The sequence below is a fragment of the Cricetulus griseus genome, chromosome 5 (genome assembly GCF_003668045.3).
Source record: "Cricetulus griseus strain 17A/GY chromosome 5, alternate assembly CriGri-PICRH-1.0, whole genome shotgun sequence".
NCBI classification, from domain to species: domain Eukaryota; kingdom Metazoa; phylum Chordata; class Mammalia; order Rodentia; family Cricetidae; genus Cricetulus; species Cricetulus griseus.
Genome location: NC_048598.1, coordinates 108,263,100 through 108,335,188, shown reverse-complemented (window position 1 = coordinate 108,335,188; position 72,089 = coordinate 108,263,100).

Below are 72,089 nucleotides of genomic sequence, written 5' to 3'. Positions count from 1 at the left end.
CAGCACATATACTTTCTTTCTGTACTCTATTAAATTATGACCTCTACTTTTCACTAATTACTATTGATTGCATGTGTATGGGGGATTGCACGCACACACTCATGTCTTAATTAGGGTTTCTATTGCTGCAACAAGACACCATGACCATGGCAACTCTTAAAAAGGAAAACAATTAATTTTAATTAGGTGGCTTACAGTTTCAGAGATTAAGTCCATCATCACCATGGCGGTATATGGTGATGTGCAGACAGATATGATACTGTTGACGGAGTTGAGTGTTTTACGTTTTCTAGGCAATCAAAAGGGAACTGGGACACTGGGTATAGCTTGAGCATATATGAGGTCACAAATCCCACCCTCATGTGACACACTTCCTCCAACAAGGCCATGCCTATTGCAGCAAAGCCTCACCTCCTAATAAGGCCTGTCCCTATGAGCGTATGGGGGCCAATTACATTCAAACTATCAAAATATATAGTTCTGAATATAACCTGCTCAGTCTAAATAATGTTACATGCATGTACATTTTCAAGGATTACTGTTAGGCACTGAACAATATATTGGTATGCTCTTCCCTGTAACACACCACCTCTTCTGCTCCTAGCTTTCCTCAGATGCCTATAGTTCTTCATGTTGGTTTGAGGCTTAATGAGTTTTTTTTTTAATCTTCCTTTGCATGTCCATTGGCAGGCACGTTGGTGAGATTTCTGGTATTTTTATTTCATTGGCTCATAACAACATCTCTAGTACAATAGTTTATGTTAATAGTGTTTGTAAAGAATGAAGACTCACTGGGCATCCGTGAGTTCAAGGCCAGCCTGGTCTCCAGAGCTGAGTGCCAGGATAGTTTCCAAAGCTACACAGAGAAACACTGTCTCGAAAAAAAACAAACAAAAAAAATGAAAACTCATGGGACATTGCAGAAGGGAGAGTGGAAGAATGTCAGAGCTTGAGAGTCAGTAAGATTACTGGGAAATGCTATCCTCTGGATGTTGCACACATGAACTCAGCAGCTGTGGTTACATGCACAAGATCTACATGAGTTCAACCCAGTTAAAAGTCCTAGCATGGAAGTTCAAGGAACTCTCCAGGACTCACCCATATCTGCATTAGCTATTGGTAGGTAATGGATACCAGGAGACAGAGAGTCATTCTTTTTTTTGAACTGTGGGCCCTTGAAGATTCCGCATGCCCCAGTGCATAACCTCATGAGCATGAGCACAAGAAGAGAAGTAACTGGAGTCAGTGGGTGGAAACATAGATTAATTAAACAAAACTTATGAATTTAGGAGGAAAATGGGAAAGGAAATTGAGCAAGGAATTGTAATTGGAGACATGGAGTAAGTAATAACAAACAGTAATACATTTCATACACATACAAAATTTTCAAAAAAATAAAACTTACAATGAAAAAGAACAACAAAACTAATTAAGTACAAAGTAACACTGTTTCGTCCTGTCTTTATTTCAGCAATTTCTGTATGCACCTTGTGTCTTAGAAACCACAGAGCACAACAAAAATGATTCTGATTAAAGAGATAAATGCTTGTCTTGTCTTAGATGTACCACAACCAATGTAGCTAACCTGGCACATAATTTGTTATTGTAAAAGGAAGTGTCAACTTCCCTTCTTTGAATTCTGAACAATAATAGCTTAAAAAAAAAAAAACTTCTCTTCAAGACTTGGGATCTTTCTCTCCTTTACTCATCTAGGACTCAATTTCCTGAAGCTAATCTCCCAGCTGTCTGCATTCAGCTGTGACAGCACTGTGTAAGGATTGCAAGGTCATGTTATCAGAGGTCAAAGCATAAGCTGACAATTTGAAAAATCAGAGAGAGGGTTAACAGACCACAGTACAGTTAATTGTACCATTACAGTGGACCTCACACAATCCTCCAACCCAATGATGTGAGCACACAGGAGCAAAGGAAAGAAGAATAGGTGTTTTATTAACAATTTTATAATATCTTCTTTAACTATGAGTGGAATGCAATTTCTTATTCTACACATTCAAATTTTGTGCATTTGAGAGCATACAATCTTACTCTATAGCTTTAGTAAACCAGAATCCTAAGACTTCTCCAATACAAAGAGGTTATTTCTTTCTCCTATTTTAAACTTTTAACAGGCATGGATAAAAGTGTGTAAAACAATTAATATAGATGACCAAATAAGCATATGAAAATTTTTTCCATTAGGACTTAAAGAACTGTCATCAAAATAAAATTAAGTATCATTTTTTTGTTGTTGTTGTTAAAAAACATTTAGATTTGATGGACTTTGATGGTCCCCCTTGGAGGTCCTCACTATACCTGGGGAGTGGGTGGAGGTGGGTTGGAGGTCAGTGGGGAACATGGGAGGATGGAAGGGCAAGGGAGTGGGGGACTTATATGTAAATAAGAGCGATTTCAAAATAAAAAGTATTTAAAATAAAAATGAGACATTTAAATATGCAGTCTGGAATGTGTAATAACGTATTCTTATTTTTTTCTCTTTCACTTTTAAGCCTTATGTAACTTAGCAAGAGTGTTGGTTTTGACGCAAGTAAATTTCCTTTCAAAGACCAATACAATTACAAGTACATGTAATAAGCAAACATTGGTCACAATTAATTAAGAACACATAATATAGCATGGCATTGATGGTGCACACCTTTAATCCCAGCCCTCAGGAGACAGAGGCAGGCAGATCTCTATAGTTCAAGACCAGCCTAGTCTACAAGAGCTAGTTCCAGTACAGCCTCCAAAGCCACAGAGAAACCCTGTCTGTAAAAACCAAAAACAAAACAAAACAAAACAAAACAAAACATGATATATGTATAGATTAATAATTGACTGAGATACAGTTAAATAAGCACAACATAAAATGAAGCAAGTAGATTCTTGAGATGTTTATGCACAGAAGGAATTAAATCCTGAGACTAGGGCTGGAGAGATGGCTCAGAGGTTAACACTGGCTGCTCTTCCAGAGGTCCTGACTGAGTTCAATTCCCAGCAACCACATTATGAGATCTGGTGCCCTCTACTGGTGTGCAGATATACATGGAAGCAGAATGTTGTATACATAATAAATAAATAAATCTTAAAAGAAAATCCTGAGACTAACAAGAAGACAGAAACAGTCCAATAGCAGTGTATAAACAATGATGGGAAATTACATCAGTGTTTACCCTTGGGGAGTTCTGTCCTCTCTGCTGAAGTGGGCATTGCCATTCTCTGCAACCTGGGTTTCTCTACCAGCTCTGAGAATTGTTTATTAAACATAAATTAATATATACTTCTCAAAAGTTTGGAGTCCTCTGAAAAACTGAGTAAAATCCTAATTTCTTTGTTTTCAAACACTTAGCAGAACGGAGACATATCTGACTGTTCTGTCCAAGGGGGTTATTTTTAAACGTACCCTTGGAGAAGTCCCTTAGGTGGAAGGGGCATTGCTGTTACATCCTGAGTTGGTGTGCATGTTTTTCTTCCTCTCGGGTAACAGAGTAGTGAAGGACTTGAGCAACATTTGCTGGGTATACATTTCAGCATCTTGTTCCCTTTTTGATCACCAGTGTTTAGTACAGGGAGTCCTTCATCTCTGTCTCCTGGCTTTGAGTGAGAATGATGTTGCACTGTGATGAATTTGGGCATCACTAGCCGATACTAGTAGTAGTGATTTCTTGATCGTGTTGACCTGTAAATTTTCCTCTTACTTGGGTTACAAGATCCTGTTCTTTCACATAGCTTTTTTTCACATACCCTTCCTTTTGATCACAACTCTCCTCTGACCACTCATCTTTTCATTCTCCAATCCCCTTCCCTGGCTACTTAACCATTTCTAGCCTCCAACCATACCCTCTCCACTTTTGCTTTATCTATGTTCTAATCTACCTTCTTTCAGGTACATCCCCCAATATCTCCTTTTCAGTTTCCTAGTTTTGTTAGGAACTTGAAGTTAAACCCACAAAACTAAAGTATAGAGGTTCAGCGTCTATCTCTCTGAGACTGGGTAAGAGCTCTTGGCATATGTTTTTTTTTTTCCAATTCCATCCATTTGCCCAGAAATTCCTTTTATCTTTACAGATAAATAAACTTCATTTTTGTATTTGTACCATATTTTCATTTTCCACTCATCACTTAATGAGCATCTAGGTTGGAATTACTTGGGTATACTTCTAGAAATGACATATCTGGGTCATGTGGTTCTACTTCCAGGGTTTTCTTAATTAATTAATTAATTAATTAATTAATTTTACATGCCAACTTCAGCTCCCCTTCTTTCATCTCCTCCCAGACCCTTCCCTACATAAGCTGCCTCAGTCCACTGCTCTTCTGTTTCTGTTCAGAAAGTGGCAAAATTCCAAGGGTATCAGCAAAGTGTGACATAACAAGTTGCAGTGAAACTAAGCACCTCTCCTTGTATTAGGGCTGGGCAAGGCAAGCCAGTACGAGGAGCAGGTTCCCAAGAGCCAGCCAGCAAAGCATTAGGGACATGCCCGACCCATTATTAGAAGACCCAGAAGTAGACAAAGCTACACAATTATCAAACTGAGGAACTTTTATCAACTTATTTTGAATATCTATGAAGGCTGAACATTTCCCACTATTATCCTGGAAAAGATCAGGTACAAACTGATGCATATCATTTTTCATTGTCAACATATTAAGTCCCTAGATTTGTAGATTATATTTTGCTCTTTTCTTTGTAAAAGTTATAGTGGAATGTGCTTCTTAGCTTACAAATTCTCCTGTACATTTTAATATTTCAGTCTTAAACAATTAATCATTAATTTTTAAATCAAATATCAAGACAGAGCATGAAAAGTTAGTGGCTTAACCATGAGCAGACAATTAAGAATAAATGGTCTTTGGAGTTCAGTATCAGCACACCCCTTGCCTCAAATAGCTTTTTGCTGAGGCAGCTCAGGCGACTGGACAGACTACAGTCCTTGCTTGTTGAGCTATTTCAGAAGTCATAGCAAGCTGCAATTTCCCATCTGTTAGGCTATATTAAACCTATAACAAATTAAAACTAACAGATTATAAGACATTAATCTTGATTAACTTTGCAATTGAGGAATGGAGAAATGGAGTCTTAGATGAGGTCTTAGGTTGTTGAGAGAAAATAACATGAACTGGTTTAATAAAAAGTCAATCAGAAACTTAAATATATGAATACATTTGCTAACTCATAAGTTCCTATATGCATATTCACATTTAATAGTTTTATTCTTTTAACCACTTCTCAATGGCATGTTTATCATGAATGATACAAATACATTTCTCTTTTGTTAAATCTTTTAGAGGAAAAACCTTATTCATTCAAAATTACTTATTTGAATTCTATTATTCAACATTTAAATTATTTTTCAAATATTTTACTTGAAAGACAATTATATATAATATGAAATTACTATGAACTTATATGTCTCAATTGTTCTTCTTTACTAATTGGGTTTGTAATCATATTGACATATTTTAATTGGTCAATGGTCACCCCTAGTCTTTAAGTTAATGTATGCTTAGGTAGATAGCTTCTAATATGCTTCTATAATATTTTAGTAAATTTATATACCCATTAGAAAGTGACTGCCTTTCACAAGCACATTCCTGTGTGAATTTCCCTAGTCAAATCCCATCTCCTGTTGAAATCAACTTCAGATTGTGTTTCTCATCTCTTTCTGATAGCATGCATGACTCTGTGGAGATATTTATAAATGGAATTGAACCAAGTATTTCTACACACCCCAGTCATTATGGGTGATTAATTTTCGCTGTTAGGCTGTACAAACTGCACTCACTGATACACTTACCAGAGGCTGAGGTTTCTAATTTATTCCTTGCCCACCTCACCCCAGAACACCCCCCTTTTAATGGTCAGGGTCTTGCTGGGATCCTCATTAGTGTCCCACTGGCTGTTCTGCCAAGCAGCCTCTGAGGCCTCAGCGTCACCTCAGAAATCATTAATGTTACTGGTGCTGCAGGCTTCACCTGCCAAGCACAGAGCAATCATTTAGAACTGAAAACTGCTCTTCCATAAATGAGCATTCTGGGGGACAGAGCAGGGAGAGGAGAAAGCTGGTGTGCTAGAGTCATTTTCTCCAGGCCATGGCCATCACAAAGTGGGCATAGGTGGCAGATGCTTGCAAGGCTGGCCCCATATAGGAGGCAGAAATGGTTTGGTTCCAATCAGACTGACTTCTTCTGGACTGAAGAGGTAGATAATTTGATGGGCAAAGGGTATCTATTCACAATCTGTTTTCCAGCAAAGTCTTTCACTTCTACATCATCACCTTCACCCATAGTCTATGTGTGCATACAGCCTCCCTGACCAGGTGCTAGCTTATCCTTAACAAAGATAATGAAATACCATTTAACTTTAAGTCAAAGAAGAGTACTTGTACTTTCAGTCTGGGTGGTTAAAGGGTTTTGCTGTTAGAAATATCTACCATTCAGACTGATTAAAGGGTTTTGTTGTTAGAAATATCTACCATCCATTCCTTTATGCAGCCCCCAACTCTAACAGCCATTCCCTGGAAACCCACTTCATCCAGGGAAGCAAGTAGCCTAACTACTGATTTTTAGCTCTCTGTGCTCTCCTCTAAATCCAATCCAATCCCCAACCCTCAACTCCCCATCCCCACACCTGTTTTACCCACAACTCTGTAGCACACCACCTGCTGCAATTTCCCACTCCTCTCTGTACCCATCTCCAACAGATATGGAAATCTTTGCATCCAGCCTTTCTGCCCTCTCATCCTCTTATTCTAGGCCTCAACCTCAGACATCTTTCCCTGGAACTTGCTGAGCAAACCTGCCAGCGAAGCAAGTAGGCAAGTTTAATGTCTCCACTCTCTCCTCTCCTGAAAATCCAACCTGTCAGTCTCATACCCAACTCTGTGTCAGACTACCTGCTGTTGTCTCTTCTCACTCTCTATCCCCATTTCGAGGAGACTAAGCAGATCCTGATGAAACACCCCAGTTCCCCCTCACCTGAGGAACCCAGCTCATCCTATTCCTAGGTGTTAGTTACCAATACCTAGAAACAAATTTTACCTGGAAACCCCAGTAGTCACACGTAACAATATCCCAGATAAATTCCCTACCAGGCAACACAAAGACACTACACCATTCAACAATAAGAATAGGCCATTGAAACCAAGCGAAAAACAAAATGAGCCCCCACCTAACAAAGGCAAGACTAGATATCAGCACCATGAATTACAATCTCCTCAAATCCAGATGCATAGCGGCTACCACAGAAACACCATCAGTATGATATGCCTCCACTAGAGACTAGCAACCCTACAACAATAGGCCCAGACAATTACAACATAGCTAACACACAAGATATCCTTTATGAATATGATAGTGGACCTTAAAGAGGAAATCCATGAAAAGCAAAAGCAGTAGAAGGAAATGGATAAAACAGTTCAAGACCTTAAAGTGTAAATAAAGTCAATAAAGAAGGAACAAATTGAGGAAAATCTAGAAATAAAACAAATTAGGAAATCAAAGGGTACCTCAGAGATTAGCCTCACCAATAGAAAAAATGAATGGAAGAAAGAATCTCAGAAACTGGAAACACAATAGAAGAAGTGGATACCTCAGTCATAATAAATGTTAAATCTAAAAAAAAAAAAATATCTTGGCACAAAACATATAGGGTTTAACTAATTCTAATAAGGGATTATCAATCTTATTTATATTCTCAAAGAACAACTGTGTTTCTTTGACTATCTATTTGTTTTCTGTTTTATTGATTTCAGCCCTGTGTTTGATTATTTGTTACCATCTACTGCTTTATGCTCTGATTACTTCTGAATCCAGATAGCTCAGGGTCCTAGGGTCAAACCAAATACTACTGTTCTGCCAAAACAATGTAGCCATAAAATGACTCCTAATGATAATATGCTATACATACTCAAAGATAAGTGCCTTGATCAGCCATCATCAGGGAAGCTTCCTCCTGCAGATGGAAACAAACACAAAGACCCCCAAAGTCAGACATCATGTAGAGAGTGAGAGACTTCAGATCATTCACTCATGAAAAAGGATGTCTATGCAGCAGAAAAAAAACAATGGAACCTTGAAATTTGCAGGAAATGAATGGAACTAGAAGAAACCATTCTGAGCAAGGTAACCCAGTCACACAAAGACAAACATGGTATGTACTCACTCATATGTGGATTTTATACATAGAGTAAAGGATTACCAGCCTACAATTCACATGGCCAGAGAAGCTAGTAAATAAAGAGGAACCTAAGAGAGACATGAGAGACATACATGGTCCACTGGAGAAGGGGAAAGGGATAAGATCTCCTGAGAAAATTGGGAGCATGGGAGGAGGGGCGAGAATGACAAGAAGAAAAGAGGAGGGTGAGGAGGACATGAGGGAGCAGAAAGGTTGAGTTGGGGAAGAATAGAAGAAAACAAGAAAGGAAATACCATAATAGAGGGAGACATTTTAGATTTAAATGGAAATCCATCAATGTAATCCACCATATAAATAGACTGAGGAAAAAAACAAAACACATCATCATCTCACTAGATGCCAAACAAGCTTTGACAAAATCTAACACCCCTTCATGATAAAGGTCTTGGAGAAATCAGGGATAACAGGAACATACCTTAACATAATAAAAGCAATATACACCAAGCCAACAGCCAACATCAAATTAAATGGAGAGAAACTCAATGCAATTCCTCTAAAATCCGAGACAAGACAAGACTGTCCACTCTCTCCATACCTCTTCAATATTGTTCTTGATGTTCTAGCTAGAGCAATAAGACAACAAAAGAAGATCAAGGGGATACAAATTGGAAAGGAAGAAGTCAAACTTTCACTATTTGCGATGACATGATAGTCTTTATAAGTGGCCTGAAAAACTACCAGGGAACTCCTACAGTTGATAAACACCTTCAGCAAAGTGGCAGGATACCAACACTAACTCAAAAAAATCTGTAGCCCTACTATATACAGAAGATACATTCATGGAGGAAGAAATTAGAGAAACATCACCCTTTACAATTGACACAAACAACATAAAATACCTTGGGGTAATGCTAATCAAAAAAGTGAAAGACCTGTACCATAAGAATTTTGATTCTCTAAAGAATGAAATTAAAGAAGATACCAAAAAATGGAAGGATCTCCCATGTTCTTGGATAGGTAGGATCAGCATAGTAAAAATGGCAATCTTGCAAAAAGCAATATACAGATTCAATTCAATCCCCATCAAAACCACAGCACAATACTTTACAGACCTTAAAAGAACAATTCTCAACTTTATATGGAAAAACAAAAGATCCAGGATAGCCAAAACAACCCTGTACAACACAGGAACTTCTGGAGTCATCACCATCCCTGACTTCAAGCTCTATTACAGAGCTATAGTCCTGAAAACAGCTTAGTATTAGCACAAAAATAGACAGGTAGACCAACAGAATACAGGTGAAAACCCTGATATTAACCCATACACCTACAAACACCTGATTTTTCACCAACAAGCTACATTTATATGATAGAATAAAGAAACTATCTTAAACAAATGGTGCTGGCATAACTGGATGCTGGCATATAGTAGACTGCAGATAGATCCATAACTATTGTCATGCACAAAGCTTAAGTACAAATGGATCAAAGACCTCAGCATAAATCCAGCCACACTGAACCTATTAGAAAACAAAAGGAAATACCCTTGAATTAATTGGTGCAGGAGACTGCTTTCTGAACATTATGCCAGTGGCACAGACATTGAGATCAACAATTGATAAGTGGACCTCCTGAAACTGAGAAGCTTCTGTAAGGCAAAGGACACAGTCAACACGACAAAACAGCAGTTCACAGAATGGGAAAAGATCTTCACCAACCTCACATCTGGCAGAGGGCTGATTTCCAAAATATACAATGAAGTCAAGAAGCTAGCCACCCAAACACCAAACAATCCAATTAAAAACTGGCATACAGAACTAAATAGACAACTCTCAATAGGGGAATCTAAAATGGATGAAAGACACATAAGAAAGTGTTAAACCTAAATCTATACAATGGAAAAAAGAAAGCATCTTCAACAAATGGTGCTGGCACAATTGGATTTGGGACATGCAGAAGATTGCAGATAGATCCATACCTGTCACCATGCACGAAACTTAAGTGCAAATGGATCAAAGATCTCTCCATAAATCCAACCACACTGAATCTTCTAGAAGAGAAAGTGGGAATTACCCTTGAACAAATTGGCACATGAGACCGATTCCTGAACATCACGCCAGTAGCACAGACACTGAGGTCTGCAATTAATAAATGGGACCTCCTGAAACTGAGAAGCTTCTGCAAGGCAAAGGACACAATCAGCAAGACAAAATGACCACTCACAGGATGGGAAAAGATCTTCACTGAACCCACATCCGACAGAGGGCTGATTTCCAAAATATACAAGGAGCTCAAGAAGCTAGCCACCAAAACACCAAACAATGAAATTAAAAAGTGGGGTTCAGAACTAAACAGAGAATTTTCTACAGAGGAATCTGAAATGGCTGAAAGACACTTAAGAAAGTGCTTAAAATCCTTGGTCATCAGAGAAATGCAACTCAAAACAACTCTGAGATACCACCTCACACCTGTCAGCATGGCTAAAATAAAAAATACCAATGACCACCTATGCTGGAGTGGATATGGAGAAGAAGGAACACTCCTCCATTGCTGGTGGGAGTATGAACTTGTAAGACCACTCTGGAAATCAGAATGGCAGTTGCTCAGAAAAATGGGAACCAATCTACCTCAAGATCCAGCCATTCCTCTCTTGGGTATATACCCAAATAGTGCATGTTCATACAACAAGGACATATGTTCAACCATGTTCATAGCAGCATTGTTTGTAATAGCCAGAACCTGGAAGCAACCTAGATGCCCCTCGACTGAAGAATGGATAGAGAAAATGTGGTACATTTATATAATGGAGTACTACTCAGCAGAAAAAAGCAATGGAATCTTGAAATTCGCAGGCAAACGGATGGAACTAGAAGAAACCATCCTGAGTGAGGTAACCCAGTCACAAAGAGACAAACATGGTATGTACTCACTCATATATGAATTTTAGACATAGAGCCAAGGATTACCAGCCTATAATCCTCTTCACCAAAGAAACTAGGAAACATGAAGGACTCTAAGGGATAAATAGACCCCAGGAATGGGAAGTGGCATGAACTCTTGAGCTAATTGGGAGCATGAGGATAGGGAAGAGGGTGCTGCCACAATAAGAGCACAAGAAGAGGAGTAGAGGAGAGGAAATGGAGGAGCAGAGATATTGAGTAGGGGGAAGAATAGAGGAGAGACAGCAGGATGAGAGATAACATATTAGAGGGAGCCACTATAGATCCAAGAAGAGATCTGGAACTAGGGAGATCTCCAGAAACCTACAAGGATGACAAGATCTGACAATCCAGGCAATGGAGGAGAGGATAACCTAAAAGCCCTTCCCCTAAAATGAGATTGATGACTACTCTTTTTGCCATCCTAGAGTCCAATCCTCATCCAGTGGCTAATGGAAGCAGAGACAGACATCCACAGAAATACACTGAGCTGAAATCTGGAATTTAATTGAAGAGAGGGAGTAATGAAGATCAAAGGGGTCTGTACTAGGTTGGAGAAACCTACAGAAACAGTTGGCCTGAACAAGGGAAAGCACATCAACCCCAGATGCTCTCTGGGAGGCCAGTACAAGACTGATCCAGCCCCCTGAACATGGATGCCAATAAGGAGGTCTCTGCACTCCAGGGAGCCTCTGGAAGTGGATTAGCCTTTTTCCCTGGTGTAAGAAGGGACTTTGAGAGCCCATCCCACATGAAGGGTTAAACTCTGGCTCTGGACACATGGGGAAGGGCCCAGGTCCAGCAAAGGAAGATTTGGTGGACTTTGCAGAGCCCCTGTTGAGGGCCCTACTCTGCCAGGGGAGTGGTGGGTGGATGGGGTGGTGGGTAGGTTGGGGGTGGGGGAGGAGTGATGGGGGTGAGGGGAGGGAGATGGAGAAGCGACTTCCATGTGAAACAAGCCTGTTCCCATATTACTACTGTCAGAATGGCCCAAATCAAAAACACCAATGACATTTCATGCTGGAGAGGATGTGGAGAAAGGAGAACACTCCTCCACTGCTGGTGAGGGTGCCAACTTGTACAGCCACTTTGGAAATCAGTATGGCGACTCCTCAGGAAAATGGGAATCAGTTTACCACAGAAACACACTACTTTTAAGGGTATGAATTATAATGCAAATATCTGATATTCAGGATATCTAACAAATGACCCCTGTGTAGAGGTCATTTGATCCCAAAAGGGATGGTGATCCACTGAATGAGAACTGCTCTTCTAGAAGGCTGTGCTTCGGAAAATTTACCATGAAAACCACAAACAAAGAAAGAGAGGTAGAGATGTGGGGAAAAAAAACATAACCTTTAAGGACCATATACTTCCAATGACCTTTCCTTCCAATTAGGACTACCTCCCAGTTTCTGTCACTGCCCTGCCATGAAATTATATACTCATCAATGTACTTGTCTGCTGATTATGTCATGGCCCTCATGATCCAATCATTTCCACAAAAGCTTATCTCTGATCATTGCATTCGGGAATAAGTCTTCTATAAATGTATTTGGTAGTGTATACCATATCCTAACCATAACAGGCATGTCAGACACCTTGCATGTCATCAAGGGAATGTTTCTTAAAAACTTAGCTATTTACAAAAACTTTATTAAAGTAAAGAGAAATTATCTGTATCTAAGTGGAAACCAACAACATAAATAAGATCATTATTTTATCAACTATTTTATTTTTGTAAATAGCCCAGATGTTGTGTCCCTGTGCATCTATCTCTGGTGGACCAGATCTACAAGACTTCTTTATGCAGTTCACTGTTATATCTTGGAAGTCTTTCATTGTTCATATAGGACCAAGTTTGAAAGCTCCTATAGGTCTTGTTCATGGTTTTTTGGTCTTGGGTAGATAGGCCTGAAACTAGATTCACCAGTGATTAATAGCTATCTTTGTATCAGCACTCATTTGTTCATGTCCTTCATTTTCATGATGTGTGATCAGATACCATTCAAGAAAACCTTCCTATCTTAAAATCCTAACATTTAAGAAGCTAAGGCAAGAGGGTTACTATGAATTTGAGGCCAGCTTATACCATACAAAAATTCAGTGCAAGTACAGAATACAACATGAAACCTTTCTTAAAATACATGCAAACAGGCATGTATACATGCAAAATTTTTTTAAAATCTTTCTTGTAAGACAGTAGTGTCTTCCCCAGATTATGTAAAATCCTGTGGATTACAGATTAAATAAGGAAAGAAGTAGTAAATCCACCTTCTCCAACTTTTCATCTTTCTAAACAGATGACAACTTTGAAATGTTTGTTCCCATAGTAGTCTACATGAAAGCAAAAAATATAGTGTGGCTTGTGTTGGTAGGTAGGAAACTGCATTCTGATTCCCAGATCTACAGTAAGTGTTCCCTGGGAAGTTATTTTCTGACTAAAATATTCAGTGTTAGTGCTAAAGTATTTATGCCATCAAAGCCAGTTGAAGGACATTAGAAGGCATTCCCCTTAGCCATGTCTTATCTGTTCTTTTATGTTTTCTTTGGCTCAAACTTGAATTAGCTTCATAGCATTCCTATACAAAAAATGTAGATACTTTTCAGTAAACAAGCATACTTTTCAGTAAACAAACAGAAAGGAGTACAGGTTTTATGAACATTCTAGGTAGTCTTTGAAAAGACTGTCACTGGTATCAGAGAGCTTTATTTTTCAGCAATTTGTATAGTTTGGAATATTGTCTATATTTGGCAGAATAATACATTTTCCAGATATGGGAATATATTATACCCAATGTGATAACACCATGGATTCAGATGTATTTAGAGACTAATTATACCAATATGGTAAGTACATGTAACTTGATCAGTGTATGCACATATATTTTTATATAATTCAGGTCAAAATGATGATAGTATGACTAACATAAAAGGAAAAGATAAGATTACTCAAAAGAGGAGGGCACAGGGTAAATGGAAAAGCAGTAGGAAAGGGGAATGATTAAAATAAAATAAAATGACATATAAGTATAAAAATGCCATTACTATGAATGCTAACTTAAAAAGTAATTTAAAAGGAGATCATAAAAACAACATTAAAAAATTAAAATAATTAAAAAGTTAATTAAAAAGTGAAAAAGCACAGATGAGTATTTCAAGGAACTTATTTTTTTATTATAGAATACCTACTTAATGGATAATTAGCTACATAATGGCATAGAACTGTTTCATTTTCTCTTCTCCAAATAAGTTGGAATCTGCATCAAAGATGGAGTTGAGAGATGTACAGAGAAGTGGACCGGGTAATCAGGGAAGATAAAAAGTAATAAAACTTTTAAAAATCCAATTGCAAGGAGCTTCACAGCCTGTCAGTCAAAAAATATTCAATAAAATTATCATTATTTTTATTATTAGAAAGAAAGATAACATCTAGAGTTCATCCCCATGCTTCCAATATCAGTACAATCCTCTCAGCTATGCATACAAGATGTGTGTGTCTGCTAACACACATTTGTGAGTCCCATATGATACAAATCAGCAAAGACTAAGCAATTCAGTGAATATTTGTACAGTGATGAGTAATCCTTCCAAGTTATGAATGGATGTTTTTTAAGCTGAGCGATATTGTATATTAGTGTGAAAATGGTTCCTGAAGTATGGTATCATTATTTTCCCTAAGAACATTGTGTTTGCTGCTAGCCATCATGGCAGAATGCATTGCATACGTTTTGTATTCTGCTGACTATGCAGCAGCCTGTGACAGTGTGGTTACTCTGAGGTTAGTGAGTGGGCAATGAGATCCTGGTTTGCTGGAGATGCAAATAGAGGGAACAATCAGATCAAAACACTGGGACCACAAATTAAGTGCCTCGTTTATACAATTGTAACAAATGTGAGGGATGAAATTTCTTGCTTGCTCACTGCTTTACTGAAGATGTGTTTCTGTTTTTTATTGCCCTGTTCTCTACTACCTAGTGTGTGTGTGTGTGTGTGTGTGTGTGTGTGTGTGTGTGTGTCTGTGTGTGTGTGTGTGTGTGTGTCTGTGTGTGTGTGTGTGTGTGTCTGTGTGTGTGTGTGTGTCTGTGTTTGTGAGGGTGGGGTGAAATACAGCTCCAAAATTCAGGTCTCTCTCTCTCTCTCTCTCTCTCTCTTCTCTCTCTCTCTCTCTCTCCTCTCTCTCTCTCTGTGTGTGTGTGTGTGTGTGTGTGTGTGTGTGTGTGTGTGTGTGTGTGTGTCTATCCTCTGTCTGTCTCTCTGGTAAGACTTAAACAGTGTGGGTAGCTGGTATGATGTTACTGTTAAACAATTCCCACCACAGCTAATAAAAAGACATTTGAAACTACTAAACACTAAAGCAGGGAATTCTGTGCAACTGAAATGCATGAAGGATGAAATGTCTTTGTACCCACAGCCAAACATTAGGCTGAGCTTAGGGAATCCTGCTGAAGAGAGGGAGGAAGGATTGAAGGAGCCAGAAGGGTCAAGGACATCTTAAGAAATTCCAAAAAATCAGCAAACCTGGGTTCATGGAAGCTCACAGAGACTGAACCCACAACCAGGGAGCCTGCATAGGACTAACCTAGGCGATCTGCATATTTGTGACAGTTGCATAGTTTGGTTTTCTTGTGCAACTGCTAACAGTGGGATCACGGGTTGTCTCTGAATGTTTTGCTGGTATTTGAGATCCTATTCCTTATACTGGGTTGCCTTGCCCAGCTTTAACATGAGGGGATGTACTGAGTCTTACTGAAACTTGATAATCCATTGATTGTTGATATCCATGGGGGGGGTGTCCTTTCCTGAAGAGAAATGGGGGAGTGGACAAGAGTAGATATAGACTTGGAGGACTGGAGGGAGGAAAAACTGAGATGTAAAATAAACACACACACAAATACTTAAGTCAGTTTTTGACATCCCATAACGACAGAGAAAGTGTTGTAATTATTCTCACACCACACCCCCTCCTATCTTCCTCACATCCCTGTGAACCATTACTCCTCCCTCCTCGTAAGCTTCTTTCCCACATTCATGTGTTTTCATTTGTTTCGTTTTGTGAACACTAAGAAACCAGTGCGTGCTTTGATATGCCTTAATCAAGACAAGAATATGAGATAAGAAGAGTGCTAATATATATAATCTGTGGGTTTGAAAGTGCCACTAGCACAAAAAAAAATCTCAAAAACTCTAAAAGAAAAGAAGAAAACAATTGCTCCTTCAGTTTTGTGTTGCTTGGTAACTGGTTCTCCTTTCCCCTATCAGCATCTCATATCTCATATCCCCTTTTTAAATTATCTGTCTTCTTTGTTTAGGCCTGCCTTCCTTCCTTCCTTCCTTCCTTCCTTCCTTCCTTCCTTCCTTCCTTCCTTTCTTCCTCATTCTGTCAGTTTATCCACAAACTAGTTTTCTCCAAAATATAAGAATTTCATAGAAAACATTATATTTTAATATATATTCGATATCCATCAGACAGTCTTAACCTTAGTATATACATATTCACAATCAGTTATTTTTGTACATAAAAGTCTTAAAGTCTAAAGGGAATCATTTTTGCAAATCTAAATGAATATGTAACAATGATGAACAAATTGGACCATGGGATAGATATAAAAATAACTGTCTTGATTTCTTTATATTTTAGGCTTATGAATGAATTAAAATGATTATAGAATAGTCTTTAATATCATTTTGTTTCTTGTAAATATAATCATGACTGTGTCAGAGAAGGGCCTGGAAAACTTAAATTCAATTACCTTGGGCAACAGACGAGAATATTCTTGGCTGAGAATCTACTAGACTATACATGTGCACTTAGTTTAGAAACATGTGAAGGACTAGAATGATGGCTTAGTGGTTAAGAGAACTGGCTGTTCTTGCAGAGTTCCAAGTTTCATTCTTCACACTCTTTCTAGTTAATTACCTATAACTACAGATTCAGGGAAATTGCTGTCTACTTCTGACCTCCTCAGACACCTGAGTTCACAGGCACATTGGCAAGGACATATACATCTAATTTAAAATAAAATCTTTAAAATATATATTTCAATTTTTTAGATATATACCACTCCTTATTAATCTTCCCTATCCACTAATTCACTTTATAGTAGGTAGAGGATAACTATAGTAGGTATAGTCTGTTCACATGAACTCTACTTCCCCTAAGCAGAAGCCCTGGGGTAGCAATTAGAGGTCCTGTGTCATCATGTTTCTGCCACTGAAAAGATATTTCACTTTTCCTGTGGATTTTCATCATTCCATGTGAAATTTTTTATGATAGTCTTTTTTGTTTTATTTTTATTTTTTGTTTTTTTGAGACATGGTTTCTCTGAGAGTTTGGAAGCTGTCCTGGAACTAGCTCTTGTAGACCAGGCTGGTCTCGAACTCACAGAGATCCACCTGCCTCTGCCTCCTGAGTGCTATGTTTAAGGTGATAATCTTAATGTATATCATGTACATTTGTTTTGAGAACTAGTTGAGTAAAGCTTGGTAAATCAGGTAAATGATGGCAAGACAGGTCAGAAAGATGCTAACAGTGGCTGTTTTAATTAGGGTTTCTATTTATGTGAAGGGATACCCTGACCAATGAAATTCTTATAAAGGAAAATATTTAATTGGGGTGGCTCACTTATAATTTCAGAGGTTTAGTCCATTATCATCATGGCAAGAAGCATGACACTGTTAGGTAGAGAGGTAGACATAGTGCTGAAGAAGGAGCTGAGAATTCTATATCTAGGTCACAGTTAACAGAAAGAGACAGAGACAGATGTAGACCTGGCTTGAGATTCAGAGACCTCAAATCCTGCCTCTAGTGACATACTTCCTCCAGAAAAGCCTCACCTACTCCAACAAGATCACATCTACTCCAACAAGGCCACAATTCCTAATAGTGCTAATTTGAGCTTCTGAGGCCATTTTTATTCAAACTACCACTTTCCACTCACTAGCCCATAGACTTATGGCTATGTCATAATGCAAAAAGCATTTAGTCTAACTTCAAAGGTCCCCTTAGTCTATACCAGTCTAAAAGTGCAAAGTACCTTCTGAGACTAATTCAATCTCTAGACCGTAATCCCCCATAAAATCAAGATGAAAAAGCAGATCACATACTTCTAACATATAATGGCACATGATAAAAGTTACCATTCTAAAATGGAGGAAAAGAAGGCTAGTGAGTAAATACCAGGCCAAATGAAGGTCAAAAACAAGCTGGGTAAACTCCACACTTTGCATGTTCATGTCCGATGCTACTCAGACCTTCAACTCTTCAGCTTTGTTGACTGCAATGCACTTCTTTCTCTTGGGCTGGTTCCTTCAGTGACATCCCTGACACATGTCTGGCCTCAGCAGCTTTCCTTAATCACAGAGGAAGATTCCATCAACCTTTTCTTCTATCATTAACTCCAAAGCTGGCAAGTTCTGCCACTCGTTGAAGCTAGAACATGGCTTGCTTGTTCTATTAAATCTTCATTAGCTTCCTATTTTCAATCATTTCCTTCACTCCCTTAGCTTGGCTGTCCTGACCTGAACCTTGCTTTGTAGACCAGGCTGGCCTTGATCTCAGAGATCTACCTGCCTCTGATTCTGGGGTGCTGGTATTAAAGACATGCACCACCACACCCAGCTCTGATCTTTAATTTCTTTTCACAAATTGGAAACTAACTGGGTGGAACCTTTCGCCAAGGTGACCACTCCCTTTATCTCATTAATCTCATTGAACACAGGATTTAGCTCAATTCCATGTTCTACTATTCATTTTCTTCTTGACCTGTATTATTTTGTATTTTTCCTTGCTCAGCTTGCTCTATTCTGCTTTGAATTGAAATTTTCTTTGCCAATGTAACCAATTCAAAACTCTTCAATTTAGCCTCAGGCAGATTTTTTTTTTGACAAGTGCAGAAATCAGCCAAATGCTTCACCAAAATATCACAAGAACAGTTTCTAGACCACATATTAACATTCTTCTCTTCTGAAACCTCTTGAGCCAGACCCTCACAGTTCAAATCACCCTCAGCACCACTTGTCTTCCATATTTCTACTAGGATGGCCCATTAAGTCCCACTTAAAGCATTCAAATGCTTGTCTAATATAAAGTCCCAAAGTCTACATCTTTCCAAACAAATTCCTGGTCAGGCCTATCACTGAAACACCATACTCCTGGTACCAAAGTCTGTTTTAATTAGGGTCTCTATTGCTGTGAAGAGACAGTCTAATCATCTATTCATGATTAAATCCTATGAAGGAGAACACTTAATTGGGGTTGGCTTACATTTTCAGAGGTTTAGCCCATTATTATCATGGCAGGAAGCAGGGTGGCATGCAGGCAGACATGGTGCTGAGGAAGGATCTGAGAGTTCTATATCTGAATCTGCAGGCAGCTTCTGAGACCTCAAATTCAGCCACCACTTCCTCAAAAAAGGCTACAGCTACTCCAATAAGGCCACACCTCCTAATACTGCCATTTCCTTGATTCTACAGTGCCATTTTTTCAAACTACCACAGCAGTGATGTTACTTCAGTTTTAAAAAGTAGGTAGACTAGTGTGAGAACATGGAGTTTGAGGATGTGGGAGTAATAGCAATATCAACAGTATATGTCCAATTTCTAGCTTCTAATTTTCTCCATCATGACACAAATGATACAATATATCTTTGGAAGAAATAAATACTAGATAGAGGAATCTGATCCTCAGGATGTTTCTTCTTCCTTGTTGAACTAGATTTTTTTTTTACTGTGGTGTAATAAATTCTTGAAATTAAATAGTAAATGCCGACTACAATGTGTTATAAGAAAATACCTCTGATGAGTATGTCACACCTGGGAATATTGCAGAGAAGTTTGACAATCACTAAAGAAAACCCTATGCACAGTGCCATCATCCATGTAGGACTGACAGTTTTATGAAAACCATGGGGACATTTTTTGATGAATATGAAAAGATATTCATTAAAAGAATATAGCATAAAGTAAATGTATACAAGTACTATCACTTACAGAACTTAGAACCTGCTTACTTGGTTTGAATATCAGGTTGAGAAAAGCTGTTAAGAAAGAGGAAGACTTGCTTTACAAATGAGGACAAAAATTAAGAAATAGAGAAAATAAATACCACCTGCAGTATTATTTTATTTAAACTATATTTTGCCTCATCACCTGGCAAGTTACCTGGACTAATTGTTTTCACAGATTTATCTTATGGATTTACAAAATGGAAATTTAAGGAGTAAGATTCATAAATACCTAAATAAACAGTATTTTAAAGATAAAGATCATTAATAATTATTATAAAGGTCACATGAACTTCTGTGAAATATTAGTTTAGAGAAGAAGAATGCTAACAATATAATTATATGGTAATAAATCTACATAAAATTGCTTGAAGAACTAACTTCAGATGAAAGACAGCAGACTTTTGGTGCATTAATATATGGGGGTTTATTAAAAATAGAAAAATAATGAATAAAGTCATGATTCAGATAAAAGATAATTATATGAAGGAAAAGAAGCAGTAAGAAATTATAACTGATAAATCATACCATATCAACTTCAAAATCCTACAGAAATTAATAAGGCAATAAATAAAAACTTACGTATTTAATCTTGCATGTGGTATTTACATTTTTAGGCAACATTAGAGATTATTTAACTATGCTTCAATTTGAACATATTTAGGAAGCAAGTTATTAGTTTCTTGCCTTATGCTGCATCATGTGTGACATATATAGATATTATCAATGTATAGTGCCTTCAAATATGAAATGTTCAAAGAACAAATAAAACTTCAAGTAAAGCTATACTTTTATTCTTGAGGTATCGAAAATAGTTGATAGGTCAGCCAACCTATATGAAATAATAAAAAATAAAAACACCAGAAATAATAGTTAACATACCCATACCCTGTGGTGTGATGATTTGGTCATTCATACTCTCCTCCTTGTAGTAAAGTTCAATTTGGAGTTTCATCTAAGACATTGCCATCATTTCATAGCCCTATCTGCATTCTTATTAAGACACTCCCACTTACTTATTAGCCATGTAGTATTGAGTAATTCCATAAGCCTGTAGCAGATAAAGATATTTTATGATATCATAGAGAATTCCCTTGTATCTAGGCATCTGTACACAATAGTAATATCGAATTAATATATGTTATTTCATAGAATTATGATTTAAGATTTTATTTCTTAATATACCTTCTCCAAAAATACAAATATAACCAAATATAGTATTATAAATATGTCATTAAAATTAGTAAATTTGATTTAAAATATTTCTAATAAAATATGAACTTTGGGCCCATTTGGAAAAGAATTTGATTAGATATAACCATTTCTGGGTACTAGAAGCATCATTTGATGATATGAGATATCCAGCTGGGGCTCTGTCTCCCTATTATTTGTCAATTTTATTTATATTGCACACACACACACACACACATATATATATGTGTGTGTGTGTGTGTGTGTGTGTGTGTGTGTGTGTGTGTGTGTGTGTATCATAGGGAGATTCTAATAAATTTTAATTGTAACAATTTATCCACAAAGCTATATTAAGCATGTTCCGTGACATTAAAATTTGTTAATTTTCATGAAATTCTTAGCATTGTATTTGGTGCTTAAATCTGTGAATATCTTAGCTATCATTACCTTAGCTCTGCATATCCATTCATATTTTAAAAAGAGAACATCTGTTAGATATGTTTCAACTTATCTATTTATTTTCCAAAGGAATATATGAAGCAGTGGCTATATTTCATATTGAAATGCTCAATATATTTAAGCACTATAGATGGTTAAACCTGTTACCCTACACTAGTCTAATGGGAACAGTATGTACATTACAGTTCAGACTTTCAAAGGTATTTGGAAAATGTTGTCATCAACTCATAAACCATGTGCCTAAATTTCTAAATATTCTTAATGACTATTTCATATGTGATTGTGGAAAAAATTATTGTTTATTTCCTTTACTTCGGTGTTTAAAATGGAAGTGACACTTATTTATTCAATTTTACTGTTCAGTTCTGGGAAGCACAGAATTATGTACTGTACTGGTTAGTTTAAGTAACACAAAACTTGAATACAAATGCCTAAACAAACTGCCAGTTATTTTTCCTACATCACAAGAAGTCTGGATCTTGTTTTTGTTGGCACTGATTCAGTGGCTAGCTATTATCAATGTTTTCATCACTGTAATTTTCTAATTATGCACACAATCAGAGGATGATTGCTACAACTCTAGACCTCAAGTGCATGCTCTTTGAAGAGCGAGGGTGAAAGATAAAACTACCGGAAACTACCTTTCATAATCAGAGAGAAACAAATTGCCACCACAAATTAACCAGCGGATCTCAACATTTATTTCTTTGTAGAAATGTTTCAGACAGCCACACCTAACTCAGATGAAAGCTGGGAACAGGAGAATTAGCTAGCCTCCATGCATGTGCCCATAAACCATAGGATAGTGACAGACAGGCACAGAACACCTGCTTCTTTGGGAGTAGAATGCTCCAAACACTGTTTTACTACACCGTTCTTGGTAAGTAAGGACTTCCAACTGACACCTTCCTCTTTGCTTTGAATTTTTTAAATCTATAAAATCATAATAGCCATACTGTTTTATTAAGGGAGTTAATAGAAGTCTCCAATGAAATATTTCTGACAATATGTAAAACAGCCTGCTCATTGGAAGGCCCATCTGTTTTTAGCAAAAGCTGAAAGTAAAGTTTTTTTTTTGTTCTTTCATTAGTGTTCCTGTTGATTTTACAATATAATAGGTTTCACTGTGACTTATTCATATATGTATATCACATGCCTTGATTCCATTCATATACTTACTACCCTCCTGTTTTCCTCAGATAATCTCCTATCTATTTTCATGCTCTTTTCCTACAGTTAGAATTTGTATGAAAAAAGCATGACACTTCTCTGAGTGTGGTTCATTTCACTCACCACAGTGATATCCTGTTCCATCCCATTTTTTGCAAACTTCAGAGTTCTGATTGGTTGTTTATTAGGGAGCAGAGAATCAGCATTCACTCAAAAGCAGTAGTTACACTGAATTTCTAGAACTGGCATCATTACTACGATTGTATGGATATCTAAAGCATACTGTATGTTGACAGAAGGTTAAGCAAACCGAGCCCATGATCAGTTTGACTGGCAACACAAAGGTTTAAGACATGATATTTTGTGAATCAGAATACTATCCATATGCCTTAATCCATGACAAATTCCCATGTATACTCCTGAGGCTGGCCTGAATATGCTGGACATTAGCAGCAGTGATCTTTTGATTAAAATCCCTTTTGTGTTCAATTAATCTGAAAACACTATCACAGAAATTGGCAAATCATATTGCAAACAAAAATATTTTTTAAGGACTAGGAGAATTTGTCTTTCTTTATTTGGATTGTTATTATTGATTGAAAATATAGTCAGCTCTAGTCCGGAGTGGAACTGACCTATGAATCAACTATATCAATCTTGAGCCAGAATACTTCAGAGATGTCCACATGTCCGTGTTTATTGCGGAATACCACAAAAGTCAAATTATGGAATCAGTCTGGAAGTCCAAAAGCAGATAAATGGCCATGAGGTCTATTAACATAAGGGTTTGATTCTGTTGTAGTAAGGAACAAATTTAGACCATTTGAATGTAAATAAATATAACTGGAGATCAACATATTAAGCAAAATAGGCCAGACTCTGCAAACACACATTGTATGTTTTCTTTTATATGTGATACCTTGATTTTATGTATAAATATATACCCATATAATATAAAAATAGAAGAAGAATTACTTGGATAAAGAAGAGGGAATAGTAAAGGAGGTGATAGAGAAGGAAATTGGGGGCTGAACACAGGCTCTTAATATTGTATGCATGAATTTTTTATTTTTATACAATAAGAATATGCCAATAACTTTTTAAAATTAAAAAACAGTTATGGCCTGGGAGTCCTGGTAGCTCAGAACATGTAATGCCAATGAATCAGCTAAATCTTCAAAAGTGGCCACTTTGGGAAAAGGGGTGCTGTGAGTGGCTAATAGGCAGGTGCAGTAGACTTTCAGATGAAAGGGTGAAAATGAAAGTCCATAGAAAGAGTTGGACAACTTAAATAATCCTACTGATATATTAAAAGTTCTTTGTTGTGTTCTAGTAATAAAAATAAATAAAACTGGAAACCATTTGTAATTTTTTGGAACTAGCCCTTCTCTATTGGTGTCTCTTGACTCAGATTGCCAAAATACAGTCACAGACTTAGTGCAGGTTGCACAACTATGATGCTAATTCAATCAGCAGGACTCATAGGAAATTCAGAAGGCTAGCAAGTGATGGATGGGCTTCTGATCTTTGAGAAATCTGCTTGAAGTCTTAGAGAAAGCACAATCAACCTTTACTATTACTTGATGACAAAAGGATCTACTTTGTCCTAGCTCATTGGGGCCATTTCCCTGCCTTAGCTGAAAGTCATGACAGAATCATCAGTATTCTTCTCTTAAATAGATGATGAATTACAACCAATCTCCAGTAAGGATGCTTGATGGTACGATATTTGGAAAGTAACTATGCAGACAGAGCTCTCAGAATTGATCTGTATTATAGAAAAAATGTCCTGTAGTGTGTACATTAAAGGAGGCTAATATTAATTACGGGCCAAATGTACATTTGGAGTCATATGTGTCAGAGTTCAATTCTGTAATGCTCCTACATTTTAATTGAACAGTAACAATTCCTGAAATGGACCTAATCTGATGTTTAGATGAAAATAACTTGTTTCTCTAGATTCTTGTACTTTCCTCCCTGTGAACTCCAGGAAAGGCCAACCAGGAGAGAAATTTATCCATCACCTGTCATTCTTTTGTTACTATTATTTGCTTGTTTTTATTTTCTATATTATAATATATATGTTATATATTATAATCTTACCCATTTATCCTTCCTTGCTCCCCTTCAAATTTATGACCTCTTTTTCAACAAATCATTACTATATACATGTATACATACACATACCTAAATATAACCTGCTCAGTTCATATACTGCTGGTTGTATGTGTTTTCAGGTCTGACTGTTTTGCACTGGAAAACTAATTGGTGTGGTCTATCCTTGAGAAGACCACCTTTTAAATGGAGTTCCTAATTGGTCTAGATAACAAAAAGACAGAGTCAGATTTAGAAGGAAATATTGATAGATCAGAGAGAAGGAAAAAGCCACAGCACACCTTACATCCTTAGCATCTCAGCAGACAAGAGAGTGATTTTCTGTCTCTCCCTGCTTATATCCTGTTTCTGCCCACCTATTTCACTTTCTGTCTGTCTGTACAGACCTCCAGACCTCTATTGGCAAGCTCTATTCTCTGGCCTTCAGACAGCCTTTATTTGTACAAGCAAGATATCACCACACCACCTCTCCCATTTATTCTTTTACTCAAAACTTTGTGGTTGCCCATAGAAATAGCCAAACTTAGCTAAACAGATAAACAACAACAAAAAAAAACCTCCCTTCCCTGCCTTGAAAAATTAAAGTAGCCTGTAATTAGATGGCAAATTTTCTGTTTTCTGCTTTTTTTTTTGAGTTAGAGAACTCTGCTTTGCTGTTTTTCTTTCACTCTCTCCCCCAGAGTTAAACCTATATGATTGCAGAGTCACTCTTTTCCTTGTCTGATTTTCTGCTGACCTAAAAACATTAACTAATATCAGTTTCAAAGACCATGGAAATTGCAGATGCACCCATTCAATGGTCTTATTGTCTGCTCTACTCCAAGGAGAATGCAAAAGCTAAGATCCAATACTGCAATGTACATCAAATAAACCACATGATCACACACTAACATAAGCTTTTTCTCATGCTGTGAAAAAAAAACACACAAAAAATAAAAACAAAAAATCGCTGCTATTAAGAGTCATGGTCTGGATTTTTTTTTTCAGATTCCACTTACCAGCATCTGACACAACATGACTACTGTCCAAGGAACTCTATACCATAAAGTTTAAAATGCAAATCTTTGTGCTGAAACATGTTGACATTGTCCACCCATTCATATATCAGAGTCAAAAGCATCTAAATCTCAGAATACAGAATATGTTGTAAATTCTCTGTTATGCCAGGACTGCTATGTGTTACCTCAGGGAGAAAGAAATATCCTTTGAATTACAACTGCATTGTGTGGTTGCTTTGTCCATAGTCATTCATCAAGGACATTGATGAAAAGAGGAAAAAACAGAATTGTACTTCTGGAAGTGAAAACCAGACAATGTATTTTCCCTGGATATTGTTATTGTTTTCTGGTTTTGTGTAATTCACAAGTTTCATTCCATGAGTAAGAAAACTATTCTTTGGAGGATGCAACAGGACCCAATTCTGTTAAACTAAAAGTTTGGTTACCACTTGTCATTTGAAGGTCTTCATGCCATTGAAATCCTGTTTCCAAACTAATGGACAAAGGACTACCTAGTAATATAATCAAATATCAATCTAAATCAGAAGTTTATGAGCAGAACTGGAAATAAGGACAATTATTGGAGTCTTTGTTACATGCATATGTGCAGTGGTGTGTGGTTTAAATTTAACCTAAAATCATCATTATTAATATAGATGGTGTAATGATAATATATTATTCATGATGCTTAAGATTTTGTTATAGTACTTCATTCAAGAATATATTTTATTGAAGATCTATCAATAGAATGTGCATGTTTGAGTTGCTTCTTATATAAAACATTGGCATTTGGCCCATGAATCTTTGGTTTACATACTTTATTCCTTTGTGGCCAATAGCATAAAAATAGAAGTTGGGAAAGAATCAAAGGGACTCACTCTGTTATTCAAGAATAAACTATTTCTCCACAAAAGTAAGTATAAATTATTGGCATCAGTAGTATTAGATACTAGACATTTGGAATAATTTCAGATAAGTATAATCCTAGTAGAAAATCCTTATACTTATCTATCATTAAATAGCATATGACATATTCACATTTGTGCTATCTTGTTGCTTCTTCTAGGAAGTAGGACCATGTTCATATTACAATTGCTCTATAGATGAAAAATGTATGATGGTAAGATTATAATCAAGGTTGTTTTACTCATGAATAAAGCCTAAAATAGAAAATAGTATTATTCTTCTCTGTAACATGGATGGAGACAGAAAAGTAGAGGATATGAAACTGACACTTACAAATAATCTCATAACAAAAGTTCTGCAAAGATGTTTTTGTGACAAGGCTATTGAATATTTATAATTTAAGGAATGACAATTATTAAGTATAATTGTAAGTTTTCACACCCTCTTTCATTTCCCAGACTGGGTATCTGTGGAAAACTTTGGGTACAAGAAAAGATGTTGGTCACCTGTCAGACCTTCAAAATATCATTGTAAATCTTTGTCCTTGATTAAAATATGTCATACCATCTTAATGATAAAATGCACACAAACATCAGTATGTGAATATAATTGTCCCCAGAGATATGTATCATATAGAGTCACTTTATTGACTAACTCATGAGCTAACCATGTGATACATAAGTGGGAATCATTACCAGAAATCCACTTTAGTTCCAATTCAGTTTATAAGTGTCCAGGGCTTATTGTGTATTAGTTGTCTTTGTTGTTTGCTGGGTTTCTGTTATTGTTGTTTGATGTTTTGTGAATATAGATGAATTGTATATTATTGAATAAATATTGCACAAACTTCCAGAAACAGCAGAAAGATAATGATCTCATGGTGAATTAAAAGAAATGTTTGCTTATTGTAATCTTCTATTCCTGTCAAAAATGAAGGATACAAAAGTAGAAAGAAATAATAAAAATTCCAATGAAATGGTGTCTTTTCTCTTTTGCTGTTAGTTTCCTTACCATTTCAACTGACACCACTGTAAAATGTGTTTCCTTAACTGAGTATATTGATTTTACTTTTTGATCCATGCATCATGTCTGTGATTTTTATCCCTCCCCATACTAAGACCACAAATAAGTCAAAATCTAGCCATTCTTGAGTAGTTTCAATTTTCGTGATGAATCAACCCAGTTTTGAGCAGACTTCTAACAGTAACCCTCTTCTTTGTCTTTTTTTGACAAGTAATTGCATTTGCTCTACAAAAACACAACCCTCATTAATCCACATTGTTTCTTTAAACATCTAAGGCATACAATTTCGTTAGATGTTGACTGACCATGCATCTCAAATACCAAACACCCTTTTCATTTTACTGGAATGGTTCGGATAAAGTTAAGAATAAATGAGCTCTTTGCTTTGAGAATTAAAATAGATGTTTAAATGAGACCTGGATTAACCAGGCATCCTGAGAATGTTAAACCTTCACATCCTGAGCTCATCTAATTAACCTTGTAGATATCACATTCATTCCATTCTGTGGAACTCATAAATGTCCATGAAAATGCCATCACTACAGTGGACCTGTGAGTGTAGCACCTTTCACCACTCTAGGAAGTTCCCTTCCTCCCTCTTGCCCCCTTTCCTTCTCTTTATTTTTTTCTTCTTTTCTTTGTTTCTTTATTTTTGTTTGCTTATGGAGGGAGGTTAAATATACTTCAATCTTCATTTTTGAAATTTCTTGAGTTATCTACAATTTTTCTTCACAACTATTCACTTATAACTCCCACAAAAATGCTGTATTGTGATTATTAGAGAATCCTGAAAGAAAACATTCTGATAATATTTGTGATCTCAACAGTATGAAAAACAGGGTCTGGGGTCCATGAGCTCTGTGTTCATCAAGATCATGTTTTTATAAATGTAATATTCTATTATTTCTGCATGAACCAATACCAAATTTTCATATCAATCAACACAATTTTCACTGTAAAACTTTACCATAGACTACAGATAAGATCGTTAGTGCCTATGGAAAGCCCTTTTCAGAAACCAGCACTTCTCAAAGTAACTTATGCAAAGGCAAATAAGCATTTGAAAAATTCCAGTGTTCACTTTTAAACTGAACATTTTTTTAACATTATGATTTCCAGGACACCAAGAAAATATGTTCTGGAGCTTTCTTTTAGATTTATTTTATTTTATGTGCTTGAGTGTTTTTCTTGCTTGTATGTATACTCTACATGCATTCCTGATGCTGACAGAAGAAGTCTGATCTCCTGGAACTGGAATTCTGGATGATTATAAACCTCCATGTGGGTACTGAGAATGAAACTTGGGTCTTCTGCTCTTAATTCCTGAACTACGTCTCAAGGCTCAAAACAATAGTTTCTAAAACTGTGTTTAAAACTATTGAGTCCTAGAAGAAAGTGATCCAAATTATAATTTTTCTGTAGTACTGTTTTAATGAAGAGGCCCACAATTGGTTATCTAATACCATGAGTTAGCCCTGAGGTCATAAGAGAACAAGTACAATTACATGGACTGAGTAGGTGTTATTTATGTATTTAACAAATGATACATGGATATGTATGTAATAAAGTGTAAAGTAAAAGAGGCAATGGATTTCATAAAGAGCTAAAAGTGTTCATGGGGGATTTGTTAGAAGGAGGAAAGGGAACATGAGAAATGAAAAATTAAATTATGATTTCAAAACATTGTTATAAAAATTTCTTGAAGAAAAATGAATGGGTCAAAAAGTAACACTAATGAATTTGATATTATTCAGAAAAAAATGTGTCTATTTTTACTTATGCAAAATTTGGGTTTCAGTTATTCAAGAAAATTAGTCACAAAATATGGTAACAATGTGGATAAACAGCCTTTGTCTAGAGCAATATAATGATAAAATACAAAATGCTTTTTGAATGAAGGAAGAGGAAAATTTTGCAAATACACACAACCACAAGACAAAACTTACTCACAACTGACTTTGCTCTACTTATTGATTGTTCATTTTACTGGAGTTTGAGTGTGGCTACTTTATTTTGCTTTTGTTCTGGTGGTTTGGTTTATATTTTACTCTTGGTGAAGACTATAAACCCCTTACTATCTGTTTCTCAGTCCCAAGACTAAAATCAAATTTTACAATTTTTCTTCAGTTGTCATTTTAAGAGAGTGAGGATTAAGTACACAAAGCACATTTTTCAGAAACAACCAATTCCCACATATGAAGAAGAAAGATGAAGAGGAGAAGGATGTACAGGAACAGCCACAGAAAGCAAATACATACAGAGCCGTAAGTGAGACAAAAGTGAGCAAGCATTTCTCCCAGAAACACTGTGAAAGGATGCTCTCTCTTTAATGTTCAGACCAAACACCACCAAAAGATAAATGAAGGAAAGAAAATTCTAAGAGGGAATTGGTGTCTTTGTAATCCCTGTAGCAACTATTTTATTTTCACCTTCTCTAGTTGTTTCCCTATAGTAGATCTAACATGCCTGCTACAGAAGTAAACAGCACATCTGTGGCTACCATATTGCACACACAGCAATTTGTGTGATAATTTTTTTCTTGATTGCAATTTACTCTTTATAAATGCAAATTGCATAATTACAACCAAAAAAAGTCCTTCGTGTGAGAAACAGCCCAGAAGATGCATAAAAGTAAATAAATTTTGCAGAATAATAGATTTAAAGATGTAAATAAAATGAATATATTAGTGTATCAAACTGCTCCGTTATGCAAGAAAAGTACACTAGCCTCAAAATTATGAAAAGCTTGAAATTTCCAGGTTGCTGCTGATAACCGTCTCAGTCCTAACCCAACTACTCCAAAAGATGTTATAGTATACGGAACATTCACTCTTTTCTTTCTGATAAACAAAGCCTTGTAATCAGCAAGTATCCAAGCACAGGAAAAAAGCATCAGGTAAGCCTGATCTATGATCACAGTCCAATATGCGAACAATTGAGTATGCAAGGTTAGTGTAACTATTGTGTGTATAGATGTGTCTACTCTACATATTCTGCATGTATTATTATCTCGACTGCTTTTTTTGACTAGCTGGAAGTCAAATAATTAATTTTCCTAAAGCAGGGTGTTGTTATAAGAATATAAGTTTGAAAAAAATAGTTATTCTTCCTGGGGTACCTACAATGTGACAAGATCTGTGTGCAATGAATTACAAAGTTTAACATAGATCTTTTACAATCCCCAGTTGGAAAGTTGCAATGATATGTAATTTAGAGATTAAAAAACATATCACACAAAGATAATTAAGCGGCACAATGAAGTTGAGAAGCCACTATCCACTCATTCCTCAGCCAACACATACACTGTGATGTCTACCTCAGGCCTAAGGATAAATCAGCCTTAGTGACTAGTTAGCTTACCAGAACACAAAAGAGAATGAATGAATTGTATTTGCCTCAGTAACTTCCTTCCGACAAATGGAAATGTTAAGTTTACATTTACTTGCCAAATTCACAGAGGTGCTATGAAAAGTTGTATAAATGAACTTTGTAAGTTGATACTGTACATGAATATAAACAGCAAATTTTTGATGCCAGTAAGTTTATTCACTCTCATCATTTTTTTATTCATGGAGTTTTAAGGATTAACCAGAATGTAAAATGAAAAATATTGTCTTTGAAATCTAACATAGATAGATAGCCAATTCCCATATCTATTATCTAATAGTTATAGGAATTACAGGAATGACTGAGAATAATTTCTTTTCCTCTACAAAGTAAGGATGATAATTCTCATCTTATAGGATTATTGAAAGAACAGAAATGAGGAAAGAAAAACAATTTGACATTGGTAGACACTACAAGTGTTTCTATTATTATTTTATGATCCAGGTATCCTTCGAGGAAATCTTAAATTCATTATCTATTTGCATACTGCTCTTTGACTTAAAATTGCCTGTAGACTATGTACAAAAATGAGTAAGTATAACCCCTTGGTTGACAAACAGCCAATGTAATAACTGACTTTTAAGCATATCATACAAAAGTTTTCTAACTATACCAAATCTTTAAAACCACACCTTGAATTCATGGTACATTTATAAGTTTATATTCAAATATAACTTACCTGATTCTGCTTTCATGTGAGATGCAAGGTCTTAAGACACTCTCATGGAGTCTTGACATACAAAGATGTTGGTTGTAATAATTTATGTGATCCTTTGATGCCCATCACTTTATAGTTCTACAGGTCAATTCTTTTTGCTGACTATAAGTTTTAGTGCACAGAAAAGAAACAGGATGTTCACAAAAGGCTTCTTTGGAAGAAGATACACTGGATTCCATCTTTCCATTGTGGGAAAGTGATGATCTTTGTATTCTCTTGCCACACATCTTGAAAATGGATTTATAAACATCCTGCAAAGAACTTGACATATGCTGTCTACAGTTGTAGGCCAAAGACAGAGTTTGGCATATACCTAAAGGAAATAAACCCGGAAGTTTGCATTGTGACATATACACACAGAGTCAAAGGGTACTTGCTGCTTCCTCTATTCCAGTCAAAGATCATCTATGCAAGAACCAGCTAAGGTGCATGTTGGGATTTGTCCATGATAGTCACCAAGTAAGTAATGGAAACCTCACAAGACAGATGAAGCTACCTCCATATTCTGGAGAAAAGGCCAAAAATCATAAGAAGGGGTATAACCAAAACTGATCAATCTTGGGTCTCGGTGAATGCAACAATACTTCCAAGCCTTGTATACCCTCTGGTTAGTTGGAAATATAAGTAGCTAATGCCTCTATTGCTTAGGCAAGCTTTTAACATACATTATGGTTTGCTTTTTGTAGAAAACATGATCATAATTTCTGTATTACATACACCATAATATTTGTAGAAAGTAGAAATGCTAGAATGCCATTTCAAAATTATCTTCAAGTTAGATATCAGGCACTAGATACAGGTATATTCTTGAATTTTTGATGGAAAAGAGAATAAATGAAGAGGATATAAATATATTGAAATATATTAAAGAAGAATAAAAATATATCAAAAAGTATATAGTAGATCCTATGCATGTCATCCAAGATTATGAGTTTTCAAAGAAAGATATATTTCATGTACAGTATATATTCAAAAACACTGAGTCAGAGAGATTGTTCTCACTGACAATCTTCCCACATGTCAATCAAGGTCCTGTCAGTCAAGGTTCAATTTGAGAGGCATAGCACAGAACTTTGTTAAATATGCAATTTGCTTTTGAGTTCAGATATCAAACAACCATAAGAGCTCAAGGGGATAAGTAGGCAAGGCTACCACTTCTGCCTTGGTGCTGAGCCTGGCATGGGTGAAGATGAACTAGGTGAGAATTTGGAAAGAAAGGTAAGTCTTGAAGTAGATTAGAACCAGGAAAATAAGGGTACCCTTGTTGATATGCTGAAATATACCAGGGACACTAAAGTCTCTCCCCATCATGTTTTGATTCCCTGCCTCTTGGATTCCCTTCCTCCAATTCTGACACAGTGGATTTACCATTTTCTTTAAATAGCACCCAGCAAAGATCTGATTTGAGGTGAGAGAACCAGGAGTCGGGTATCTATGCAGAGCAACAGTATGTTGTTAGAGATCAACATATTTAAGCAAACCAGCTCAAAGACTGACTTTTGAGAATAAAATTAGCTACACATTTATTTAGAGGTTTGAAAATTTGGCCAAACAGCATAGCTAGAAATTGACTTGAGGCCCAATATCAGAGTCTCAAATCTCAGTTATACTGAGTAAACATCAGAGAACACAACCTTTTAAAGAGATAAGGGAGACAATCTATGCTATATGAGAGGAAGAGCTACCTCCATATTATATAATAATAAGTAGGTAGAACAGAACCATGGAAGTTGCTGTGACCCAGAAATTTTACCTTCTTGCCACTCTTATCATGAAAACCAATCTGGTTATTATTGTGACCACTAGACCACTGTGTTTGTGGCATTTAAATGTAACACAATATTTAGCCATCTAGATTTATTTGTCATAGTCATTGATGGATGGAACACCAACCTTTTCTTTGTTTAATGGAAACTGATATTCAAGTTCATATCCAAAGTCTCCTGGCAGTTTGTTTGCCAAGATTGTTCTGGAAATATTGCAAACAATTTTCTGTGGCATTTTAGTTCTGCTGCTTCCAGTAATGGCTGGAAACCATTAAATAGAGTTTCTCTCAGATCCTTATATCTGCCACCAGGCATACTCTGGAGATAGGAACACATTCCTATGCCTAGCCAGGCACTAGTTCCAGATTATTAAATTGTGACTTAAGGGCAAATCAAAGAAATGATTACGTCAAAGAATTTGGAGTCCCCAACTGCACCCACTAGGCCTATTTAGTAAAGAAAATACCATAAGATAGTGTGGCAGAGATGGTCTCTTAGTTCCTACTTGAGTGATCCTATATTTACAATAAATTAGAAAGTTAATTTTTCTCTTTGATTGAAAACTCCCAAATCATAATGACTTGAGATAGTAGGATCAAAATCAAAGAATTAAAAAGCCATGCAATCATGGACTGTGGACCAACTGTTAGGGAGCCCACATGGGACATGCTCTCTGCATTTGTGTGACAATTGTGTAGCTTGGTCTGTTCATAAGGCTCCTAGCAGTGAGATCAAGACCTGTTCCTGGCCCTTAGCTGGCTTTTGGGAACCTGTTCCCCATGCTGGACTACCTAGCCCAGCCTTTTTGCAATAGAGGAGCTCAGCTTTTGCCTCAACTGATGTGTCATGCTGTTTGTTCATGCCCCTGGGAGATCTGCCTCTTTCTGAATGGAGACAGAGAGGGGTGGATGGATAGTGGGAAAGATGGGAGTCTGTGTGTGGGGGAGGGTAGAATAGGAAAAGAAGAGGGAGGGGAAACTATGATTAGTATATACAATAAATGGAAAATGTTAATTAAATAAAATTAAAATTTTAAAAACCATGAAATACTAGAGAATAGCTCCCAAAGGGGCATATGATTTTAAAATATAGCAAGATCAAGAAGTAAAAAAAGCTATTTTTTTTATTTGCAGAGACATTATTGAGTTTATTCTTTTTCAGAGAAGGAAAGCAGGAATGATTCAGCAGAGCCACAGTTCTGTCTGTCATCTACTGTGGATGTCAGGTTGTCTGCCTACTGCACAGGTACCTCATTGGATTCCATTGTGGGACCATTATTGTTCAGTGACAGAGCTACAAGAAGGTCAATAGATAAAGTTAGATAGAGAGCAATTGTGCTTAATAAAATAAAAGGACCCAAGTTATAGCACAGGTTTTCTCTCTGAAGGTCCTTGTACTGCAGTCCCAGTCATCAGCTTTGGCATTTCTGAACCTCTGTTAGGGAGTAGCTAGAATTAATTTCCTTGCAGAATTTAATCAGTTGCCAATATCATTTTTCTTTACTTTTGCATGAGTAAGTCCAGCAAATGTAATGTTCTGTTCTGTAAATTTCTGGTCTAATGACTGTCTGGGTGTTTGGGTTTTGTTTTGTTTTGTTTTGTTTTGTTTTGTTTTGTTTTTCTATTCCTGGCCAACTTGACTAACTAGTTTGGCTAAAATGACAATTGCATGTCATAATCACTTCAGGATATCACAGCAAATGACCACAGACTGTATGACTTAAACATTACATCTGTCTTCACAATTCTAGATATTAGAAAACCCAAGCTCAAGGTAAGCAGTACTTATCTTGATAACAGCTCTTTGGTTGTTTTGCAGGCCTTGCCTTCTATCACTGTGGGGTGGAATGAGAGAGGGTAGGAAGGGAAAAGATCACCTATGTCTCTCTTAGGTCTCTTACTTTTCATATGTGGACACTAATCACATTCCATCAAAGTCCACATCCTGCAAACTTCATCTGACATCAATTACCTCCCCAAATCTACATCTCTAAATATAATTACATTAGCAGCAGAGTTTCAATATGCCAATTTAAGACAGTCCATTGCATAGAATAAAGGAAATTAATTAACCTCTAAGGTCCAAGGTCCACATTTTGAATATCAAGAAAATGGCATTTTCTTCAAATTGTGCTGATTTAAAATATAATAGTTGGACAACAGGTTTAGGCTTTCTCCTACATAAAAACATGTTTGTAATATTCCTGGACTCATCCTTTGCCACAGCCCAAATGTCACTCCTGGGTTTGTTGCTTTCCTTGGCAAATCCAGACCCATAATTATGATTCAGCCCATGTACATTACTATAAGACTTATACTCTTGCTTGAAATTCTTTGTTTCTGTTATTACCTTAAACATATCAACATTATTCAGATGTAGATTATATAAACATATCAACATAATTCAGATGTAGATAGTAACACATGTAAACCAACATGTAGGTAATGACATTAATATCACCTACATGTATAACTTAATCCTTTCCTAGTAGAGAGCTCTAGAACCTACTTCAGACTCTAGAAAGTATCTAGAGCTGTGCTTAAATGTAAGGTTTAGTTATTGCAATTGGTCTTCTCTAGCCCTTTGGCCTTTCTTTTTCATCCTATCCCTGCTGCTTTCAGCAGTCTGCTAGATCAACAGTTCTTCTCTGCAATGTGAATAAAAATGGTATCTATTAAATGTGCAGAGATGCTTTCAAACAATTTAAAAACCAGTGCTTTGTTAGCTCAACTCAGCATATAAACATAAAACTCTTTTATATTTCTAATAATTGCTATACACTGTATCCTGTTGCTCCTTTCACCTCTTCTAATGAGACTCTTGTGTTGCCTAATAGAGTAATTCCTTTCTGGTTTCTAAGTCATGCATGGTCTCACATAATCCCCACTGCAATTCTCTGTGGACTCTGAAATGCTCCCAAGGTCACCAAGCAATGAAGCGATGGAGACAGAGTTTGGACTCAAGCAGACTGTCTCTAGGAGCTATACTTATTCATTTTGCAAAATGACCTTGGCTCAAAGAAAATGGTGGAGCCATGTGGCCAGATTTCATGAAATAGTCCATCATGCTGCCCCCATCTTCTTCAAATGGCATGCCTCCTTTCCTGAGTCAGGTCATCTGCCAGCATCAATCTACTGTCCTCTTTTGTTGAAAAAATATTGCATCCATTAGAAAAGGATGTTAAGAGTTAGGTCAGACTTCTTCCCAATGGATTCAATACTCCAAGAAACAGCACATTACAAACTCTTTAAATTAATGGACATTTATGCTATTTTAACATATAATGTTTAGGGAAAAATGTCTGTGAAGTTGCTCCAAGCATAAAATATTCAGAGGAAGAATTAATGTCTGCATTTGAATCTTAAACTTACATGATTTAAGAAAAATTAAGAAATATCCAATTATTTATTGCACTCATATGGGCCAACAAGAATTATCTTTCATTTAAATATTGGCTACAATGGCCTCTAGACAGGTCTCAACTCGAAAACCAATAAGGATAATTTGCTTGGGAGTACTGGCATGCTCAGAATGAATGGAATGCCTCTCTTGTAGAATGGTGGAAGAACAGGAAGAATGAGAGATAAGTTGTAAATGGCATGTTGAATTAACTTTCTAAGTCTTTGTCTTAATCAGGCAGCATTCCTCAAAGGTTTGGTATTTGCCTTCTTATTGAAAGCAACACATGCAATTATAAAATGAACAAATTCTCTTTAGATGTGACACAGTTAAAAAACATAAAGCAGAGCCCTGATAGCTGCCCCTAACATCTGGGTGGCATTTTTAGCAATAAACAACCCCCACTGTATGAAAAGTAAGGCAGGTAAGTCTAGTGTCTTGCAACATCATCAAGTTCTAAGCAAACTGGGGTTCTCCATTGTGTAAGATAAGTATGGAAAACAAATAATCCCCTCACTGTGCAAAACTAGAGGCATCTGGACTGCAGTATGGTACCCACATCACATCTCACTCTCAGTGCCAATCACATAAGACTGTGCTTGGAATAGTGCCCAGATCAGAGGGAGTACTACTTACAGTTTCAAAAAAAAACAAATACTAGTCAGGCTGATAACACACTGGCATTAATTCCTACTAATTGTGGAAACAGTCACTCATTAGCTTTATAAAAGTTCAACCTTGTCTTTTAATAAAGTCTTAGTGATATGCTAAACCTATTCACAGCAACTAAATTTCTCTGAGGGTCATGATGCCACTACAGATAAATTAGTCATCTTCTTCTTGGGATTCCATCATAAGCAGGTGCACAAAAACCTATAGGATATTTGCACTCCATGACTGTTTTGTTCTTTATTAATTACTCATTCCAAGATTTCCAAAGTTGCCTTACTGTCTTCCCATTATAGGTAATTTCTTTAACATCTCTATTAATTCTGAGTGAGCCATTTTCTTTCAATAAAACAACCCCTATTTCTTTTGTTTCCTGTTTTGGTTTATTTCAGTCAAATATAGACACACAATAAATCATGCTTGTCATTATAATAGGTAATAATGCTAAATTGCTGTTTTATAATCAAATCAATTCATTAATTAGTAGCATGGAAGTTTAGTTATTTTAGAATTATCTCTTTCAATGTAAAACATAGTTCTGCTCATTTAAACTCTGAATAAATCATTTAGTTTGATATTCTAATCTCTTCTGTGGCATGTAAAACAGCTCAAGATCTACTAACTGATGGTATTGAAAAAAAGTGTACAGCCAAGCACAGTTGTTTATAAGTGACCAGTCCTCACCATGGGATCCAAGACAAATCTATTCGATCAACTTAAAAATAAAGTTGGGACTCCATGTCCCAAATGTTTCAGGAGCTCTTATTATTATATACAATTAACTAGTTGAAAAGCAATCAGATCATCCATATTTCTGGTTATGTTTTATTGTTGTTTGTTTTGTTTTGTTTTGTTTGGGAAAGGGATGCTAGCTGGGCCATCCTCTCACAGACAAATGATATGAGTCAGCAGAAAATGAAACAAAAATCACTAGATAACTCCAGAATGAATAATTTGAGCAGAAAAAATACCACATGTGCACAAAGAAATGAATTCTGAATACAGGTGAAGAATTTCATATTGAAACTTTGGAGATTAGGTGATGAGCAATTTGTAGGAAATAAAGGAGTCCTTCAGGACTGATTAAATCATGTAGCAGCAATTATAACCAAACCTACAGAGATAGAAAGTACATTAGCAATTGCCTGAGGCTAGTGGGTAGTAGTATGAGAAAGTGATTGCTAATGGGTACTATACTGCTTTGGGAGATGAGTAAATGTTCTACAATTAGATAATGATGAGAACACAAATCTACATATTCTGCCAATCACAGAAATTGAAATTTAAAAACATCAACTTTAGAGTATACATACTATGTTTAAAGCCCAACCTTTTGAGACACTGCAAAGCTTTGAAGGAGATTTGGTGAGAAGTATGTAGAACAGGTATGGAAATCAGAAGATTAATAAAATTCACTGAAGCCAAAATCTTTATTTGCATTGCTTAAGTTAGAACAAGTGTTACCTGGAAAGAAGGGGTTGGATTGTTGATGAGAAATGTTGGAAAGAGACAAGCACAAGTTCCAAGCAAGAACATGTTCAGTTCAACTTGTCGTTCTAATAACTGTGAGGCATCGTCCATTGTACATTTCTCAGATAAAGCATAGATTTTTAATATACTCCATCTGCCTGTCCACTAGGAGATCAAAGAGCTTTCTTTTGGTTCTCAAAGTATATTTCACAGTTTTCTTATTCCTCAAATTCATCCCAGTACTTGTTCTCACATCTTACATCATTGATGCTACTGTGCAGGCAACATTCCTGGCTATCCCTATGGCTCTAGCATGATCCAAGTATTAGGGTAGCTGTCCAATAAATAGAAGTTAAGTGCCTTTCTGTTTTGTGCCATTGCATTTTCAGAGCTATCATCTCTAACCATGAGGAGGGCAGCTAATTATTTGCAAATAAGGTATGTCATAAATCCAAAGAATTTAAAAATAAAATGATAATGCTTATTAGTGATATTTGGGTTCATACAGATGGGATGATGGGTATCCCAGCCCTTAGGAGGCTTGGATAGGAAGATTGAGAGTCAGAAGCCACAGCCCAAGCTAAAAGCCAACTACAAGGCCATTGTGGGTTACAGAGATTAGTTTCAGATTAAAATTGATCTGGAGATATTGTTGAGTTGGTAGAGTGTCTACCTAGCATGCATGAAACCTCGAGTTCATTCTCCAGCATCTTACTCACCTTCTATGATGGCATCTGTGGCTAGCCCAAAGTCATTCAGTGTTACATGGTGAGTTCAAGGTCAGCCAAGGATATATGGACCTCTACCTTAAAAATGAAAAGGAATAAAGAGAAAGAAAGGAAGGAAAGAAAGGGCATTTAGGTAGAAGTAAGCCTTTTGAGTTCATTTCCATGGTTCTTATATTATTTTCGTCTACTAGTTATTTTTCCTGGAGTTTAAGAAAATGTTTCTAACATTTCTCACCCATTTTTGTACAGATAGTATGTCTATGTTGTACCCAGTGATGTTTTACACAGAACCCACAGTATGTAAGGCCTATGGGTATATATAGATATAGATATAGATATAGATATATGGCAAGGGGCTTGAAGATACCAGTTCTGCTTCTTTCAAGGTTACCAGAGAGTGACAGTAACTTGTGGACTTTATAAGAAACAAATAATGAAACATTCTAAAGTGTGCAGTTGAATTCAGTTGTAATATTCCTCTTTTGACTACTACACATACAGGTCATTAAATGTCCTCTGATAATCTCTGAGATTGTTATATCTTAGACTTGCAGGGACAGAGACAGGGCATGTTAGGTTTGGGACACTTCACTTATTATGCATTATCAATCTAAATCTGAGTTAGTCAAGTCTAGGATTAAGGACTTCATCCATTACACAGAGCTCTCCCCTTGTTTGTACCAGTGCTCCTCCACATGAAATGTGCCCCTTAAAGAGCAATCAGCTCTTGTCAAAACCAAGATTTTCAATGTGAGTTGTAGTTCCCTTCTAGTATGTTACAGCATGATTGTAATCTGCAAAGCGCTTTGCTTAGGGTGAGTGCATTCCTTGGTTTGTACAGCACCCAAGAAAATGATAAATCATTGATGTTGTTTGATAAATGAGAGTGTTAGGGAGATGTCTATTGCTATACACCAAATGATAAATCAACAAGTCAAACGAGAAGCTCTGACTCTGTATCATGTCCTTTCTCTTCAGCTCTTCCTGGCAGAAACATGGGTTCTCATTCTTTCTAAACCCTAAGAGGAGACCTTAATCATCACTTTTCCAAATGTCCCTATTTCCTTTAGTTTTTGTCATTCTCTTAGAGATTTTTTCTGAGATGTTTCCTACTTTAAAATATGTTCCCTTTGAAACTTCTACTGTCTCCATCATGGATCCTTTCAAAGTAAACCTGCATTTGCTCCTCTAGTGACTTAAGTTTTTTCCCACTGATTTCTAATCTCCTTTATAGCTTCTTTTTGTCATGGTACATTAAATACATTAAATTACTATAATCTATTTCTGTTAACTTGCCTTTTAATCATATTTACTACTTTTGTAGATCTCATCTGACCTTCTTAACCCTATTTTTACATTAGAGTAATTAGAAAGAATGCAGTAAGTCATAGTCCAAAATTTCCTCTCTTTGGAGATATACAACAAGTGATCTCTTTTCCCTTTGTAAGCAGTTTTTCTATTTAAAAATTATTGGTTGAGATAAAGAACTGGTAGTTGGAAAAGAGAAGAGAAATGTACTGAAACGTTTTACTCCCTAGAATTAAACTTATGCTATTGTGTCCAACATACAACCTCCCTTCCCCATCCCATATCCAACCTCTTCTCCAGGCCAGATCTTGCACAGCTTTTCCTGGGTCTAGCAGGGTGAATGGACATGATCCTCCCCACTCCACACTTCTCTCTAAGAAGAATTAGCCAAGCTCCCATATCCAGGGTCCAGGTCTGGTTTGACCACCCTAGCTGTGCAGCCATCAGCTAAGAAAGTCCCTGCTTTCCCATACCATTCAGGGATGGGAAGATAGTTAAGTCAGTAAAGTGGTTTTCCTGCAAAACTTGAATTCAATCCCATGAACTTGCATTTAGAAAGCTAGACATAGTGGAAAGTATATCATGCCAGAGTATGAGAGACAGTGACAGGAGAATCTCTAAATATCACTGGCTAGACAATTTAGGTTAGATGAAAGATGATTGATAGATAGAAAGAAAGACAAACAGAGAGATGATAGATAGATAGATAGATAGATAGATAGATAGATAGATAGATAGATAGATGATAGATGGTAGAACCTGAGAAATTATTTCTAAGTTTGTACTTTAATCTACAAATACACACACACACACACACACACACACACACACACACACACACACACACACACACACGCAAACCTACATACATATTAGATAAAAGCACATAACATTAATAGAGTTTACATTCTTTCTAATCTTGAGCATGTTTCGTTTTTCCTTCCCAAGAGGTATAATGAGAACCTAGAAGTTTGGGATACAAAAACAAACCACTTTCAGAATACATAATCTAGTTCTAAGTACTGATTCTCAAAATAGGCTTTGTATTGAGTGTTGACAAAATCCTCCAACTATTAAAATGTCTACATTACAGTTATGATCAAGCAAATTGGATCATCTGTTGATGGAGTTTTAAAGGTGTAAATCTCTAACAACTTTAACATGTAACAGTTTGAAAGGCTACTTTGAAAATGATCTAGGTTTGTAATTAAAACATAAAATAAATTCAAAACAAATTGACCACAGAGCTTGCATGACTCCTCTCTGATCAAAGTGATATTTTCTGTTCCAAGAAGAATTATTTCAAATAAATTTACAAGTGATTGCATATTAAATGACTACTTAGCTAATTGCAACTGAAAATGGCACAAGTACATGTTTAGGAAGGGAAGAGCAATGGAAATCAAATTTAAAACCCCAAAGGGAGGAAATCACCAGGGTCAGTGAAAGTTTGTAGCCAGGAGAGATTATGTCACATATTTACATTATTATTTAATTGTATGTTAAACAGGATTTGTAAAATGAACTACAAACCCAAATATCCCAACAGAGGCAGAGTGCTAAAATCCTTCATCTGGGGTTGACAGAGATTAGAGACCCTGAAAGCCCACTTCTCCTTTTACCATGTCAAATTATAAGAGGAAAAATAAAATGCTGACTTGAGTCTCTAATGAAAGGTAACTGAACAGTTATTGGAAACACACTTTCAGTGAAAGGCAGATCTTATTACCGCTCAGAGCTGGCTCTGCGTTCTCCTACCTATAGACTTTGATGGCAAGAGGGCTGTTTACTTTCATCTGGTTTTCATTTGAAAAATCCCATCTGTGCTGAGCCTGAAAGAATTGTAAAAATACTAAAGTTACAAGCATTTAGGTAAGGTGAACAGAATTTCCTGGGTTTACTTTGCTAAAATGATGTTAAAGAAGATTTGGTGATGCAGGCTGTGAGACCACTATAATCTACCTGCTACAGCTAATTACGTGTCTGAGACAAGATGCAAAGCAGAGCCTCAACCCCACAAGGGTAGGGAAAATATCCCTTGCAGCAATATGCACTTAGACTAAGCATGGCCACTTTCAAAAGTGAATGCATTATACTTAAACTAATTATGCAAATCTTTGGATAATAGTACATTTATCTGCTATTTCATGTTGTACCCCAAACACTTATGGCTAAACACGTAAAAGATGGAAACGGTGGAATGAAGAAAAGAATGTTTCTGCATTTCAGATGAACTAAAATTAAGTAAAATCAACCAGAAAGTCTGCCCTTTTCTGTGTTCTCCAAAAGGATCGAGTGAGCTGTGAGAAAGCAAAAACTGGCTTAGTTCTTCCAGCCTGGGCAAATGAAGCATGCCTCAAAACAAAGAGAATATCAAAAAAAAAAAAAGACTAAGAAAAGTCAGTCAGTTATATGTAAATATTTTGAAAAATATCTTTGGGTTAGACATTATAGAAGCAAAATCAAGCATATGGTCAAGCATGAAATGAAGGCAAGTCATACCAATGTTAAGTCCCTCACACTTCAGATATAGCATTTTTAGGAATGGAAATGATTCAGCATCACTATTAGAAAGGATTATAAAGGTATGTCTAACATGCTTATTCCAGGGTTCAAAAATTATGACATGTAACCACCTGGGCTTTGATCAGAGTTGGGCTGGTCATTCCCCAGGCACTTGTATAAAGTGAAAACCAGCTGTTGGTCTGTTAGCTACTCAATGTTAGATCATTTAAAAAATCAGTTATTTTTAGACACTCTTTAAAGTTATTTTTAGGCCCTTTGCAAGTCTGATTGCTTGCTTACATTACCTTTGTAAAAATACCAAAATTTCTAACAGGAGCTGAAGAGATTGCTTGGTTAAGAACATTTTTATTTTCTTGTTGAGGACTCAGGTTCAAACCCCAGCATCCATGTGGTGTTTCACAGTTGTGTATCTCCAGTTTCCAGAGACTTGACAGTTTCCTTTAAGCTACATGGGCACTGGGCCTTACCATGTTCACAAACATACATTTGGGCAAAATACTTAGGCAGATCAAAAAAATAGTTAAAACAGAAATTGCATAAAAACACCCCCCCCCACACACACACACACACTTGTAACAATACCGGTCTCAACCTCAAAGTGTTGCCTGGATGGACTATACTGAATTTATAGAAGTAGCTTATGTGGTAATATATTATTTACAAATTAATAAAGCTTTCCCTGGGATCAGAATGCAAAGCTAGCCACAGCCCTAAAAGCTGGGCAGTTGTGACGCCCATCTTTAATCCCAGGACTCAGGAGATAGATGCAGATGGATCTCTGTGAGTTCAAGGCCACCCAGGGCTACATGAGAGTGAATCACTCTAAAAGAGAAACAGAGCTTTCACTTTTACTCCCAGCACTAGAGAGGTATATAAGACAGGAACAGAGCATTCAGTATTTAGTCTTGGACCTTCAGTCTCCAGCCACACTGAGGATTCGTGGTTCCAGGATCACCCTTACAATCTGAGGTAGAGGGAAAAGCTAGTGGCTGGATGCTTTGCTTTTATGATCTCAAGCGGCTTTATTAGATCATAAACAATATATATCATGCTCTACTGACTGAGATACAGAAGGATCAAATGGGAGATTTGCTTTCCAGTCAAGGAAGACAGACCCACCATTTCAGCCTTGGTTGAGGTAAGAGCAACTGGCTGACTGCTTTGCTTCTCTGTTCTTCAGCTTGAACCCCAATATCTGTCTCTGATTTCTAGCTATGTAATAGTATGTTTTTCACTGAACACACCTGAGGACAGATATGATATATTACTTCTTTCACACATAAGTATCAATAAATATTTTGTGACTAAATAATCAGTGAATGAATATTTAAATAAATTGGTATTTATAATTTAATATACCTATTTACAGGAGCAGTGAAATATTTAAATATATAGTAATATCAGAATGTTAATGCTCCTATTACTGTATCAATCATTTTATATTGAACTTTAACATTTGTTAATAGAATACTTAAAAAGAATAGATACATAAAAATTAGTTTTCCTGTTTCCTAAATATATGTTAGCATTTGTTGTTATATTATTATATTTCATTAGCTATTTTATTAGCTATTTTTACTAGGATGAAATGAAATCTTAAACTAGTTTTAATTTGCATTTCCTTATTGGCTAAAGATGTTGAATAATTTGAAGAAAATTTCTTGGGTATTTGTGGGGTTTTTTTTTGCTTTATAAGAATTCTCTGTTTACTTTCTTGACCCTCAATTTTAATTTGGTTATTTGTTTTCTTGGTATTTAGCTTGTTTGTATATTTGAGAAACTTACCCTCTATCAGAAGGATAGGTGGTAAAGAAATTTTCCCATTCTTAAGACTGCTTCTTCATTGCTACACATAGGTATTTTAGTTTTGTATGCTGCCATTTTAATCTTTGATATCAATACTTGTTCCACCATGTTTCTTTTCTGAAAATCCTTTCCTGGGCCATAAGTTGAAGCCTCTCCCAACATCCTTCTTTGACAGATTCAGGTTATCAGATCTTATATTGATGTCTCTGATTTTGTGCATGCTTAGAGATAAGGCTTCATTTTTCCACATGTAGCCACCAAGTTTGACCAGTACCATTTATTGAAGATATTGTGTTTACTCCAATGAATATTTTTGGTTTCTTTATTAAAATTTTGGGCAGAGATTTAAGGCTCACAGAAAAAAATGGAGTTGACCATGTACTGAACTCCCAAATATCCCTTCTGAATGCAGATGCTTTTCTCTGGCCTGCCAAGTCCCACAGCTACTTCCAAATAATCACTCAGAGGCTTATATTAATTACAAATACTTGGCTGATGGCTCAGGATTAGTATTAATTAATTCTCACATTTAAACTAACCCATTTTTCTTATTTATGCTCTGCCACATGTTTTGTGGCTTGCTACCTCATTTTCTACATGAGTTGTTACCTCAGTAGCTGGCTGTTGTCTCCCAGACTCTGCCCTTCTCCTATTTCTTTGCTTGGATTTCTTCCCTCTCTCTACCCTGCCTTGCCATGGGCCAAAACAGTTTTATTTATCCACCAATGAGAACAACACATTTTCAGAGTGTAAGAAATTCATCCCATAGCATTTCCCCTTTTCAGTCTAATCAGAAAGGGGGGTTTTAACTTTAACATAGTAATATTACACATAACAAAAAAGGTTATCAAGCAAGAATTACAGTTACAATATTTAGACTATTTGCATTTGGAATAATTAAAGAAAATACTCTATCATCCCTCTGATCTTTATGAGTCTAAAGTTTCATATTTATCTTTTATCATAATTAAGAAAATTATAATTAATCTACCCTTTTCCCCATCATTTCTATATTACCCTTCTCCATGTGTGGATATCACCAATGGTTAGAACCAGGAGAAGGTCATTTTTTGGATTTTTTTATTTGGGGAAATAAATAAATAATCATTGAAAATTTGCAAAAGTAGATACAAACTTTTCCTCAAAGCAAAGATAAAACAAGTCAGATACACTGTGAAAAATACTTTTCCCATGATGTATCTCAGTTTAATTATAAAGATGCCTAATCAAAAACAGGCATAGGATAGTAAATTGGATATTCTCCACAAAACCTCACTTAAAGGACACATGTATAATGCATATACCCCAACCCAGTTCAGACCAGATCGGTGTCCCTACTTTCATACACAGAGACAACTGAAGTAAGATTGAGTAAAACCCAGGTTTCATAATTGTTAAGGGGAACAAAAACTCACCCATTTTTTAAACTGTGATATGTGTGCTAGATTGTTTTGAGTGAAGTATGTACACATAATATAAGCACATAAGGGTCACGGACTGTCAAATACATTGTTAGTAGAGAGGTAGATGCATAACACAAATCAAGTGGTCTCTCAGATTTTATTCCTTGTGCTTGTTTGCCTCATGAATATCTCCTAACAGTATTTGCCATAAAAGTGGTTTACATGCTACAATCCATAAACATACATTGGTAAGTAATTGTCACTCAAATTCCACAGTTTAGATGGTGACACATTCTCAATATTAAACACACAGCACCTTAGATCTTGAATGTAATGAGAATTTCTATGTTAATGGTCTGTGCCCCAAGGTGCTGCTATTGGGAAATGATGGGACCATCTAAAAGTAATACCTACAGAGAAGTTTTTCAGGTATTTGCCAGTGATCATTTAAAGGAGACTGTAGAGCATCAGCCAGTTTCCCTTCTCTCCTCTGCTTCCTGACTAGATGTGAGTGGTTTTTGCTGTTACACAGTTCCAACATGGTATAGTGCCTTACTATATCAAAAGCAAACAGGCCAACCAATCATAAATTGGCACTTTCAAGAGTGTGTGCAAAAATGATCCTACTCTTTACTAGTTATCCCCAGTCTTATTACATTGACAGATATGTATGCTAGCATATTCATACCACTTGACTAACATTAATGTTAGTTCTATTCCTATGAGAGTCAGTCCTGGCAACTATTGTTTATTTTTCTGTCTCCATAGTTTTGTCTTTCCTGTGAGTCAGACATAAGACATCTTTTAGTAAGTGCCATTTGTAGATTCACTTCATACATTTAAGAACATAATTGATTTTTTAGCTTAAATGTTGAAAATCTACACCTATGACTGTTCCACACATTTTAATTTTTTTAACCAAGCATTGTTTAAAGAGAAAACTGAATGCAGACTCTAATTATGGGCATGTTGCATTCTAATAGTTTTAATAAGGCAAGGTTTTTGGAAAGAATAAGTAAACGAATGAACAAAAAGTACTGCAGGTCATTTAATTTGCTTTGCTAGAAATTAAATAAATGGTCATATTGATTTAATTCTAAGAACCAAACCTCCCAAAATGTGAAAGGAAACCAAATACCACAGACATCACATCTCAACTATATTTCTAACATTGTCATCTCCCAAGAAACAGCCAAGAAGGAAAACTTACACCAATATTGGATACCATTCAGTGGCACTCCACAATTTCTAAATATTAATTGGGGAAATTAAAATAAAGTGAAAAACAGTGATATTTAATCACAAATGTCTACTTTAAACCTTTAGATCTATGCCTTTCTGATTTCCAAATGACATCCCCTAAGGCTAAGCAAGACCTCCCTGCCATGACTCACTGTCTGGTATAACAGCTTGTTAGAGGATGAAAATGGAATTCTCAATTAGAAATGTATACATAATGCTCAAGTTGTGTCCAGTTCTGAAAATGCAGGAGATAGAAAATAGCAAATGCATCACATTTACATAAAGCAAACAGATTTTCCTCCATGGGAGGCATCCATTAAAGCCTGAGTCTGCCCAACTAATTTGAGCTCTATGCAAATCCAAGAAAGCCAAATGTCAGAGACTTCTGGAAGTCAGTCCTGGCTTCTACAACATGAAATTTAAGTTTTTAAGGGAAGGTGAGGAAAATAAATTACACTATTAATGCCAATCATTTGTCCTGTCCAAAGCATAGAAAATTCTTAAATCTAAAACACGTTCTTTTCCTTATTGAGAATATTAAAATTTGAGGGAATTCATAAGATGTGCTGTCGCTGATCCTTGCTGGAAATGGAAGCCCCCCCACTAATTTTAGGATGTTAATTTTTCATCATAATGTGGAGTTAATTATGAGTGGTAGTCATATGGATGAGAACTGACCTATGTCCTAGAGAATCTGAATAGCACTATCATCAAATCAAGTTCATGTAGGGCAAGGTCTTCTCCACAAACTATCCACAGAGCCTGCTGAAGAATTCTACAGTTTCTATAGAAGCAAGTGTTTATTTTGCCTTCCAGTCAGTTATTATTTTACTGAGGCCTTCATATGATTGGTAAAGTTGATGATGTTTATCCCCACAAAGCATATCACATGAAATTGGATGTCTTGATTATTGTATCAGCTACCTACATTAAGAATTCCATGTGTCTCTATTTCATCCCCCAAGCCACCTCCTAAAGTCCCTGAAGCAGCTTTTTACCTTAGTACCTCTATGTGTCAGGCATCAGGCATTTTTATTTTAATTTTTTAAAAAATGCTCTGTGTGTGTGTGTGTGTGTGTGTGTGTGTGTGTGTGTGTGTGTGTGTGTGTGTGTGTGTGTGTCAGGCTTCTCTAGAGAGAAGAAAAGGGTATAAGATTCTTAGAGCTGGACTGATAGACAGTTGTGGCCAGCCCTGGGAACCAAAATCAGGTCTTCTGCAAGAGCATCAAGACCTCTTAACTGCTAAGCCATCTATCCAGCTCCATGATGGATGTTCATATTGCAGAGAGGCAAATGAGAGTTCAAAGCCTGAATTTTTCAAGTTACTCATGCTGAAATTCCACTTCTCTTCAAAATTTCAGTATGAAATTTGGAAATGTTATCCTGGTGCTAGATTTTGTAAGTAGATGCTTAGTTACCTTTCTTTTGCTGTTAGATGAAATGGCTTTATTTGCATTCAAAGTCTTTCACACTTGGATCAAGAATTGTACTTTATTTTTAAGCCTTAAAATGCTTGTAAGAAAACAGTAAATAAAGGTAAAAATTATAAAATGTTAAATGTTCAAATTACAGACAAGGGAAATATCCATTTAGCAAAGATTTTGGGAGCCTTAATAAGCACTTATAACACTGTCAATAGCAAAAACAGATTATCTCTGAAACTTTTTCCTCTATTATCACTGCTCTCAATATATATGCTTTACAATAATGTTTTGTTCTTAGAGAAATGAACGTAACTTATAGCTTGAGCAATAATTGGGTCCAAGGAAGGAGATACAAATGTTGTTTCAATAAATGGACATGTCAAAGTCCCTTCTAAATATGTATATTTATAGACATACAACAGTGCTGATCTCAGCTTTGGACAAAAATTCATATCAAGCTAAAATACTGTGAATAAGTAATTATTGAGTACTTCTTGCTAAATGGGACATCTATGCCAATGACCCTCAAGGACCAGAAAACATTTTAGATGGGAGGTGGTTTAAGAACTGGAGGATGGCAATTAATGTCATAGAACTCTGACATCAAGATATTTCATTGAACATTAAAAAAACATCAGCTGTTGGTGCCTACACAAGACTAGATCCTCCTACTTTTAAACATAGATGGAGGAGATGCCTGCGGATTTGCTTTGTCTGAGGAGTTGTTGACAGGTAATGGTCACTGCAGTAGCAGATGTCTTTTTCTCAGGGGCATAGTCATTTCAGGAGTGATCATGAAGAAGAGGGATGACAACAGAGGGGTACAGAGAGGCTGAGAGTAGTAACAAGATAATGAGGAGTGAATGTAATCTTAACACATTGTATATATGTACAAAATTGAAAAATCTCAGCACTTAAGAGTCCATATTTCTTTTACATTAAGACCCAACTTTAGGTTCTGGCTATTACAAATAATGCTGCTATGAACATAGTTGAACATATGTCCTTATTGTATGAGTATGCATTCTTTGGGTATATGCCCAAGAGAGGGATTACTGGATCCTGAGGTAGAGTGATTCCCATTTTCCTGAGAAAGCACCATACTGATTTCCAAAGTGGTTGTACAAGTTTGCATTCTCACCAGCAATGGAGGAGAGTTCCTCTTTCTCCACATCCTCTCCAGTATAGACTGTTATTGGTGTTATTGCTTTTAGCCATTCTGACAGGAGTAAGATGGTATCTCAGAGGGTTTTGAGTTGCATTTCCCTGATGGCTAAGGATGTTGAGCACTTTCTCAAGTGTCTTTCAGCCATTTTGGATTCCTCTGTTGAGAATTCTCTATTTAGTTCTGCATCCATCTTTTAATTGCATTGTTTGGTGTTTTGGTGGCTAGATTCTTGAGTTCATTGTATATTTTGGTGATCTCTGTCAGATGTGGGTTTGTTGAATATCTTTTCCCATTCTGTGGGCTGGCATTTTTGAAACAACCTAGATGCCCCTCAACTGAAGAATGGATAGAGAAAATATTGTATATTTACACAATGGAGTACTACACAGAAGAAAAAAATGGAATCTTGAAATTCACAGGCAAATGGATGGAACTAGAAGAAATCATCCTCAGGGAGGTAACCCAATCACAAAAAGATAAACATGGTATGCACTCAGTCATTTTTGATTTTTAGACATAGAGCAAAGGATCACTAGCCTACAATCCACACTGCCAGAGGAGCTAGGAAACAAGGAGAACCCCAAGAGAAGATTGCATAATCTCTAGAAGAAAGGGATAGGGAAAGAAAACCCTGACCAAATTGGAGGGGGGGACAGGGAGAGGAAGGAGAGTCTTCATCCAGTTGCTGTTCGAAAAAGAAACAAACACCCACAGCTAAGCACTGAACCTACTACTGGAATTCAGTTGTGGAGAGGGAGGAGGGTTGAGCAAAGGGGCCAAGATGGGGATGGAGAGAACAGTGGACCTGACCTACTGATAGAATGGTGACCCTAGTCATAAAGCTGGGGAAACAGCATTGGACCAAACCGAACCATCTGAATGTGGATACCAGCTAGTAGTACAAGACAGTCTATGGGTCCTCTAACAGCACAGCCAGTCTTTATCCCTAGAGCACAAATGGACTTTGGGAGCCCATTCCCTATGGGATACTACTGAAGCCCAGATACAGCAAGAAGGGTTTAGACCCTCCCCCAAACGATATGACAGACTTTGAAGGTCTTTGGTGGAGGGTCTCACTATCCCTGGGGAGGAGTGTGGGGGGGGATTGGGGTGAGTTGGGTGGGGAACATGGGAGGATAGAAGAGCAAGGAAATGGGGGGATGGATATGTAAATATGAGTAATTAGAAATATTTTTTGAAAAAGGAAAAAAATTAACTAATAAAATAAAGTATAAGAGATTTTTTAAAAAGCCCAATTTTAGTTCCCTATTGGGCAGTTCACAACTACTGGACATCTCTGGCTTCCATGGGCACCTTCATCCACATGTACAAATCACCACATGCACATATACACAAAAGTAAAAATAATTAAAGCATGTAAATAGGTTAAAAATAAAAAGAGAAATTTAAATGTTGTAAAGATAGATTAAAGGATGATAGATCAGAAAGTAAATTACTTGTAGAAATATCAATATTATACCTTGATTTGTTTCACTCATTGCTGTATGTATGAAGGACAAGCTAATTAGAGTCAGGATATAGAAACAAATTGTGAAGTAGATTCTTTGTGGTGGATATCACCCTCTGATCAGATGGACATTCTGAAGAGATTTGTTCATACATGTGATGATAGAGAATGGTTCTATGGACAGGTAAACAATTTCGATTTACTCAATCTTTATTAAATGTACTTTCAGATTTGGCAAGCATTTTTTAAACATCGTAGATATAAGGCATGGCTATGAATTCTTCACAAATATGAGTTATATCTTCCTTGTAAAGGCCGGTTTGTCTTCTTTAATTCTCGATAGGCATTGTTATTATCCCAGTTTACAAGTGAGACGATAGAGAATTGCTATTCCAAAAGTATTGACTAGCTCTGGTCAAACTTAGCCAAGAAACTTGGCCATTAGTTAGTTCAATCAAATTCACCATTATATTCACTGCTGAGCTATGCTCTTTTCACATTTTCTGTCAAAGAGGAAATTGGTACTAAGACTGAAGTACTTGACTAACAGGTCTAATTAAATGTATTAGAACATCACCTTGTGTGTGTGTACATGTGCCTCTCTCTCTCTCTCTCTCTCTCTCTCTCTCTCTCTCTCTCTCTCTCTCTCTCTCTCTCTCTGTGTGTGTGTGTGTGTGTGTGTGTGTGTGTGTGTGCATGAGTGTATGTGTGAAATTGTGTGTGAGTGTGTGTTTAAATATCTGTCTGTCTGTTTGTTTGTAAGGTAGAGGTTGACCACAAGCCTCTTTCTCAGTCACTATCCACTTTAGGGTTTTGTTGCTTTTGAAATTATACCTTAATTCAGGATTTCTCCTTTCCCTTTTCTCCCTCCAAACACTCTCATATACCCTTCCCTACTGTCTTTTTAATTCATGGCTTCTTTTTCCTTCACTACTCTCACTGATCCTGGAGCTCATTCATTTAAGTAAAGCTGGTTGGAAAAAATAAGGTTTCCAGGGAGATATGTGCCTCCAATTTCCCATGCTAGTCCCAGCACTAGAGATACAGTTTTTTCCCCTTCTTTTCTAGGTCTGACTGCATACATTTATGTATTGCAGCACTATGTTCATGCTTTTTACAAACAGAAATTAAAAGAGGCATTAGGTCCCCTGGAACTGGAGGTACAGGTAGCTGTGAGCCAGCGTGTAGGTTCTGGGACCTGAGCTCAGAACAGTGCTCAGAACTTACCAGAACAGTGGTAAGCACTCTTAACTGGCGAGCCATCTCTCCAGTCCAGAGTCCACTTTTTTAAATTGGGATGCTGGGAATCCACTCTCCATGCATATGTATAGTTAGCCCTTCACCAACTGAGCACCTCTCTAATCCCCAAGGCAACTTCTTCATAAAGATCTTACACAACAAAAATAAAATATTTTCTAGCAACTGATTTTACTGACAATAAATTAATTTGTTGAGTCATATATCAAATATGACAATCTTTAAAATTCTAGTGATCTCCCAGAACTAGACCTAATTGCTCCATTGAACAAATATGAGAAAATGCGACTTTCTGAGCCACAGAAATGTACATATGTAAGCATGTTTGGACAAGCAAACTGATTTGTTAAAGTAGATGTAGTTCATTTCTTCCTTTGACATTAAAACATACATTTCCAAGGTTGAATATCTTTGTTCCACTTATCACTTCACAATACTTACCACAGAGAAGCTCAGAAGACAGAAGATACTTGCATAAACAAGGAGGCTTAGAATTTTCTCAGCTCTCTATTTTTCTGAGAAACTGTAAGAAAGATGAACAGTGGACATTCCTGTACATGGCGCATGCCATTTCCTGCCTGGCCCAATTTACTACAGAGGTGGAGTTGGAAGAAATCACTTTACAGATCAGGGTACATCACTTTTTCCATATTACTCTAGATGCATGTCTTGATACTCACCTTACAAGTCGGATGGGCCTCAAAGAATTTGGTCAGATTTGAGTAAAACCCAGAGCTGATTTTGAGACATCTACATAGTGAAAAGTACATACATTTTACTATCAAATTAACCAATGGGACTAGAGAGATTCGTCAGTGGTTAAAAGCTTGTTCTTTTCTTGCAGAAGACCCAGGTTGCATTCCCAGTATCCAACCCATGTTCCAGAACATCCTGTATTCTCTTCTGGACGCAGAAGCCACTAGACATGTGTGAAGTACACTTACATATATGGAGGCAAAGTATACATACATATAAAAATTGATAAAAATAACCCAATTATTTGATCTCAACAGTGTCATTGTTAGTAAATAATCTATACCGGTATTAATACATAATCTATACAGGTATTAATATTTATCTGGATAGTATACTATCTATCTGTATAATATAATATAATATCTGTAAAAATCACATATCTTAATAATTAATCAGTTTGTTTTTCCCAATCTTTTCTCCAAGGATCCCAAATCTGGAATTAATTTCCCCAGTCACAAAGAGGAGTCAATACCCTAGAATGGCATCTTATTTTATTTACATGGATAGGTGTGTTCTCTTCAAGAAGTTCCGTAAGACTTACAATGGGAAATGACTAGCTTCTCACCCAATATTGCTGTCAAAAATTATATCAAAAGAGCTATATTTCTAAGCTGGGTTTTAAATAATTCATAGCACATGTGCATACCATAAACAAAAATATGTTTGAAGTACATGAAAAAACATCTTTGGGTTTTTATTGTTTTCTTTATTTTTGAGTAGGGAACAAGTAAAAATCTGCCATACTTCAATCTGAGTGAATTACATGTCTCTTATTTAAAGAAAATAAGTCATTTAGATAATCATGCTTAATCAAATGCATTCATGTGTAAAGGCGGGCATGTTTTCGTTGTGGGTGGCAATAAGCTGTGTGTAAAATGTGTCAGAATAATAAAGGCTGAGTCTTTGCACATAAACTGTGTGGTCATTTTGTGCCGCCTTTTTGGCTATTGGAGGGGACAATCAGACATCATTAAAGTATTTATTACCTCCTAACTCTTGACTTGCTATTCTCCCCAACTCTAATATCCTCTCCTCAGTTGACATTGACAGAAGACAAATCACCCTTTTGACATGAATGTGATACAAATATTCATTCTTGAATGCAGTGTTTAGTGATATTTCAAAGTAAATGCCACCACGGTTCGTGTGTGTGTGTGTGTGTGTGTGTGTGTGTGTGTGTGTGTGTGTGTGTGTGTGCCTGCGTGTGTGCGTGTGCGTGTGCGTGCGTGCGTGCGTGCGTGCGTGCGTGCATGCGTGCGTGCGTGCGTGCGTGCGTGTGTGTGTGTGTGTGTGTGTGTGTGTGTGTGTGTGTGTTAGCAAGTAGGCAACCTTTCTCAATAGTTGCTAATTCACTGAATAGGGATTTAATATGAATTGGCATGATCAGGTTGTCTTTTCTTCTACCCCTCTACCTCATACCTGGAGTCTTTATTCTTTACAGACTGGTTTCCCACAGAGACAGATACAAATGTTTTACACTCAAATAAAACTGAAGATGATGCCTCAGAGTGCTTTCTGTGAATTCTTTAAATGTTATAACAGGAATCAAACAAGCAAGAGACATCACTCCAGCTCAGACACTGCTCTGGCAAAAATCTGTTCTTGATATTTGAGTTACCTAGAAGCAAAAATAATATTTAAATAAAATGTCTTAAAGTCAATGTAATTGCTTGTATCATGAAAGCCTGCTATTGTATCACTAGACACATATAAACTCACGTACATTAGTAAAACATTGAGATTTGAAACAGAGACAAGTACCTGGGAACCAAAAATAGGCAAGAATTAATGTTCCCATCTCTCAGATGATGTAAGGATCATGACCATGGTTAGCTCTTGATGCAGTAGTATATTATACACTTTGAAACCAAGAGAGCAAACACAAAATAGTTTTCTTTTTTCCCCAAGTACAGTCTCTAACATGTTGCAAGGATCTCTCTTCTGTGCTTTAAAAACTTGTTATATATTTCTTACATGACTCTCAAAGCTTGTCTCCTATGTTGAGCTACTGATTATCCAGTTTGGTATTGCTTGGTATTCATATCTAGAGCAATGTCAAATGTTGGGATTGTCTTGTATGCTAAATAGGGAGTTGATAAAGTCTTCTTCTTCTTCATTGTGATTGTTCATAAGAGAGCTTCCCAAATCCAACCAGACCTCTGTAGCTTCTTTTTGTGCCATGAGCCTCTGGCTTTGAGCAATGTGTTCCCTTCACCATGGAGTCAGCCTGCCAAGGACTAGCAGCCAAGAAAGTCTCTCATACTTCTATAAAGGACTACTTCAGGCTAGGAAACATGTAAAAACTAGAAATATGTATTTCATAGGCTTGGAAGCCCAAGATGGCAGGAGTGGTTCTTGGCCTGATGAGTGGCATCTTGCTTTCTCCTCACAGGGCAGGAGGCAGAAGAGCAAGCCATACTGATATTCTGGAAGCCTCTTTTAAATGAATGTTAACCTTAACATCATAGGGGTGTTCTTCATGTTCCTAGGGTGCACATGTCAATATGTTATTTTGGTCACATCTAAACTTTGGGGAAGAGACAATAATCCCACAGCAGCTATCTGCTAATCTGCACATTGGACTCAAGAGGATCCCTAGTAGCCTGTGCCAAGCCAAGGGCAGAAGTATTGTGTGCTTCATTTCTGGCCCAGCTCTTGGCTCTGAAGTTTCTTTGTCTGCAACTGATCTCAGAGACTGAGATCAGGTAAGTCCAGAAAGAAAGACCAAGATTATTCTTTAGTTTATATCCAAAGCGAAAAAGAGATAGCACTTTTTTTCTTGCAAAGGAAAAAAAACTTAAAGCAATTCTCCTGGTGCCACTTGCACTAGGTGTAGGTACTCAGCTCTTGCTTCTGACTGAGAATGAAGGGAAAGTGTTCACTTTTAATGTCAGTGTTGCAAAAATCTGCAGATACTATCTCCCCTTTTCCCTTTTAAAGTCTGGGGAGGCAGAACTTTGCATAGGTTTAAGCTAACAGATTCTGTACCAGCTATATCCTCTGGAGGATCAGAGTTCTCATCTTGAGAAACTCCCTCTTTAAAATAAGAACTACTTTATGCTTGCTTCTTGTGTTCTTTCTCTTTTGCCATTAGCCCCAGGACATATATGAAGCTATTTATAAAAATGTCAACTTAGTATCACTAGGAATTTCTTTTCCTATAAGAAGAATAATTTTTAATGTGGACTCTACTAGAATCGCTTTCCATTTTTGCATTGTATATCTTAGTTTTTAATAAGCAGAATGGAGGAAAACATCACTGTTATTTTTCAATCTGTGAGTCCTCTCACCCTTCTTAGCTCCTTTCCTATGAATACTCCAAACTAAAACGAAGAAAAGTCATTCTAGTTTTGGTTGAAGTACCTGCCATCTATCCCAACACATAGGACAGTTTAAAGGTGAGGAAAGTTGATTTGAATAATAGGACCTCAAACTTTCTGGAATCATAACCTTTTTTATTATCTTCCCTACTATAGAACTAATCAGAAGCCAGAGGATGTAAGCATATCTCTCCATCTATTTGATGAAGATGTCAGTGGTAAAAAGTGGCACATAAAAGCAGAAATAGAGATCCTCCCCTCCAAAGAGTCTCAGCCTTCGTGACAGCTGCTATTATATCAGCATTCCCTGTTTCTTATGAATATTTCCTTTAAATAAGTACCATTAATTTTCAAATGTTACGGATTTCAAATTTGACAAATTGATGCACACAGTGGCTTCTTTATGTTCTTGTAATTTCAGGGATCAAGGGAGCCTAATGTAACCCTCATTAGAAATTACTGCTTAAAGGTCCCAAACTATTTGAGGTCAGCTTTAAGGGGAGTATCTCCAATCCCTTTTGCCTTCTGCTCCTGCTTAAAATCAAATTCAGTTCTCCTAGAGATCAGGCACATTCCAGAACCTCAAATTTCATGGATATAGTTGAGAATGGTTTATTGCGATCAGTCATTTCATACCTCAAGTTTCTGAGGCTGGTGAGCTTTGAAAGAGTACTGTTGTATCCTAGCCACTGGGAGTGTCTATATGAACTGTTAGCTAGTTGTAAGATTCCAAACCTCAAAAATGTGTAATGCAACTTTCATATGAGTCATATATGCTTAGACTTCTTCAGCACAGCCTAAGGTTACTGTGAGAGTTGAGGTGATGTAGAGTCCATGGTCCTCCCACCACAAACTATCCTCAGAACTCCCCTCCACCCTGCGCTGCAGCTGCAGATTCTTCTAAGGGTGGGATGTGGGGCTGTCTCTGTCTTGTTTATGAGAAGTGATACTGAAATGAACCATGTCTCAAAACACCAGAGTAAGTTCTGACAGGACACATATTTATCTTCTGCCAGGTTTATTTTGAGGACATTTTAAAACTTGGCTTCTGAAAAACAGCAGCTGAATATACAACACGAGATGGAGTGAGGTAACACATTCTGAACAAGGGGAAATTATCTTCATGTCATGGAGCTGTGCACTGTACACAAGCATGTTTACATGGACACATCTATGTATATGCTGATAAAATTATTGTTTTATTTTCCTTTATTTCCAATACTAGACTAGGATTTCATCAATATTTTAAAAAACATTCCCTTCCTTTTCAAAATTGTCTCCTCAAAATACATAAAAGCATAATGCTATCTCATACAGACAATTTGGAACGTTACTCTTTTTCTATACCTCATCTTTCTACAGTTCAAACACTCTATATTCATCTTAATACACACAAATAGATCCTATATATTTGAAGTAAAGGGTGGTACCATACAATGAAAGGTGTCTTTCTGTCACCTGGGTATGACAATTGTGATCCATTTATTTCCTATTAGTTCTGGTTCTTTTAGTGTTTTAGATCCTGAGGAAGATGCTGCTATAAACGGATGAAGTCATTGTTCTATTCACAGCTGAACAAATTGTCCTCCTTGCTGGTGCTGATTTCTTTAACAATCTTCACAACTTGTCAAGGACAAGGAGGGTCAAGAATAGCTTTCCCATTTTAAGCTACATGACAAAACAGCACAAAGTGTCCCATTTCAGCAAGTCTGCATGAAGTTTATTCTTGTCATCAGTGCAATCAAACCAAATCTGTTCACCAGCGCTTAAATGTATTAGTGCTGTTCTCCTTTATAATTCAGGAATTAGAGAGCCATCTACTGGTATCCCTTTTCTGACTGATTTTCTGAAACAGCAAAGCAGCCATCCCAAATTACTGAATCAATGCCTGAGACTTCAAGAAAACCTTAAAGTATTGAACTTTTTTATTATGTTTGGAGAAATGCAGTGGTGTTATCCATTTCTATTGGACAAGTTGGAGAAAATGGAAAATAGGGAATATATGTGAATAAGAATGACAATTTAGTTATGGCAAATCTGCCATGTATTTATGTTTTTCTTCTCCTATTTTTCTATACAGTAATGAAGAACAATGAAACATAAAACACTGAGTGGACCAGTGAGATGCCTCAGTGGGTAAAGGTGCTTGCTACTAAGTCTTTCTTGAATTTGATTCCTGGAATTCATGTGGTGAAAGGAGAAAGCCAACTCATGTTGTTGTCTGAACTCCATAGAGAAACAAATGAAATTTTTAAAAATACACTAGGTTAATCATTTTTGGCAGCAAAGAAGGTGAGTGGGACTTGACGATGGAGCATCTGAACATAAATGTTGTACAAATGTCCTACTCAACTGAAGATTTTGGTCAGCTCAGAGCATCAGCTTCCATTTGAAGATAGAAGTATGAGAAATGATAGCCATCAATCTCTATAAGGCCTTTGGCCGTGTGTTAGTCAGTAATAATTATATTGTTTCCATGTTCTAAAGGTAACATGAAAAAGTAGGTATTTAGTGTATAAGAAGTAGGTACTAAATATGCTAGTTTTAATATGAGTATCACTCTCTGGGGAATTTAATAACAGTTGCTCTGGTAAGTCAAGTTGACTCTCCTAGTTCTGTTACTGCTTAGGTAGACTGATGTCAGTTGAGGCAAAAAACTAGGAGTCAAAGTCACTGCAAAGTACCACACCCACTTGCTTAAGAAATCATTGCCTCCTGTAATAAATAGGTAAATATGTTTACCACATTTTAGTCCCTTCTTTTCTCAACGGCACATCAAAATACGAAATTCACCGGCAAAAAATTGACCTGAGAAGACTGAAAAGTGTGTGTGTGTGTGTGTGTGTGTGTGTGTGTGTGTGTGTGTGTGTGTGTGTGTTACCTACCCCAAATTATATAGAATGAAGAAGTACAAAGTGATGTTTTGGCATGCCTGTGGAATAAGTAAGTCACGTTAATTAACACACCTATTGCCACACTAATGATACCTTTATTTATTAGGGTTAATAACATCAATATTCACACATTTACTACTTTATTACTAGTCACCTTGTTGAGTAGGTCTCGTAGGCACTGCCCAGGGGTGCTACACAGACATACCTGGCTTATTTCACTCAACATAAAAATCCTTGAGGACCATCCACATTGTTATAAATTGCTGCATTAAGTCTGAAAAGTAAGGCTAGAGAAAGGTTCCAGGGATAAAGAGCACTAGCTGCCCTGGTAGAGAACTTGAATTCTGTACCCAACACCTGGTGGCTAATGAGCACCCATAACTCCAATTCCAGAGGATCTGTGCCCTCTTTTCTGGCTTCTGCAAGCACTGTCTACACATAGTACACAGGCATACAACAGGCGAAACACATGGAAAATGAAAATTAATTAAATAATTAGACTGAGAAGTGTTCCATTGTTTTATATATTTCCCTTCTCTGTCCATCTATTGGTAGCTTACATCTACTTCATATGTAGATTAATGTGACTCTAATGAACATGAGAACACACACATTATTTTAACATCCTGGCTTATTTTCCTTTGGATACATAATCAGCAATGAAATTGCTTAATCATATACTAGCATTAACTTGAATGCTTTCTAAAATAATTTCCAATTTACCTTCCCACCCACAATATACAAGTTTCCCTATACCCTGCATTCTTGCCAACAATTGCTAGCTTTTGTTTTGGGATACTAATCATCCTAGAAAATAGCTCACTGTGCCTTTAATTTGTATTAGCCAGATGAAAAGTGATGCTGAATATGTGGGTGTTCTTCACAGAAATATGCGTTCATTTGCTTCCTGTTTCTCCTCCACTTTCTTCTCTTTAAACTGAGGTGAGTTCCTGACATGTCTTGGTATCCACCCCATATCAGATCTTTCAAATACATTCTGCAATTCTACCTAGTATTTACTCTTCTGATTGTTTCTGTTGGAGTGCACAGCATTTGAGTTAGAAACCATTACACTTGTCTCTTTTTTACTTGTCTACCTGTGTTTTGAGTTCATTCTCAAAATATGTCAAAACAGCTCTTTTCCTATAATTTCTCACAGTAAGTTTATAATTTTTCATCTTAATATAGGGTTGTTTAATGTGTTTGGTAGTGGTTTTTGTACATTATGTTAAATTGGAATGAAAATTCATTCTTTTGCATGTTGATGGTTTTCTCAAAATGTATTGAAGATAACATCCTTTCTCTGATACACTTACCATTTACCAAGATCAGCTGCGTATTTATTAGTAGATTCTCTCTGAGTGGGATGTATGTTTGAGTGTGAATGTGTGTATGCATGAATATTTTGTGAGTTTTTAAATGTGTTTATCCATGTATATGTATGAATATATATGTACATTCATATGGGTACATAATATGTATATGTTTAATATATACATATATATATACATATATGTATATATATATATATATATATAATCAAGCAAGCATTTGTGGCTACATTTTTATGTTATGTGCAGATCTCTACATCTGTTTATGTGTATGTGAATTTGTTTGCAAGTGTCTGTAGAGGAGGCATATATATATATTTATATGTATATACATGTGTATATATTTATATGTGCATATGTATTTTCATTCTATGTGGTTATGGATATATGAATGTGATATTATATGTGAGCTTCTGCTTAACTGCTCAGTTATGCCTCTGTGATTGTGTGATTGTGTGTTTGTGTGGGTTGATACAAGTGTTTCTGTGTGTGCATTTATCTGTGTGCACATATGTGAGCATGTTTATTTGTATAAATGTCAATACATGTATGCATATATGCATGCTATGATTTGTGTGCCTGTATCTGTGAGTATATATGTATATGTGTATTTGCATGCCTGAGTAAGTATTCCTATCATTGGATGTATGTGTACATATGTGTGTATTTTTGTGTATATATGTACACTAGTTCACAAATGTTTTAAGTATGTGCATGTGAAACTGAATGAGTTTCTGTAGGAGTATGTTTGTGCCTATTTGAGTATTTGCATGTGTATCTGTGTGTGTGTGCATATTGTGTACACATTTGCAGAAGATGTTTTTGTACCTTAATGCATGTGTGTATTTGTTTATGTGTTTATGTATGCCTATGTATTCATGTGTGTTCTTGAATGTGTACATGTGTTCATATTCATGTTTATATATGCATAAGTGCAGGTTTTTATATGTGTACATATTAATGTTTATATATATATATGTTTGTACATGCTGTACATGTGACTCTGATACTGTATATTTTGTTTGTATTTTTGTTGTATATTTAAGTTTGCAATGTATGTGCTTATGTATGTATATGTCTGTGGGTAAATGTGTATATGTATGTGCATTGTAGTATGTGTTTCTTTTGAATATCTATTTTCCGGTGAATTTTTATGTTCATATATGTATCTTTGAACACCTGTATGTATGTACATACACGTTTCTAATTGTATTTAGGCAAATGTTTTTGTAAATATATACCTTTCTGTGTGTGTGTGTGTGTGTGTGTGTGTGTGTGTGTGTGTGTGTGTGTGTGTGCTTCTGTAGTAATGTGTGCATGTGTCCATGTATATGTTTCAGTGTATATATGCATGCATATATGTTCTTATGTAGGTGCAAATGTCCATGCAGATGCATGAACGTTGGCTTGTGCATGTGTATCCAAGTAACATGTTACATTTATTCCTACAATTTTGTAGATTTTGAAATAAATCAAGTTCTCTAGTTTTATTTTTCTCAATACCTCTTATTAAGACCTTTTGTGATTCCTCAAAAAGTTTAGATTTGCATTTCCATCTCTGTAAATAAAAGCCAGTGCTATTCTTTTTTAAGATTTTATTTATTTATTATTTATACAACATTCTGCCTCCATGTATACCTACACGCCAGAAGAGGGCACCAGATCTCATTATGGATGGTTGTGAACCACCATGTGGTTGCTTCGAATTGAACTTGTGACCTCTGGAAGAGCAGCCAGTGCTCTTAACCTCTGAACCATCTCTCCAGCCCTGAGCCAGTGCTATTCTAATCAAAATTTCATGTAGTATGTAGAACAATTCAGATAATGTACACAGACAAACGATATTAACAAGGCTGCCTTTCCATGTATCTCCTCTTCTATTTATTTCATCATGATTTTACAGTGTTTGTTGCACATATGACCTTTGGAGAAGCCAGGAAGCTTTAAATGTGACATCAATGAATTGTGCTCAGATTAGGAGAAAGTTGCTCAGTCCCTCTTCTTCTTTTCCTCTAAAACAACAAACTTATCAGGGAAGGCATCTGTGTTGCAAACATTAACTACAAACACTGAAAGAGATTCTGCTTTGAAGACTGATGAAAACCAAAGCCTTCAAGACAATGATGGAATAAGATAGCAATGGCCACAAATTTGCTTGCACCTCTTGCTACTTCTAACCTTTGACTTCTTCCCAGTGGCTGATTGAATAACTCAGTCCCATAGGCCTGAGAGCTACATTCTGTTCATTTCAGATATCACCTGAAGTCTCTGTGTCTACAGCTACTATAACACACAGTGGCGTTTTCTCTGTACACATTTATGCCTGTGTGAATATTGTTATCTCAGGGGATAAACATTTAAATGCAAAATGATATGGTCCCTACTGTGTGTGGTAAGGACAGCTCAGCTTAGCCACCTGACAAATGCACAGAGTTAAAGATTTAATCTATAACACCATTCTGAACCAAGAAATAAAAATAAAGGGCCACCTCCCATTGCATTATATAGTCAGCTTTACTCATCACACTACCTCCAGAAGTGGACATTATGAAACTAGTTACACACATGGAGGGAAAGTCTAACACTCTCATAAATGGAGGTTCCTAGAAGTTTACCTCAATGTGCTTTAATAAATTACTAAGTGTTCTTCTCCCATCTAATCCAAACATTACTTTCAAGGTATATGTTTTTGTTAATTACCATGGAATTTTAATCAGATTTGAATTTTTAGCATATACACTAAAAAGCAATCCTTTGAACATCAAGTAGATTTTCAGTTTAGACAAATAGTACACATATTTAGAAATGGGACAATTAGGATACTAGTAGTTCAATGGCCAGCCTAGGACAATGAGCAGATTTCTCGGGGAGAGAAATCAGGGCTTCTGGAAAGTGTTTAGAATAATTTCTAGCTTTGGAATGTGTCTGATGTGACTGAATGAATTTCTGCTGGAAGTATCAAGTGCTACAGAGGGAGCCATCTGTTGAGGCCACCTGGAGTTGTCCCCCACCTCCAGAGGCCTCAGTTGGGGTTATGTATCTGCGCTTATTTTGTACTATAAATATAAGAGGCATGGTGAGAAGATAATAATCCAAGAAAAAAGAAACAGTGATACCTATCATGATGATACTAAACTCGATGTTCAGTCATTGATAAGTACTTTTCCATGGCTACATTCGTTGTATGTCATCAACTCAAACAAGTGAACACAGTCTGTAAAATGATAACACACATAGTAATTTCCTCAGGAAATAAGAGCTGTGCACCTATTTCATAAAGTGACACTAGTAAAGGGAGATTTGAGGATGTAGGTCAGTAATAGAGCACTTGCCTAGCAAGGACAAGGCTCTGGGTTCAATTCCCATGAGTTAAAAAATAGATAATAAGCACATAAACTAAAATGAAGGGAAATTTTGACTTATGTATTACACCACGTCCAATAAAGTCTTGGCAAATGGTTAAGTATAAGACCTCCTCTGTACTTTGATTTCACTCCAGTATCTTCTCACCTACTCTTCTTGTAGCTCTATTTCCTGTTCTTCGTTTCAGCGATAGGACCTGGAGTCCTGCCTCTATTTTCTGTAACTACTTCACCTGCCCATTGAGATTTTCTACTCCCCTCCTCCTCACCTTACAGTTCTACTTTATCCTTCCTTTAGGGATCAGGCCATATATTTACTTCTGAAAAGCTTTTTCCATGTGGCTGCAAGGAAGCAATGTAATCTTGGTGCTACTGGTGTTATATTCAGGAAGTTGTCTCCTGTGCCAATTCATTCAAGGCTACATCCTACTTTCTCTTCTAGCAGGTTCAGTGTAGCTGGATTTGTGTTGAGGTCTTTGGTCCACTTGGATTTGAGTTTTGTGCAGGGTGACAGCTATGGATCTATTTACAAGCCCGTGAATGGCCTGCCCCTTTCTGAATGGAGATGGAGGAAATGTGGAAGAGGAGAGGGTAGATGGGAAGCGGGGCAGGTGGGGAGCTGAGAAGAGGGTGGGAGGAGAGGAGGAGGGGAAACTGTGATCAGTATACAAACTAATAAAAATGTTACTTAAATGATAATAAAAGAAAGAAAACAAAGTGAATGAAGCCAATCATCAGAAAAACTAGGGGTCTGCCTATATCATTATTAAAAATATTTCATAGCCTATGTATCTTTGTATTTATATTTATACTTTTATAAACATTTCATTATTCATCTTAAGTACTTATTTACTAAGCTTGGGTCCTTATGTTGAGAGGTGAGTAGCTTTTCCTGAAGACTAACCATGTAAGACATAGATGGTCAACTCTCGATGGCTAATTCATTTTAGTTATCAGGTAGACACATTTCTCAATATAGAGAGTAGGCCTTTTCAACTGTTTTCTTTTAATCTGGTGTCTACATGGTTTTTTTCCAAATGAAATGGACATGAGTTAGTGGGCTCAAGCAACGCTGCTTATCACAGTGACCTTATTTGAGGAGTTTCTAAATAAACACGCGTACACACACACGCACATGCACACACCCACACAACCCACAAACACACACACACACACACACACACACATACTTTTTTTGTTTGTTTGTTTCAGTGCTTTAACTGGAAAAGATCATCTCACCAATTTCTGCCCTTTGGTTATGACTTGCACTGTCAACTCCCCTAGATCTGTGCTATCTATACTCAGAGAGGACTGTACCACTTACCACAGTTCTTTCCTACTTTCCTTCCCTGAAGATGGTGGCACACAGAATTTCTCAGTCTTCATGATCCTAGGAGCCACTTTTAGGAAGTCTCAACGGGTAGATAGAAGATAGACAGACAGACAGACAGACAGACAGACAGACAGACATATGGATGATAGACAGATACCCTCAATATGTATAAATATACTCTTCATACTTTACATGTGTCCATAGCCCTGTTTACACAAACATAAATACGCAGAGTAGGGAGAGAGACAGGGATTGAGAGGCAGAGAGCAACATCAAGTATGTATATAATCTCTGTTAAATCCTACCATGCTCCTGTTTTCCAGAGTAATCTGGATAGTACACTCAACATCCTACTGTGTATTTTATAAAGTTATTTCATCACTCATAGTATACAGCATTTACATGTCTGTAAATATTAAACTTTTGTAATTCTCAAAAATACATTGACAACCTAAGTGTAGTCATATTTACCTTCCTAGCCCTCAGCCCCTGAGGCAGAAATTGCAACTTTGATGCCAACCTGATCTACTTAGAGAGTAGAAAGTTACTTTTTCAAACTGGGCTTTTTCAAACTGGGTAGTGGTGGCACAGGCCTTTAATCCCAGCACTTTCAAGGCAGAGGCAGGCAGATCTCTGTGAGTTAGAAGCCAGCCTGGTCTACAAAGCTACAAAGAAAAACCCTGAAAAGAAAGTTACTTCATCAAAACTGACCATTTGGTATTGGGTAACTGATGGGTGTGTTCTTCTTGAGGAAGACTGTTTCTCCATCTCAGGGTATTCCTTAGTTGGCTATAGTTCTTTGTGCAGGGCTGAGGCCTTGTGAAATTTCCCACCCACATTAGCAAGTCTGTAACAATAAGTCTTTCTGCCAAGCCGCCTTCCTGAGCCCTGCCGCCAGATAGGCACTTTCAGTCAAATTTGGGTAGTCATTTTGGTAAGACTTTTATGTTAATGTTGCTTCTGACATTTGTTTTTTGTATTGTTTTGTTTCCTTGTTGCTTGGTTGATTGGGTTTTATTTTTGTTTTTGTTTTTCAAGAAAAGGTTTCTCTGTGTAGCCCTGGCTGTCCTGGAACTCACTTATAGATCAGCCTGACCTCAGTCTCAAAGATCTGCCTGCCTCTTCCTCCCCAGTGCTGTGATTAAAGGTGTGAACCACCACCTCCCAGCTTGCTTCTGAGATTCTTAAAAGACACAGTCACACATAAAATTCCTTATTCCTCTTTTTTTTACAGGACAATTAAACCAATTGGTCCTCCACTACCAAGTGATCAGCCCTGTCTACTCAAAAGCAAAATTATGTAGATTGTGAGGATTATACCATGTATTTAGGAATGTGTGTGGGAGTATAGAATGAGAGAAAGGCTTCTATATAAACTAATTTGAAGGAGTTGATTTTCCCCCATTTTATAGATTTAAACATTCAGATGTGGAAAAGAAGTGTGATCCTATAATGTCATCAAATACTAAGTGGCTGAACTGGAATGTCAAACTCTTGTATTTAACAAGAATCCTCTTTTTTCTTATCTATTAAGCAAAGCCGACTTCTTGAGGTGAAAATTCTTATATTAATGTAACTTTAAGAGGGTGCTTTGTTTTGCTTCAGCTGGAAAGTTTTGGAACTTGAATGTGTTTGTGTCTGAGTCATCTCTATACATCACTTCCACTTCTTAACATATGCTCCTTGATCTGAGTGTACCCCAAACTGTGACTGTCATATATTCTTCTTGCACTATGACCTCAAACTGAACATGTTCAGGAATGTGCCCACTTCTAAGTGCTCATAGAAACACATGAGCTTGTTAAGTAAAATCATTTTTCTCAAGGAGGGCATTGCTTTGGAAGTAACTTCTGCTGTTGTCTTGACTTGCTGCCAGTTAGAAACATTTCTCCACCCTTTTAGCTCTTGGTTATTCTGGCTTTATATGCAAGAAGACACAAACCCACTGTGTTCGGTAGCTCTTTGAAACGCAGAAAGAAACTGAATATATTTCCAGTTGGTATATAGCTCTTAGAAGAGGTGACTTAGACTTTATGCTTCTGTTGAATTTGGAGGAGATGATGAAAAAGACTTGTGGAACCTCTTCTAGACTCAGAAAATGAACCCATGGCCACTTCACTAGAAGCAATGTGACTGCAGTGCTCATGAGGCCATTTAGAGTTCAGCTGTTCACAATGAAGCTCCCTCTCCAAGGTTGCACCTGCAGTTTTGGGCTTTCACCTTCTTTAGAGTCATTGTCTCCCCTTAGGTACTCAAGGGGCATTTGTCAGAATTCAGTATGAAGTTTTACATTTTACTGACAAGGAAGATGAAGTCTTATTTTCCAATATGCAATAGTGTGACTCATTGGCCAACCTGACTTCCAATAAAGTTACTTAACTAGGTAATGAAAGTCCTCCAAGCTCACTAGACAAGGAAGACCTTAATTAAAATCAATGAAGAAAAAAATCTGTAAAAACAATTAGGCACTTAAGTTGACTCCTTTTAATTTAAGGTCTGAAGGTCTTCTTCGGAAATTACTGAATCACTGGGATGATTAAATTTGGTGCCTTGAATTAAGTTTCGATGAAATCGAAATTGTCTCTCAGATACTGTATAATATATACCACTGAGAAGCAATTCAGGAGTAATAAAAATCCGAAGAAAAAAGAAAACATTTATTTAAAGAAACAGCTAGATGCTGGAGTCAGCTCTTCTCAAGAACAGATTTCTTTTGTTGAAATATTTCAGAGGCTTTCCCCTTATAGAAAAAGCTCATTGGAGCCATTTGCTTTGAGAAATGAATAGACGTTTTACCCTAGGAGATGCCATGCTTCAGTATCAAACTTTGTGAGAGTATTCATTGTTTATTGAAATAGAGAAGGCAGTGAACAATGTAGGCTCATTATGGGATTTAGTTTTGAACTGTTGTATAACATGGGTGAGGTCATGAATGACTATGGAAGAGATTGTTCATTTGGATAGGAATCTCTTTCCTGGCCCTGCTTTTCAGGCTTCCTTGAATTTTCCCTGGAAAGTCCTTTTCCTCTCCTCCTTTTCTATTTTCTATATGACTAATCATAGCTCTGAGTTCTGACCTTTTGTCTTTGACCTAGATCAAATCCAATAGGCAGATATTGGGAACAATGTGACTCAACTTGGTTCAAACATTAGCCACTGAAACAAAAAAAATCAAACATAAGACTCCATGTTCAAATGAATGGAGAAAATACTTTTCAGTGTACGAATGTGTATGTACAATGTTTATTTGTACATTTGTGTGTATAAATGCAGAGTCATGTGCGCCACAGAGTTGTACAGAGGTCAGAGGACATTGAGGATACTTGCCTTAATATTCCATCTTGTTAGAGACTGAGTCTTATTTTCTGCTTTGTATACTAGGTTAGTGTGAACATGGGCTGTGAATTTCTGGAGACTCTCCTAATTCCTTCCCCCTATGAAAATGATGAGATTACAGATCTAGCATAACTTACATCAGTTTTTCATATGTGTTGGGAAGATTTTAAACTGATATTTTCACTCTTGTATGGCAAGAGCTTTTACTCTCTGAACCATTGCCCTAGCACTTCATTTCCCATTGTTTTTCATAGGCTTTAAAGTGGGGAAATTTGAACCAAGGTTATCTAGAATTACCTTGCAAAGTGCAAAAAGAAAGAAAATAAAGTATCAAGCCTGCATGATAAAATGGGGACTCCATCCAAAGTCATCTAAAGTTTACCCTATGTTCTTCACTTGCTAGTCTTTCTATACAGTGTGCCCTGGGTGTGGTTTTCCCTGATCTACCATGAAACAAATACTTTTAAGGAGACTCATTGACTCACATTTCATTTCAAATCATGCAATGTCATTTTGTGGACAAAATATTTAAATTTACTTGAGTTGCTTTCTTAATAAATTATCCTTATTTTTCTTCCAATAAGGTTTGCTGATGACTGGTCAAGTGCCTAGCAAGTAGTTTCTGCCAAGTCTGATGTCCTGAAATAGATTGCTAGGGACCACATAATAGAAAGATACAACCAATTCTCAGAAGCAGACCTCTGACCTCCACACATATTCCCTGTGTACATGTGTACATGCATACATACAAAAATTCACACATAGGCATTTATGAAATGAAAGAAAAGTATTTCCTGACGACTAATGAATGTTTTTAACTCCTTGAAGAGACTACTTGATTGATTGGAGAGCTGTCTCTCATTTACCTCAATATGAATTCCTGGAAGCATGCATCAGATCTAAAAACAAACAAACAAAACAAACAAAAATTTCCTTAAGTTTTATGAGGCCCTCGTATTTGTAAAGGTGAACTGTTATGAATTATCTCCTTGCCAAAATTTGTGTTCTGAATCTATTATTCAATGTGATCATGAGTGACAACAGGGATTGTATTCGATAATTTTCTCATTGCTGTTACAAAAACAACTTGAGGAGGAAAGAGTTTATTTTCAAATTGTAATGTTTAGTAAGGAATGGCAGGGATGGCAGGACTAGAAGTGCAAGACACAGCTCCCTCTTTGTGTCTAACCCTAACCCACACACCTACAAACACCCGATTTTTGACAAAGAAGCTGAAGTTATACACTGGAAAAAAAAGAAAGCATCTTGAAAAAAATGGTGCTGAAATGTAGAAGACTGCAGACAGGTCCATGTCTATCTCCATTCACAAAACTTAATTCCACACTGAGCCTCTTAGAAGAGAACTTGGGAAGTATCCTTGAACAAATTGGTACAGGAGACCGCTTCCTGAACATAACATGAGTAACACAGACATTGAGATGGACAATTAATAAATGGGACCTCCTGAAACAGAGAAACTTCTGTAAGGCAAAGGACACAGTCAACAAGATAAAACAGCAACCCACAGAATGAGAAAACATCTTCACGAACACCACATCTGACAGAGGGCTGATTTCCAAAATATACAATGAACTCAAGAAGCTAGCCGCCAAAACACCAAACAATACAATTAAAAAGTGGGATACAGAAATATATAGAGAATTCTCAATGGAGGAATCTAAAATGGCTGAAAGACACTTAAGAAAGTGTTCAATATCCTTAGCCATCAGGGAAACATAACTTAAAAAAACTCTGAGATACCATCTTACACCTGTCAGAATATCTAAATTCAAAGAACACCAATGACAGTTTATGCTGGAGTGGATGTGGAGAAAGGGGAACACTCCTCCATTGCTGGTGGGAGTGCCAACTTGTATGACCATTTTGGAAATCAATATGATGGTTTCTCAGGAAAATGGAAATCAGTCTACCCCAAGATCCAGCAATTCCACTCTTGGGCATATACCCAAAGAATGCACATACATACAACAAGGACATCTGTTCAACTATGTTCACAACAGCTTGGTTTGAAATAGCTAGAACCTGGAAGCAATCTAGATGCCCCTTAACTGAAG